This window comes from Acomys russatus, chromosome 19, assembly GCF_903995435.1.
Source record: "Acomys russatus chromosome 19, mAcoRus1.1, whole genome shotgun sequence".
NCBI classification, from domain to species: domain Eukaryota; kingdom Metazoa; phylum Chordata; class Mammalia; order Rodentia; family Muridae; genus Acomys; species Acomys russatus.
The window spans coordinates 18,261,561-18,318,955 of record NC_067155.1 but is presented as its reverse complement, the minus strand read 5'-3'; the positions used below and the strand labels follow the sequence as shown (position 1 = coordinate 18,318,955).

At 52.5% G+C, this 57,395-nt stretch overlaps 3 protein-coding genes across 5 annotated transcripts; all 3 read right to left on the bottom strand.

Moving 5' to 3' along the window:
- Positions 1-14,049: 14,049 nt before the first annotated feature.
- Lgals4 (galectin 4) lies at positions 14,050-22,166 on the bottom strand. Its single transcript, XM_051162049.1, is given in 10 exon segments — positions 14,050-14,283; positions 14,368-14,530; positions 15,138-15,226; positions 15,511-15,540; positions 15,695-15,733; positions 15,869-15,913; positions 17,963-18,103; positions 20,638-20,842; positions 21,826-21,914; positions 22,122-22,166. Coding segments are annotated over 10 exon segments (993 nt in total). The 3' UTR covers positions 14,050-14,136.
- Positions 22,167-24,906: 2,740 nt separating this feature from the next.
- Ech1 (enoyl-CoA hydratase 1) lies at positions 24,907-32,824 on the bottom strand. The gene is given in 12 exon segments (XM_051162811.1): positions 24,907-25,109; positions 25,235-25,336; positions 25,338-25,367; positions 25,369-25,387; positions 25,626-25,697; positions 25,894-25,964; positions 27,216-27,280; positions 27,439-27,487; positions 27,572-27,696; positions 31,439-31,527; positions 31,636-31,840; positions 32,744-32,824. Coding segments are annotated over 12 exon segments (975 nt in total). The 5' UTR covers positions 32,796-32,824; the 3' UTR covers positions 24,907-25,013.
- Positions 32,825-36,599: 3,775 nt separating this feature from the next.
- Hnrnpl (heterogeneous nuclear ribonucleoprotein L) lies at positions 36,600-49,651 on the bottom strand. Of its 3 annotated transcripts, XM_051162698.1 has the most exons (13): positions 47,489-47,764; positions 45,495-45,613; positions 44,884-45,121; positions 44,691-44,776; positions 43,412-43,508; positions 43,259-43,331; positions 40,168-40,239; positions 39,776-40,056; positions 38,493-38,614; positions 38,039-38,240; positions 37,522-37,579; positions 37,311-37,406; positions 36,600-36,963 (listed from the first exon to the last, which is right to left on the bottom strand). In XM_051162698.1, the coding sequence occupies exons 1-13, from the start codon at positions 47,747-47,749 to the stop codon at positions 36,905-36,907; spliced, it is 1,764 nt and encodes a 587-aa protein (XP_051018655.1). In that variant the 5' UTR covers positions 47,750-47,764; the 3' UTR covers positions 36,600-36,904. The 3 variants fall into 3 exon arrangements, with proteins under 3 accessions (XP_051018655.1, XP_051018656.1, XP_051018654.1); XM_051162699.1 differs by lacking the exon at positions 47,489-47,764 and adding an exon at positions 49,593-49,651 and having other exon boundaries at positions 39,776-40,239; XM_051162697.1 differs by having other exon boundaries at positions 39,776-40,239; positions 47,489-48,179.
- Between the last annotated feature and the right edge of the window lie 7,744 nt (positions 49,652-57,395).

Sequence of the window (57,395 nt, the reverse complement as noted above, 5' to 3'; positions counted from 1 at the left end):
AATTAATAAAATATATTAAAAAAATAAAAAAATACGAACAGGAAACCTTGGGTTAGAGAGGAAATTCTTACAGCGCCTTCTGAAGGCTTTGACTTGGGTTTCCACAGGACAAGGGCACATCAGAGGGCTGGACCAGGGGACACCAAGTTTCATGTTACGCCACGGTCCATTTGTCACGGTTAGGCCGGTAATTGCGGCTTCCATTATTGCAGCTTCACGCTCTGTATAAATCACCGTCTGACACTTGTCTGCACCTCTCTCTCTGTCTCTTGTCGCTGCTGGTTCCCACGGCCTGGCTTCTCGTTTCTTCATCAGAGCTGGATGTAAGGTCACATAGAGCTCTCTGCAGGTCTGCACTTGCCTTTGGTGATTGGTGAAACGCTTGCATTTATAATCCTTTATCGGTTCTTACAATCTCCCCTCTCTGAGAACTGAGACGTGCCGTGGTTTTGATTGATTCTTCTTTAACTGAGAATAACATTTCCTTGAACATGTTTTTTTTTTTCTTTTAATTTTTTTTTTAATTTATTTTTATTTTATTTATTTATTTATTTATTTTTGGTTTTTTTGAGATAGGGTCTCTCTGTGTAGCCTTGGCCGTCCTGGACTCATGTTGTAGACCAGGCTGGCCTCGAACTCACAGCGATCCACCTGCCTCTGCCTCCCGAGTGCTGGGATTAAAGGCGTGCGCCACCACCGCCCGGCTCTAATTTTTTAATTCATTAGTGAATGTATCTTTTTTCCCAGGACTCATTGTTATGGAAAGATACTATGGATTAATAAAAAACGTTTAGCCTGGTGGTGGTGGCACACGCCTTGAATCCCGTTACTTGGGAGGCAGAGGCAGGTGAATCTCTGTGTTTGAGGCCAGCCTGGTCCACAGAGCAAGTTCCAAGACAGCCAAGGCTATGCAGAGAAACCTTGTCTTGAAACACCCACCCTCCCAGGCTAGCCTTGAACTTCCTAAGGTTTCTCTCTGTAGTCTTGGCCGTCCTGGACTCACTCTGTAGACCAGGCTAGCCTTGAACTCACATCCATCCACCTGCCTCTGCCTCAACTTTTAATTCTTTTTTTTCCCCCAAGACAGGGTCTCTCTGTTTAGCCTTGGCTGTCCTGGACTTGCTTTGTAGACCAGGCTGGCCTCGAACTCACAGAGATCTGCCTGCCTCTGCCTCCCGAGTGCTGGGATTAAAGGCGTGCGCCACCACCGCCCGGCTCAACTTTGAGTTCTTGATACTATTTTCCCCAGCAGTAGGCATGTGCCACCCCAGTTGGCTAAGCTGAACCCAGAACTAGATCCGCAACAGAGGAGCACCCTGCCATCTGTGCCACATCCGCAGCTCAGCTGTGGGACTTAACACCCAAGCGAGGCTCTGCTCATCAATGCCTGTCTGTTAGGCTTCTTAGCAATTTTTGTACATAGTGGAAACGGTGACGCCGGCCTTTAAGTCCAGCACTCAAGAGGCAGAAGCAAGAAGCTTTTTAGACCAACCTGGTTTCCATAGTGAGTTCCAGGACCCTCAGCGGGAAACGGAGAAGTGCTGTCTCAGCAATTAAGAGCCCTGACTGATCTAAAAAAAAAAAGAGCCCTGACTGCTCTTCCGGAGGACCCAGGTTCGAATACCAGAACCCACATGGCAGCTCGCAAGTGTCTGAAACTCCAAGGTTGGATGGTTTCATGTGGGCGTACATGCAGGCGACTCACCAATGCACATAAAATAAAGAGTGCAGTGATAATAACATTGATGATTTGATTAAAAAAATCTAAACTTCAGAGATTTTGATTTAGGTGTGTGTCTGTGGGGGGGGGGGTATGTGCGTGTGAGTGTAGTGCCTGGGGAGACCAAAAGAGGGCACCAGAGTCCCCAGAGCTTGGGAGGCCTCTGCCATGGATTTTGCTTGTTTTTATTTTATGTGCGTGGGTGTACCATGTGAGTGCAATACTCCGGGGAGGTCAGAAGAGGGTAGCAGAGCTTCTGGAACTGGAGTTATATAGACAGTTTGTGGGTCCTGAGAACAGAACCCGAGTTCTCTGGAGAAGCAACCAGCGCTCTTAACCACCTCCAACCTCCTCTTTATTTCTTTTTACGTGAGGTCTCCCTACACAGCCCAGGCTAGCCAGAAGCCATCAATCATTGTTTCTCCACCAGGTACAGTAGAGCCACGGTACCTGGGTGAAAACTAAGGATTCTAATGATGGCTATAGTAGGTTGAACACTCCAGACTCTGCTGAGGGCAGGCCTTTTCTTGTCCATTTTATGAACATATTTAATTAAAATCTCTTAATTATTTTAAGCAGACAGTATGGTTTTTACAAGGCATTCATTTTTCTGTGTTTTAATTGTGCAGTCAGCATGACTGTGTCATAAAGTCGGTCTTGTAAATTTCTTTTTTTTTTTTTTTAAGATTTATTTATTTAATATGTATAGGGTGCACATTAGATCACATTATAGATGGTTGTGAGCCACCCTGTGGTTGCTGGGAATTGAACTCATGACCTCTGGAAGAGCAGACAGTGCTCTTAACCTCTGAGCCATCTCTCCAGCCCCCATTTTTCAGTGCTTTAATTGTGCAGTAAGAATGACTATGTCGGTCTTGTAAATTTCAAGGCCTGATAATAAAACGCTCTGCACAGCTCTCTTCTCCGACGTCCTGTCTCTCCGCCTCTCCCTCCCCCCTTACCAAGTCTCACTGTGTAGACTAGGCTAGCCTGGAACCCACAGATATCTGCCTGCCTGTGCCTACATAGCAAAGACAGGTTTCACCGCAGGCGGCAAGCCATCCAGTCTTTGGAGACAGCGTCTCTCATCAGCCTAGAGTCTGAGGTGTTGGCTGGGTCACCATCGGTCTCTCCAGTGTGGGATGACAGGCGTGTTCCACCATGCCTGGCGTTCTGTGTGGCTGCCGAGGATCAGGCTCTCACAGGCATATTAGCAAGTGAGTAATATTTTTTAATATAATATCTTCTGTCTATATAATGTTACTTATGTGTATATTTTCAGGGCTGACCATTTGGCACTGGAAAAACCAATCCAGGAACTCTTCCCGGAGGAAGACCTCCTCTCCCGGCCTTGTCCTCGGTTGCCTGCAGTTCTTTGTGTGGGGTTGAGACTTTGTGGGTCTTTGTCCATCTACTTTGGCATGTCTGTTGATGCAGTCCTTGTTCATCTCATGTGCAGAGTGTCATGCGGGCGTCCCTTCTGATGTCACTAGGAGACACAATCTCACAGCAAACGTCTCAATCCTCTGGCTCTTAACATCTTTCCATCCGTCTTCTGCAATATGTCCTGAGCTTGGGTGTTTTATAGACATGTCGATTAGGACTGGGCCCCACAAGCAGGCATTTTGGCTAAGTTGTGTGTTGGGGGAAGGGAGTTATTTTGTTTGTTTGTTTTTTTGTATTTGGTTTTGGGGGGAGGATTTTTTTTGTTTCGTTTTGTTTTGTTTTTTGACTGAACATGAGTCTTTATTGGCCGCGGCTATTTGAGGGGGGTGACCCCGATACCAGGCCGGCCGTGTTTCACGGGCTTGTAGGTGATGGAGAAGTCGCTCAGGTAGTGACGGGTCATCTCTGGTTTGATTTGCACCTGGTTGAAGGTCCCTGAGGTGGCTCTTCAGCACTTCCGGCTTCTCTGTGGGTGGAGCCTCCTGCTTGGCTTTCCACTTCCCAAGTGCTACACTGTCTCAGTAAGGCCAAGGCTGAACGCTGAGCCAAGCAAAGTTACTTTGTGTATGTATTAGCCACAGGGTGATGGCCCATGAGAGACCGACTGGCTGTTTGGTCACCTAGCAGCAAACCAGGAAGAAAGTGAGGGGCTAGAGAGATGGCTCAGTGCGGGCGTGGTGGCGCACGCCTTTAATCCCAGCACTCGGGAGGCAGAGGCAGGCGGATCGCTGTGAGTTCGAGGCCAGCCCTGGTCTACAAAGTGAGTCCAGGATGGCCAAGGCTACACAGAGAGACCCTGTCTCGAGAAAAAAAAAAAAAAAAAAAAAAGAAAAAAAAGAGAGATGGCTCAGTGGTTAAGAGGGCTAACTGCTCTTGCATAGGGAACATATCAAAAGGCTCATAACTTCTCCCAACCCCAGTTCCAGGGGATTCCATGGCCTCTTCTAGTGCCCTCAGGGAGGGAGGAAGAGAGAGAGACAGAGACAGAGAGACAGAGAGAGATCATTGAAGGCTGGAGAGAGAACACATCGGCTACGAGTGCATTTCACTACTGCAGAAGTCCCTGCACCTTTGTCAGGTGGACCCTGTACAGACCCACACACAGAGACACACGGAAACACATAGTTAAACGTAAGTACATCCTTAATGAATGCAACTCCAAGTCCTTACATAAACAGAGTGATCAGGCTCTCCTGTTGTGGACCCGGTGCTGCCTGGGACATGGAGCAGTGAAAGAGAAAGCTGTATCTTCTTCCTCCACAGCGGCACCTGAACAGGCAAAACCCAGAAGGAACAGTCAGTGTGCTGTTGCTGTAATTTATCACATCACTACCTCTGGACTTAAAAAGATCCAACTAAAGCCGGGCGTGGTGGCGCACGCCTTTAATCCCAGCACTCAGGAGGCAGAGGCAGGCGGATCGCTGTGAGTTCGAGGCCAGCCTGGTCTACGGAGTGAGTCCAGGACAGCCAAGGCTACACAGAGAAACCCTGTCTCGAAACAAACAAAATCAAAACAAACAAACAAATAAATAAATAATCCAGAGTGATATGACAGAGTGGCATTGAGGTAGGTTGGGGGGGTGGCAGGAAGTGACACACAGCCTCTCCAAGAAGATGACTTTTGACCTTTGGGTCTTGTCCAGCTGGAAAGAAGCAGGACTGGTCATCTGTAGGGAAGAATGTTCCAGAGGGGCAGCCCATGCAAAGGCCTGTGGCCAGTGAGTAGCACCTGAAATGGAGTGGTGCAAGCAGCTAGAATAAAAAATGATATCAGGTCAGAGAGGCACCTATGAGCTCCTTTGGATCCTTATTGGATTTATTTTTTTTCTCCTCTCCACATCTCTGGATAAAGAAACTGAGCTCAGAGCTCAGAGAGAGAGAGAGAGAGAGAGAGAGAGAGAGAGAAAAGAAAAAAGAAAATGAAAATTGCTTTCCCCAACAGAGAAAGCAAGGGAAAGGCAACACCAGGGTGTAACTCAGAACCGGAAGTCTACACGGTAGAGCAATCCCAGTCACACCAACACACCGACAGCCCTGGCTCCCACTCTCTCTAGTGTGAGAAAGCAGGGAGGAGGAGCCCTGGCTCAAACCCGCTGAGGTGCTGTCTACTCCAGAAGCTGAGACAGAAGGATCACTTGAGTCCAAGAGTTCAAGACCAGCTGGACAATATAGCCAGACTCTATCTTGATTGACAGATAAATGATAGGTAGGTAGGTGGATAGACAGACAGACAGACAGACAGACAGATGACTAAATGAATATATGATGGACAAAGAAGAGCAGAATACAATAAAATAGTGCAATTTTCAAAGCCAGGCATATCCAGGCAACGGTGATGCAGCCTGTAATCCCAGCGCTCGGGAGGCAGAGGCAGGAGGATTGCTGTGAGTTCGAGGCCAGCCTGGTCTACACAGCGGGTCCAGGACAGACAAGGCTACACAGAGAAACCCTCTCTCAAAAAACTAACTAAAAAAAAAAAAAAACTAAATAAATAAAAAAATAAAAGATTCAACTAAAAGTGTTTGTCCTCTGCAGAACAAATACCTTTTTTTTGTATGTGGACAGTGTTTGGACAGAGGGGAGATGGAAAGGGAAAAAATATTCTGATTTCCACCACTAGTTTTATAAAACTGAGGTGGGCCAAGTGGTGGTGGCGCACGCCTTTAATCCCAGCACTCAGGAGGCAGAGGCAGAAGGATCGCTGTGAGTTCGAGGACAGCCTGGTCTACAGAGTGAGTCTAGGACAGCCAAGGCTACACAGAGAGACCCTGTCTCAAAAAACAAAAAAAGTATACACACACACACACACACACACACACACACACTGAGGTAAAACTGGAACTTGCTACATAGCTGAGGCTGGTCTTGAACTCCTTACACTCCTACCTCTACCTCTCGAGTGCTGAGACTACAGGCATGCACTGCTGCATCTACTTGATTCCATGCTGGGCATCGAACTCAGGGCTCCCTGCATGCTGGGAGGGCACTCTGTCATCTGAATTACAGCCCCCAGTCTCATCTATTCAGATCGTACATGTGTGCGTCTCTGACTCTGAGAAAGGAAGCTCGGTGCGGCGGCACACTTCTGTAACCCCAACACTTGGGAGGCTGAGGCCAGGGAATGGTGACTTCCAGGCTGGGCTGAGCTTCCCAGCAAGACCCTGTCTCAAAGGCAAAAGTAAAGAATGAAGGAGGCAGCAGAGCTCAGCGCAGCCCCTGCTCAGATAGAAAACAAAAATTACCCCAAACATGGCCACCAGATGGCTTAGTGGCCCTGACACACAAGCTTGGTAACCTGAGTTCAATCTTGCACCCAGACAGAGCCACAAGGAAAGTTGTCCTCTGACCTCCAGATGTGTCATAGTGTCACACACACACACACACACACACACACACACACACACTTTCCCCCGAGACAGGGTTTCTCTGTGCAGCGCCACCATGCCAGGCTCACACTTTTTTTTTCTTTTTTCTTTTTTGGTTTTTCAAGACAGGGTTTCTCTGTGTTATCTTGGCTGTCCTAAACTCACTTTGTAGACCAGGCTGGCCTCAAACTCACAGCAATCCACCTGCTTTGGTTTGGTTTGTTTTTTTTTGAGACAGAGTCTCTCTGTGTAGCCCTGGCTGTCCTGGACTCTCTTTGTAGACCAGGCTGGCCTCGAACTCACAGAGATCCGCCTGCCTCTGCCTCCCGAGTGCTGGGATTAAAGGTGTGCGCCACCGTGCCTGGCTCTTTCTTTAATTTTTAAAATGTATTTCTTTATTTATTCACTTTACATCCAGATCATAGCCCCCTCCCTCCAGTGCCTCTGCCTCCTGAGTGCTGGGATTAAAGGCGTGCGCCTCCACCGGCCAGCCCCACCCTCCCTTTAAATATGCTTGTTTTGTTTTCAAGACAGGGTCTCTCTGTGTAGCCTTGGCTGTCCTGGCCTCATTTTGTAGACCAGGCTGGCCTCGAACTCACAGCAATCCACCTGCCTCTGCCTCCCCGAGTGCTGGGATTAAAGGCGTGCGCCACCACCTGCCCAGCTGTAAATATGTTTTTAATTCAAGTGAAATTACAAAGCTCTCCTCCTTCCCTTTCTTCTGTCCAGTCCACCCCCCCAGGTACCCTCCCTCCAACTGCCCCATGACCCTCTACAACTCCCCCCATGTCTTCCCACTCTCAAACTGACAGCTTTTTCCTTTGATTATTATTTTCACCTTTATATACCTTTATATACATATACACATTTACCAGTAAAACTCGCTGAGTCCATTCTTTTGTTGCTGGGTGTGTACGGTTTCAGGACTGGCCACTCTGCATTGGACAGTCACTGCTCAGAGAGGCTTAACTTCCCTTCTCCCAGCTGTCACTAGTTGCCTGTAGTTCTTTGTCTAGAGGTGGGACCCCATTCAATTTCCCCCTCTACATTAGCATAAATATTATTACCATCGTTCCAGCCTCGTTTACGCAGCCACTTTTAAAAGAGAGTGCTGCCGGGCGGTGGCGGCGCACGCCTTTAATCCCAGCAAGCACTCGGGAGGCAGAGGCAGGAGGGTCTCTGTAAGTTCGAGGCCAGCCTGGTCTACAAAGAGAGTCCAGGACAGCCAAGGCTACACAGAGAAACCCTGTCTCAAATCACCCAAAAAAAAAAAAATGTCTGGCTGCTGCCCGCGATAGCCTAGAACACTGATCCTCTCTTTCAGGCTTTAGGCGTCACTGCTCAAATCTGCAGAGGCACCATTGAAATCCTGAGTGACGTGCAGCTGATAAGAACTAGAGATAAAGCAGGAGCCAGTAAAGGCAGACAGCATCATTGACATGCCGGGAAGTGCTTGACATCACCCAGCGGACTCTGAAGCCTTGCTTCCCACAGGGGGCCCCAAATGTTGCCTGTGTCTGTCTGACCATTGGCTACCGGACTTGCCTCAGGGCCACATTCTATCATCAGAGGATGCGAGCAAGCCCTGGCTTTGTCTGTGGAGACTGAGTACACCTTCCCACTTACCGAAAAGGTCAAGTGCTGGGATTGAGGACGTGTGTGTCACCACACCCAGATGCTGGGGTGTTGAACTCTGGTCCTATCCTCTCCTCAGCAATCACTCTACCTGAGACATTTTACGCCATTTTTTCTTTTTTTCTTTTCTTTCTTTCTTTCTTTTTTTTTTTTTTGGTTTTTCAAGACAGGGTTTCTCTGTGTAGCCTTGGCCGTCCTGGACTCACTTTGTAGACCAGGCTGGCCTCGAACTCACAGCGATCCGCCTGCCTCTGCCTCCCGAGCGCTGGCATTAAAGGCGCGCGCCAAGGCCCTGCAACGTCTTTTACCACAGTACCTGACTCTCCTAGTTCAAGATTCCCCTCCAAGAGGATTGGGCCCAGAGATGCATGGGCAGTGTTCCGATTTCCTCCCATCGTTGGTCCGGGTGGTGATTGGGGCCTGGAACACTCATATCCCATCTCTCCCCATCTGCAAAGTGGGGGACTTACGGGATCGAAGCAGGACACATGTGCCAGGACTCTGAGCTGGGGATGGAGACAGTCAGGGTAGAGCCCTCAGGAGAGAGGTACATAGAGACCCTGGCCCAGTGGTCTCGTGCAGCGTAATCTTCGGGAAAATTGCTCCCACCGGCTCGGTCCCCTGTATGTTAGCGCTTCGTGGAGGTTGCTCTCTGTGCATCCTGGTGGCTTCGTTGATTCTGACGCATCTGCACATCCAGAGGCCTCAGCGGGGCCATTGTTAAGTGTCCCTTCTAGGGCCAGAGAGATGGCTCAGAGGTTAAAGAGAGCTGACTGCTCTTCCAGAGGTTCTGAGTTCAACTCCCAGCAACCACAGGGTGGCTCACAACCATGTATAGTGAGATCTGGCGCCCTCTTCTGGCCCGCAGGTGTATGTGCAGGTAGAGCACCGTGTTTATAATAAATAAATCTTTTTTTTTCTTTTTCTTTTTTTTCTTTTTTTTTTTTTTTTGTAATTTTTTTTTAAGCGTGCCTTCTTCATTTCATCCTCCATCGCTGGACCCTTCTCAGATGCCAGACCCCAGGACCCAGCACTGGACAAGCAGACATAACAGCCCCTGAGATCCCCGGTTCTAGCATTATAGCTCTTATGGCTGGGACCGATGGCAGAGGTTGGTCTTGGCTCTGAATAAAGCAGCCTGGGCTCCTGGGCTAAAAGCCCTCTGGGGAGAGGAGGTGGAGGCTGCGGCTTGCTGAGCCTGTCTGGACCCAGCTAGTCAGTCTCCGGGAAACCCAACCGAGAGTCCCGTGCTAAGGCAGGAGGCAGGGGCAGCCACGCCCCAGAGCGTGGGGGAGCGGCAGGAGGGAGACTCGCCCAGTCTTGACAGCAGCTGTGCCTCAGGGCCGGGGCCTGTGCCACGCAGGTGTGGGTGGTGGCTGGAAAGTGTGGGCTGAGTCATCAAACTTGGCCCCACCTGCCTTTACTTAAGGTCCCTCCCCCCCCCCCCCCAGCAGCTCCCAGCCACACTGTCACTGCCCACCTCTGCTCTGGGGTTGGCATGGGTGGTCTATATCAGGTTAGGACCAGATAAAGAGGCTGGGCTTGGGTGAGGCCTCCCAATCAAAATAAAAGTGCACGCGCCGGAAGAGCTGTGGTTTCACGAGCTGGTCCCCAAGGCCATCGTCTTGCTGACTTCCCTGTCTTGTAGCCTTTTGTCTTCCATCCCACGTGTCTCTCTGAGTCTTTCCTCTCCTCTCTGTGCTGTCCTGTCATGGGCGGGCGCCCCTAGCTGGGGCTGATCCCCGTGTGTCTCTGTCTCCGGTTTCTCGTGCCCCGCCTCACCCAAGTCTTGCACACCATGCATCCCTATGAGGGATGGAGTGAGAATTAAGGTGCTATTCCCTGACGAGCCTGGCAGGTGTCTTGGGGATCATTAAAGCCCCATTTTGGTATCCAGACACGGGGTCCCTGGGATCTGATCATTGCAATCTTGCGTTCTCTGATTCTAACTGAATTAAAAAAAAAAAAAAAAAAAAAGATTTATTTATTATGAATACAGTGTTCTGCCTGCATGTACACCTAAGGCCAGAAGAGGGCGCCAGATCTCACTATAGATGGTTGGGATCCACCATGTGGTTGCTGGGAATTGAACTCAGGACCTCTCTGGAGAAGCAGTCTGTGCCCTCAACCTCTGAGCCGTCTCTCCAGCCCTCTATCTGAATTTTGATGTACGCGCTGTTGTTCCCTCTGACTCCATGGTAGGCCCTCAAGTCTCTCTGGGAATGTGAATGGTGGTTGTTGTTGGTTTTTTGTTTTTGTTTCTTGATGCAGGATTTCTCGGCATAGTCCTAGCTGTCCTGGAGCTCTCTTTGTAGACCAAGCTGGCTTTGAACTCAGAGATCTGCCTGCCTCTGCCTCCCAAGTGCTGGGATTAAAGGTGTGTGTCACCACAGCCGGTGTGAGAATAAAAAAAAAATTTTTTTTAATTTAATTTTATTTTCGGGGCTGGAGAGATGGCTCAGAGGTTAAGAGCACTGACTGTTCTTCCAGAGGACCTGAGTTCAATTCCCAGCAACCACATGGTGGCTCACAGCCATCTATAGTGAGATCTGGCGCCCTCTTCTGGCTTGTATATGTAATAAATAAATAAATAAATAAATAAATAAATAAATAAATAAATAAAATATATTAAAAATTTTTTTATTTTATTTTATGTTCATTAGTGTGAAGGTGTCAGGTCTCTTGGAACTGAAGTTACAAACCTTTGTGAGATGCCGTGTGGGTGCCGGGTCCTTTGGAAGAGCAGACAGTGCTCTTAACCACTGACCCACCCACCTCTCCAGCCCTGGGGATGTGAGGTTTTAAGGCTACTCCAGGGTCTCTGGTTAGTCCTCAGAGCTCCATGTCCAGGCCTCCAGGAATCTGCTGGAGCTCTTGAGTCACCCTTGACACCTACAGTTTCCTGACACTGGAACCTCAAGCCGTGTAGGAGTGTAGGTACCCTGGAAATAGTGAGTTTCCTGGTGATGTCCCAGGGCATCTTGAAACTGGAGCCCGCCGGAACGCCATGGTCATCATCTGAGGACTGCAGGGTCACACCAGACTCTGGAAATGAAAGGGCCTTTTCTTTCTTTCTTTTTCTTTTTCTTTCTTTTTATTTATTTTTTGTTTGTTTGTCTTTGTTTTTGTTTTTGAGACAGGGTTTCTCTGTGTAATCTTGACTGTCCTAGACTCGCTTTATAGACCAAGCTGGCCTTGAACTCATAGCGATCCCCCTGCCTCTGTGCCCCCTTCCTCCCACCCCCCCCGACCCACCCCCACCCCCTTGGGAGGATTAAAGGCGTGTGGCACCACCGCCTGGCCTGAAGGGCCCTTTCTGTTATGTAGCATTTCCTGGGAAATAGTGAGCAAATTTCTATTCATTCCAGAATGCACACTAACAACAGACCAACAAAACAGGTCCACAAAAGCCCAGCTTAGTAAATGGATGAGTTCATTGGGGTGACTTACAGAAGGAATAAAGGGAATCCCACCAAAAAAAAAAAAAAAAGCACACGCCATCATGGATGAAGGACTCAGAGAGACTCCTCTTCCTCTCCCCAGTAACTGCTGCCACTTATAACCTTTGGGAGAGGCCTGTGAATCCTGTAAGTTTGAGAAACTCCCTGAGACTTAGAAGTTGTTAATCCCTGAATTTTATCAGCTTTGTACCTCGTAAATCTTACGGAGCCCTCCCTCCAGAACGGAATGTTTCTACTCCACCCTTTCCTCTGGCTCTCACATTTTATTTTCTGCCAGCTCTCCCACAGTGCTCCCTGAGCCGTGGAGGAAGTCATGTGGTTGGCTATTTTCCTTCAGCAGTGGCTAAGTCCCTGGGCTATTGTGTGCCACAGCAACTGTCGGCCCCAGGATATCAAACAGTTACTGATCTCTGATGAATCCATGAGGAATCCAGGCTGAATAACCCAAATCCATAGGGGATAACGGTCTGAACAGTGAGGTGTCAATCAGTGAGACCAGGGGTGAGAAATCAGGAAAATAAGAAACGGGACAAAAGCTGTGTCTGGGACCAGGAGGGCTTGCATGAGCTGATGACTTCTTATGCCAAGCAAGTTTATTAGGAAGTCCCGCAAAGGGCTGGAGAGATGGCTCAGAGGTTAAGAGCACTGGCTGTTCTTCCAGAGGTCCTGAGTTCAATTCCCAGCAACCTCATGGTGGCTCACAGCCATCTATGATATATGGTGCCCTCTTCTGGTGTGCAGGCAGAATACTGTATACATAATAAATAAATACATCTTTAAAAAAATAAAACAAAACAAAACCAAAAAAATTCCTAAACACTACAGATGAGTAAATGGGTAGGTGGATGGGACACTGGGCCACATTTCTAAGGTTTATAGGCTCTGTAACCTTGGCCAGTTTCTTTCTCTCTTCCTCCCTCTCTTCCTCCCTCCCTCCTCTTTTCCTTTCTCTAAGAGTAAGTAGGGTCTTACTGTTAGCCCAGCCTAGCCTCAATATGATTGCAAACCTACGGCCTTAGCCTCCTAAGTACTGGGATTGTAGGGCACTCTGCACAGTCTTTTTTTTTTTTTTTTTTTTTTTTTTTTTTTTGAGATAGGGTCCCATTATATAGTTCTACACTGTGTAGCACAGGCTAGCCTTGAAAACCCACTCCTGCCGGGCGTGGTGGCATACACGCCCTTAATCCCAGCACTCGGGAGGCAGAGACAGGTGGATAGCTGTAAGTTCAAGGCCAACCTGGTCTACAAAGCGGGTCCAGGCCAGCCAAGGCTACACAGAGAGACCCTGTCTCGAAAAAACCAAAAAATAAAAAAAAGAAAAGAAAAGAAAGAAAGAAAAAAAGAAAGAAAACCCACTCCTTCTGCCACTCCAATCTTCCAAGTACTGGATCTACAGGCATGTTTTAGTATACCTGGCTTGGCAATTTGCCTATTTTTCTTCCATCCCTCCTTCCCTCCGTCCTGTCTTTTTTCTTCTCCTTCCCTCCCTTCATTGGCTTTCATGTAGCACAGGCTAGCCCCTAACAGACTGTGTAACTAAGGATGACCATGGACTTCTGAACTTCCTGTCTTCACTTCCCCAGTGGGGATTAGCAGCGTGTTCAGCCACGCTGAGCTTTCTGTCTATTCCCTACAGCGAGCACACACCGCCTGCTACGGATAAAACACAGCAGCCATTTGTAAGCCTAGTGTGAGGAGTGAATGGGTTGATTCACACAGAGCCGGGGCTTGTAGCACACCTCAGTTTATTGTAATAGGAGGGAAGACAGTGCAGGATGGAAGCCAAGGGCACAGGAGCTATGGGGGAGGTGACTAAGTCACACACACACACACACACACACGCACGCACACACACACACACTCACACATACATACCTTTTTTTTTCAAGACAGGGTGTCTCTGTGTAGCCCTGGCTGTCCTGGACTCACCTTGTAGACCAGGCTGGCCTCGAACTCACAGCGACCCGCCTGCCTCTGCCTCCCGAGTGCTGGGATTAAAGGCGTGCGTCACCACCGCGTGGCTTCACACACACACACACACACACACACACACACACACACTCACACACACACACACTCATTCACACACATTTACTCACACGTGTGCACACAGTCATTCACACACATGTGCACACACTCTCACTCACACACTCACACATGTACACACACTCACACACATGTGCACACACACTAACACACACTCACTCACACATATGTGCACACACTCTCACTCACACACTCACACACATACACACACACTAACACACACACACACTCACACATGTGCACATACACTCTCACTCACACACACTCACACACACATGTACACACACTCACACACACACACTCACACATATGTGCACACACACTCTCACTCACACACTCACTCACATACACTCACTCTCACTCACACACATGCACACACACTCACTCACACCTGAGGCCCCTTAGACATTTTATTAGAGACTTAGATGGAACCGGAGAGTCTTCCTGCCTCCCCAGCAAGGGCTCAGAGCTGGACGTAGGACAAGGTGACGTCACCACTGATCTCCAGCCTGTCCACCCGCTGGAACGCTTGGAAGCGATGCGAGAAGTCAAAGAGGTGCTGGCCGTTGGCAAAGACCTTGAACCGATCTGTGCCGCAGCGGATGGACAGCTGTGGGCAAGGGGAGAGGTGAGGGTCAGCAAGACTCGAGGTGGGGGCGTCTGTGGGAGGCAGGAAGGGGATCCCCAGACTCACATCAAAGAACTGCCCAGGGCCGAATGGGTTGTGGGCGATCTTCCTCTCCTCAGAGCCCCAAGAGCCACTCATAAAGCTGTTGCGGACCACACCCTCGCCTATGCGGGGGTTTATGTGAAGAGCTATGTCCCCAGAAGACCCCACCTTGAAGTTGATGACAATGCTGAGGACAAATAAGGTGTCAAATGGGGTCCAATATCTGAGACTCCAAGGGAGGAGGCTGGGCCTGGACCCCTAGGTCTGAGGGAGGAGAGTGGGCCTGGACCCCTGGGTCTGAGGGAGGAGGCTGGGCCTGGACCCCTGGGTCTGAGGGAGGAGGCTGGGCCTGGACCGCTAGGTCTGAGGGAGGAGGCTGAGCCTGGACCCCTAGGTCTGAGGGAGGAGGCTTGGCCTGGACCCCTAGGTCTGAGGGAGGAGGCTGGGCCTGGACCCCTGGGTCTGAGGGAGGAGGCTGGGCCTGGACCCCTGGGTCTGAGGGAGGAGGCTGGACCTGGACCCCTGGGTCTGAGGGAAGAGGCTGAGCCTGGACCCCTAGGTCTGAGGGAGGAGGCTGAGCCTGGACCCCTGGGTCTGAGGGAGGAGGCTGGGCCTGGACCCCTAGGTCTGAGGGAGGAGGCTGGGCCTGGACCCCTGGGTCTGAGGGAGGAGGCTGGGCCTGGACCCCTAGGTCTGAGGGAGGAGGCTGGGCCTGGATCCCTGGGTGTGAGGTAGGAGGCTGGGCTTGGACCTCTGGGTGTGAGGGAGGTCCCCACTTCAGCCTAGGTGCTTACTTCTTAGCTGTAGGAAGTACATAGCCCTTGATTATGATGGTTCTTCGGGCTGTAAGCCCCCCCTGAAGCATCCCCACATACGGCATGGGCTGTAGAAAAAGAACATGGGGTCTCATCCAGTCTCTGATTAGAGGAGCCAGATACATACAAGGCCACATTTTCACAGAAAGGCAGTAATGTTTTTGCCTCCAAATTGTCCCCAACCCCATCTTCTCCCCAACCCCATCTTCTCCCCAACCCCGACCACCAGCTGAGTCCTCCCACCCCAAAATCCCTCAGCCCACATGCAGTCTACTCTTCCTAGGCTCTCCACATTCCCTGTTTCCCTTCCACTTGCTCCCCAGAGTCATATGCCACCCTGGGACTACCATACCGGATTGAAGACTGGGGGTCCCGCCATGACCTACAGAGGAAGAAAGGGCAGCTGCTGAACAATATTTGAAAAATGCCATATCCAACGTGTCCCTCCCTCCCTCTCCCCACCCCATCCCAAATTATCCCCACCCCCAAATCACCCCCATCCCTCCACACGCCCACCACGCCCCTCTCCCACTTACAGGCAGGCTGTTCATCTGCGGAGGGTTGTACCCGGGTCCCTATGGGTGGGCAGACAGAAGGCAAGAATGAGGGGACACAGGTCTTTAGACTGGCCCCCCAAACCTCCTCTGCCATTTGTGCTTCACCTCAGCAGGGGCCGGGAGCGGGGGTGGGGTGGGGGGAGGACTGTCCACCCCTCAGCAGGTACTTACGGGGTAAGCCGGAATAGTCATGGGTCCCTATGGATACAGAGGGGGAGAAGGAGGTCACGGTTGGGACCGTGATTCTAGGCTGGGGAGAGCTGAGGAGAAAGCCTGGTGCAGCCCTTTGGGTACATGGTGTCCAGCCCCTGGTGGACTTAGGGACCGCCAGAGCTTCTGTGGCTTCAGGACAATGACTGGTAAATTCTATTCTTTGTCCCCCACCCCACCCCCATTCCCCTGCCCTCACCCCCATCCCCCCACCCCAACCCCTCAACCTTGTGTTGGTCCCTTCTGTCCCAGGCTCCTCCTCATTCACCCCTTGTCTCACCCTAGCCTAGGCTCAGTCTAGAGAGTAGAATTTGGCTGGCAGGGGGGTGGGGGGTGGAGTGGGGTGGGGAGGGGACAAGTGGGGGATTTAGTAGTTCTTTGCAGGCCAAGGTCTTGGTGCTCTCATCTCCTGTTTCCCATATCTGGCCCTAGAGTGAGGTCCTGGGAGTCAGCCCCGGGTTCCTGTCGCCCAGGCTCTCGCTGCTGTCTGTGCTCCCCCAGCAGCCGCAGAGTGTCTCTCTCAGAGCCACAGCTCCGTACAGGTAATTCCTTCATCTAGAACCTGGTCTGTCCCTCAGCACACCCTCTTTTTTGTTGTTGGATTGGTTGGTTGGTTTTGTTTTTTCTAAACTTGGTTTCTCTGTGTAGCCCTGGCTGTCCTGGAACTCACTCTATAGACCAGGCTGGCCTCGAACTCACAGAGACCCACCTGCCTCTGCCTCCTGAGTGCTGGGATTAAAGGCGTGCGCCACCACCGCCCAGCTATCTTTATTTCTTTTCTTTTTCTTTTTTCTTTTTTGGTTTTTCGAGACAAGGTTTCTCTGTGTAACAACCCTGGCTGTCCTGGGCTCACTTTTGTAGACCAGGCTGGCCTCGAACTCACAGCGATCTGCCTGCCTCTGCCTCCCGAGTGCTGGGATTAAAGGCGTGCACCACCATGCCAGGCCAGTTTGGTTGATTTTGAATAAGGAACTAGGGATTTCATCCCTCACCCTTAAATTACCTCACTAACCTGAACCAGGCCCCTAGCTTCTCACTGGGGGACTCTAGGCAGGCGCCCTACCATCAAGCAAGCTTCAGAGACTTTTGGAAGTGGGCGTGTGTTGGAAGCTCTTTGCAGACTGTGTACTTGGGTGTGGAGCTTCTCGGATACAGAGACCTAGGTTTTCTTGACATTTGGGTCTATCTTTGCTGGCCAACTTCCAAGGTGAGTGCATCAAATTACACTCTAGGCAGCCATATGGTAGCTGTGCCGTGTGCCTGCAGACAAGGTCACGTGGCATTGTAGTGGGGCTTTGTTCCACTCCAGCCGTGATGGCTGAGCCGTGTGCCTGCAGACAAGGTCACGTGGCATTGTAGTGGGGCTTTGTTCCACTCCAGCCGTGATGGCTGTGCAGTGGCTCTGTGTTTCCCGGGTAACTGATGTGTGAAGCAACTTGTCCTGAATTTTTTTTTTGCTAGCCCTAAACATTTTACTCTTTATCTTCTGCTAGCCTTTTCCTTGCTTCCTTCCTTTCTTTCCTTCTTTTTTTCTTTTGGTTTTTTTGAGACAGGGTCTCTCTGTGTAGTCTTGGCTGTCCTGGACTCACTTTGTCGACCAGGCTGGCCTCAAACTCACAGAGATCCACCTGCCTCCCAGAGTGCTAGGATTAAAGGAGTGTCACACACACACACACACACACACACACACACACCAGCTTGCCAGTCTTTTCTTTCTTTCTTTTTTTTTTTTTTTTTTGCCAGTCTTTTCTTATCTCACTTTCTGACTCAGCTTACACACCTCCTCTTCCTCTGAACCCTCTGCCCCGCCTCCTTCTCTGGATCCGGGTCCTCCCTCTACCTGCACCCCTCTAGTGGTCTCGACCGCGGGAGCCATGCCTGTCTGGTGATGTGTCTGTCTATCTTCTTGGTGAACCGTCTTGAGCCCCACCGGGTCCGGGTCCCTGCACCCGCTCTTCAACGGAGCTTGGAGTGGGAGCATAGACAGTGAGGCATGCGAGAATGGGCTCAGGAGGCAAACGAAGAGATATTCCATACCGGATATGGGGCTGGGGCAGGTTGGCCTCCAAGGAAGTTGATCGACTGAAGTTCTAGGTCTCCATCTACTTGCAGATGCGTGACCATCTGTAGGGGCAGCCGGTGCTCATATTCATAGAAGGGATTTCCATTTACTATGACCTGTGGGGCAAAGAGAAGGTAGGAGACACCCTCAGCTGGCCTTGAACTCACAGAGATCCGCATGCCTGCCTCTGCCTCTCCCTCTCGGAGTGCTGGCATTACAGGTATACGCCCCCTGCCTCCAGCATAGCTTGTTTTTTGAAAAAGGGTCTCACCGGGGCAGTGGTGGCGCATACCTTTAATCCCAGCACACGAGAGGCAGAGGAGGCAGGCAGATAGCTGTGAGTTCGAGGCCAGCCTGGTCTACAAAATGAGTCCAGGACAGCCAGGGCTACACAGAGAAACCCTGTCTCAAACCCCGCCCCCCCACCCCAAAAAAGGAACAGGGTCTCCTACCAAGCCTGACAGTTGTCAAGTAGGTTAGGCTAGCTGGCTGCAAGCCCCAAGCACCTTCCTGTTCCTGCTTCCCTGGAGCCCCCCAGGCATGGCGGACCACTCCCAGTCCACTATGTGGTAGGGTGGTAGGGCTAGACCTCAGGCCCTCAAACTTGTACTTTACTGACTGAGCCATTTCCTGCAGCCCCAAAGGATCCTCGCCCCACCCCACCCCCCGCTTCCCTGAGACAGGGTTTCTCTGTGTAGCCCTGGCTATCCTAAACTCGCTTTGTAGACCAGGCTGGCCTTGAACTCACAGAGATCTGCCTGCCTCTGCCTCCCCAGTGCTGGGATTAAAGGTGTGCACTGCCACCGCCCGGCTCCAAAGGATCATCTTGATTTGAAGTTCAAAGTATTTGGTGGGTGCTAGGAGAGCCTCACAGTGAGGAACTTGGGGACTCAGGGACCAGAGGTCAAACTGAAGTGCAAAGTCCACTCCCAGGGAGCAAGAACGGAGCATTTCATAGGAAGGAGTGGAAGCAAGCCTGAGGGCTGGTAACCAGCACAAAATAACGTGTGTAAGGTCTGGCTGTGGCACTGTGCCAGCTGTGTAGCCTCAGGTAAACCATCTTACCCCTCTGAGCTTTTCTTTCAAACCATTCTGAAATGGGGCCTCCTCATCTCTGAGTTTGTCAGGAGGATGGCAACCTGGCCAGGTGTACCAGAGGCTTATGGGAGGATCCTGGATCCATCCTCCACCTGTAGCCTGGTGTACTTTATGTCACCAGGCGTCTGATTGATTGTTCCTGTGTGACAGACATGGGCCAGGAGCCGCTCCTGTGGGCCTGAGGACTTCTTGCACGCTAAGCGCTGGGTCTGCTGACGTTATCCTCAAGCCGGATGTCCTGTGCTCAGCTGTAATTTCAGTGCTCAGAAGGCTGAGGCAGGAGACTGTCAAGCTTCAGGACAGTTTGCACAAACATGTGAAATCTTAAATTAGCCTTAAAAAATAACTGGAGGGCTGGGTGCAGTGGTACAGGCCTGTAACCCCTGCATTCCGGGTCGCAGAGGCAGGTGGATCTCTGTGAGTTCGAGGCCAGTCTGGTCTACAAAGTGAGTCTAGGACAGCCAGGGCTACACAGAGAGACCCTGTCTCGAAAAACCTTTTAAGCCGGGCGTGGTAGTGCACGCCTTTAATCCCAGCACTCGGGAGGCAGAGGCAGGCGGATCGCTGTGAGTTTGAGGCCAGCCTGGTCTACAAAGTGAGTCCAGGATGGCCAAGGCTACACAGAGAAACTCTGTCTCGAAAAACCAAAAAAAAAAAAGAAAAAAGAAAAACCTTTTAAAAAAAAGATTGGAAGGTGAACAGCTACAAGCTCTTGGCACTGAGTCTGATCCTAGAACCCCATATAGAAAGTCAGGAGAGCCAGGCATGGTGAAGTATCTATCCCTTTAATGCCAGCACCCGTGAGGCAGAGGCTGGTAGAGCTCTGTGAGTTCAAGGCCAGCCTGGTCTATATAATGAGTTCCAGGATAGCCAGGCCCATAGAGAGAGACCCTGTCTCAAAAACTAAACAAATAAAACCCAAACCAGAAAAACGCTAAAAAATAAAAAGCGGACTGGGGCGTGGCCTGATTATAGGTGCACTCTCTGCATTTGCAAGTATGCCCGAGGCTCTAGATTCCATCACCAGGGTAGATGGGAGGCAGGGGGGCTGCAGGGAGGGAGGGGTGCAGGGAGAGGGGCTGTATGGAGGGGGCTGCAGAGTGGGGGACTGCAGGGAGAGAAGAGCTGAGGATCAGAGATCAGTGGGGACTGCAGGGTGGGAGCTGCAGGGTGGAGAGCTGCAGGTGGGGGCTACAGGGAGGGTAGGCTGCAGGATGGGGGCTGCAGAGTAGGGGACTGCAGGGAGAGAGGGCTGCAGGGAGGGAGGGTGCAGGGAGGGAGGGCTGCAGGGAGGGAAGGTGCAGGGAGGGGCTTCAGGGGGTAGGGTGCAGGGAGAGGGGCTCTATGGAGGGGCTGCAGAGTGGGGGACTGCAGGGAGGGCGGAGTGCAAAGAGGGAGGCTGCAGGGAGGGAGGGCTACGGGTCGGTGGGGGCTGCAGGGTGGGGGCTGCTTGGAGGAGATGCTGCCTAGAGGAAGGGCTGGAAGGAGGGAGGGAGGGAGGGAAGGCTGCGGGAACAACAGGGTGGTTGCACGGAGCGGAGGGGGCTCGGACCTTGTAGTGCTCAGCTAGGACCATGAACACCAGCTCGAAGTGGCTGCCCCTGTGGAAAGGCATGCTCAGCTTCTTCTCCTCGCTGCCCCACTGGCCGCCTTGCTTTGTGTTGAACACAACTTTGTCCCAGCCGTCAAAGCGGGGGTTGAAGTGGAAAGCGATGTCAGCCCCCTCATCCTGCCCCACCTTGAAGTTCACAGAAAACCTGGTGGGACAATATGGAGCTGTGTCAAAGCGCTGCCTGCCGGCGTGTGGGGCCTCCAGCAGGGAACCCAGGCTCTGTGCTGTCTCAGGGCCACCCTGACTGGACATCCCTGACCCGGCTCAGGGGGAGGTAGGGACCCCCGCATTCCTCATGATAGAGTCTGGTGCCCACCCCTGCTCTGGATTTCTCTTCCTCATCTCCTCAGAATCTCTTCAGTGATCAGGACAAATCGGACTCTTGTCTTTCTTTTATCTTTTTCCCCCCACTTTTGGGGAAACAATGTAGCTCAGGTTGTCCTCTCACTTGGGACCTTCCTGCCTTAGCCTCCAGAGTGCTGGGATTGCAGGCATGTATCCCCTGACGGCAAGGGTCTTCATCCCTGCCCACTCTGCTCCCAGTATCCCATATGCTATGCTATTTAATAAGGGTAGGGGTGGGGTGGGGGAGGGGAGGGGAGAGGTGGGGGAGGGGTGGGATGGGGGAGGGAATGGGGGTAGGAGAGGGTAGGGGTAGGGTAGGGGTGGGGTGGGGGAGGGGATGGGGTAGGGGAGGGAGGGGTGGGGTGGGGGAGGGGATGGGGGTAGGGGAGGAGTAGGGTAGGGGGGTGACCTCAGCGCAAGGCTCTGAGCTTGCTCTCAAATCTGTCACTTCAGGGTATTAGTCCAGCCGAGGGACCCCCTCTCTCAGTGACCCCTTCCTGACCTTTCTTGATCTTACCCTGACTAAGTAAGGGGCCCACTCAGCCCCTTGACTGCACCAGCCCTCCCTTGCTTCCCTCCTCCCTCCGGGGGTCTCCCTGTTCATTTCTGTTCCTGTGGGCCATTTGGACCCCCGCAAGCAGCCAGAGGGACCCTGTGGAATCATAACATGCTCAAACTGTGCCTGGAACCAGAGTCAGGGAAGGGAAGAGGCCCCCTCCCAGGGGTGCGGGAGTGCAAGGGAGGGCACCCACACACACACACACCCCTGCCCCCTGGTCTCACCGTTTCATGTTGTCTCTTGCTACTCCTTGGATGTAGACAGACATTCCGACACAGAGGCCACCTGGGATGGGCCTATTGTATGGTAGGGTCTGTAGAATGGACCAGTTGAGGAGCGTCAGAGGCCGCCTGCCCGGCACAGCCCTTCCCTCTCACCCTAAAAGACCCTCAGTCCCTTAAGTGGGGGAGATGAAACTCAGGGTGAGGGGCTAGGGATACATATGGTTTAGTAGAATAGCAAAGCAAAGGGAGAAAATGGGGCTCAGAAGAGGAGGTGTGGGCTCAGGTGGGTATCTCACCGGGTTGTAACTGGGCTGGTAGCCCGGTGCCGGGACGTAGGCCATCGTGAGTGAGAGTCTGGGCTGGTAGCTTGTCTTGAGAGAGAAGCAAGGCAATGGGAAATAGTGACAGGTCGCAGGTGGCACTTATACCAGAGGGAGTGGCTAACAGGGGAAAAAGTTCGTGAGGGCTCTCCTGTAGGGATCTCCAGGCCGCATCCTAGCCTGCCAGGGATGCTGGCCTTCCCAGGTCCCCCAACAGGAGGAGGAAGTGTTCCTGGACTTCGTTCTTATGGGGCTTTATCAGAGCCATAAAACCCTGCCCTGAGGACTGTTGGCAAAGGGAGGGTGCGATCAGGTGGGCAAGGCAGGGAGGGGCTGGGCCACAGGAATGTCTGGACAGGTGGGCAGTAGAAGCAGGCCAGGATGAAAGGAAAAAGTGCCATGCGCCCAGCTCCTGACTCCACACACTAAACCGCAGCGGCTTAGAGCACACACAGCTGGGGCCACAGGTTCTGGGTTTTCAGTAACGCCCTTGCCACTTCCTGGCTCTCCAGAGCCATCACTTCCTCTTAGCTTGGCCATCTGTAACACAGGCAAATGGATATTACCCACAACGTGAGCCCTTGAAATGGATGCACACAGCTGAGGTTAGCTTAGTGGATGGAATGCTTGCCTGGCTTTCATACCCAGCACTACATGAATAGAGTGTGCTGATGCAGGGCTCCATGCAAGCACCTCTGACCAGGGTGTGCCCCAGGGTGTGCCCCAAGGGTCAAGGCCATCTTCCACTATACAGTGAGCTTCAAGACCAGGCTGGGCTGTGTGAGACCTTGTCCCAAAACAAGCCAATGAAACCCAACAACAAAACCAACTATATGTCTGTAATCCTAGAACTCAGGAGGCAGAGGCAAAGTCACATGCAAGCCTGGCCTGCAAAGACCATGCCTTTAAAAAAAAAAAAAAAAAAGAAAAAGCTGGAGCTGGGCACAATGGTGCACGCCAATAACCCCAGCACTCTGAAAGCAGAAGCAGGCAGATCTCTGTGAGTTCGAGGTCAGCCTGGTCTGGCCTATAAAGCGAGTCCAGGACAGCCAAGGCTACACAGAGAAACCCTGTCTCCAAAACAAAAATAAATAAATAAATAAATAAGAACAAACAAACAAAAGAAACAAACAAAGCTGGGCACGGTGGTAATGACTTTAATCGCAGCATTTAGGAGGCAGAGGAAGGCAGCTCTCTGTGAGTTCAAGATCAGCCTGGCCTGCATAGTCTGAGTTAGCCAAGGCTGTATATAGACTCTGTCCAGAAGAAGAAGAAGAAGAAGAAGAAGAAGAAGAAGAAGAAGAAGAAGAAGAAAGAAGAAGAAGAAGAAGAAGAAGAAGAAGGCGGCAAAGTGAGGAGGAGGAGGAAGAGAGAAAGAAAAAGAAAATAGAAGAGCCAGACATGGTGGCCCACACCTTTAATCCCAGCACTCAGGAGGCAGAGGCAGGCGGATCGCTGTGAGTTCGAGGCCAGCCTGGTCTACAAAGTGAGTCCAGGACAGCCAGGGCTACACAGAGAGACCCTGTCTCAAAACAAAAAAACAAAAAAACCTAAACTAAACAGGAACAAGGCTAAGGGGCCCTAGGAATGCCACCAAAGGTTGAGGCACACACACGCAGGCATTCAGACCAAACCCAAAGTAAAACTAAAATAGGAAGAAAGGGAGGGCTCGGCTAGAGCTCAGAGGTGGAGCACTTGCCTGGCATGTGTGGGTCCAGCCTCGAGATGCCACAAGGAAGGAATGAGCAAAGCGCCACCAAGTTAATGAGTTCCTGTCACAGGACACACAGAAGACAGTGAGTAAATGTTTGGCTTACCCTCATTCCAAACAGAAATCTACAAGGCTGAGACTATCCGAGGATAAGAAAACCCACAGTTAAAAAAAAAAAAAAGTAGCCGTGCATGGTGACCAGTTAAAAAAAAAAAAAAGTAGCCGTGCATGGTGACGCACACCTTTAATCCCAGCACTCGGGAGGCAGAGGCAGGAGGATCGCTGTGAGTTCCAGGCCAGCCTGGTCTACAGAGTGAGTCCAGGACAGCCAGGGCTACACAGAGAAACCCTGTCTCCAAAACTAAAAATAAAAAATAAAATAAAATAAAAATAAAGTTTTAAAAGGGGTGGAGGGCAGCTGGGTGGCTCAGCAGGTAAAGGCACCAAGTTCAGCCCATGGACCTATGTGGCGGAGAGAACCAACTTACACACACACACACACACACACACTAATAAATAACAAAATCAACATAGGGTTATTTTTTGGCTTTTTTTGTGTGTGTGTTTTGAGACAGTGTTTCTCTGTTTTAACCCTAGCTGAAACTCATTCTGTAGACCAGGCTGACCTCGAACTCACAGAGATCCCCTTGCCTCTGCCTCCCAAGGTGCTGGGATTGCTTGTGGCTCTTACAAGGAAAGAAAAAGAAAGGAGGGAATTGGCTCAGGACTGGGAGCAATGAACTCACCCCACCCCCGCCTCCCCCACCCCCGCCTCCCCCGACCCCACCTCCCCCCACCCAAGCCCTACTGTTCTGTGCCACATCCCACTGGCAGGGAAGGCACAAGCACAGGGACCGGGTGTGGCCTTTCAGCCCTCTGCAGCTTGTTTCTTCTGTGCCTTGCACACTTCCTCTTGGCCCAGTCAGAGGCGCCTCCCAGCTTTCCCCGCTGCCCTCCTTGGAGCCAGGTGTCTGAGTCCCCACCCAGTAAAGACAGTAAAGACTCCCAGCTGTGTTCAAACTTTATTGCTCACAGTGAAGATAGCCCCCCCCAGCCCCAGGTCTGATGGACAAAGAGACCAGGTGGGAGAGAAGACACTGAGGGGACGGACCATCCCGACTCCGGGGAGCCTTCCTCCCACAGGGTCAGGAAGGCGCTCAGAGCTTGGAGAAAGTGGCGTCTTTCTTCTCCATGGTTGCCTGGACCGCCTTGACGATGTCCTGCGTCTGCAGCATGCTCATGTTCCAGGTGGCCTGGGTCAAAGGTGTGGGAGGGACCGGGCAGGGCGGCCAACCAATCAGAGGAGGCGTGCGCACGCGCAGAGGCCCCTGTGCCCCGACCACGGAGGGCCAGAATTGGCCATAGGCGGGGGCCTTACCATGTAGTCAAGGCTCTCGTCCACAGAATGGTTTCGGGAGTAGATCAGGTTGACCTTTGACACCTGCACAGCCACAGGGCTCTTGCTGGAAATATCAGCCGCCCAGAGCGAAGGCTGCATTCAGCATGGCGTCCCTTATCTGGGAACACTCGGCTGCCAGGGGAAGGAAGGCGTGGGTGAGGGGACCACCCTCCCACTCCTCTCTGGATGGCCAGGTGGCCTCGCAGAGAAAACAGGACACCCCAACCAAAGGGCTCAACCACACTGCGGTACTCAGAGGAAACAGCCGCTCGCTCTGAGAAAGACCGTTTGGTCTCTGGAGGGAGAATACAGGGGGGCCACAGAGCCCCAACGGTGCACCTCCCTGCCATCAGCCAGCCAGGGGTCCTACCTGACCAGCCCGCTGTCCAGGGCCTCATCAGCCATCAGCTTGCGAGCAGTGAAGACCAGCTCATTGACCAGGCTACAGATGGGGGAGGGCAGGTCAGAAGACCCTGTCATCCCCGGTCTTGGAGAGGCTGGGCTGAACACTCCTCTCCAGGTCAGCCTACCCCCGTGCCCCCAACCCCCCCCACCCCCTCACCCCCACTCTCCCTACCCCATCCCCTCATCCCCCCACTCCCCCCCCACTCCTGCCACCCCCACCCCAACCCCATCACCTCTGGTTCCCCATGATCTTGGGCAGTCTCTGCAGAGTTCCTACATCAGCAGCCAGGCCCACATCCACCTCCTGCAGGGGAAACACTTAGCCAGAGTTTGCTTTGCAGCTGTTGCTGTTTGCCCCTGCAAGCTCGGGGCATCTCCCGACAGCCTCAAGATGCGGTTGCTATCCGGTCCTCCAGCTTACTCCATTCTACCCGCTACCACGTCCTGCACAGCTGGCCGCAGTCCCCAAACTATCCCTGTGTATGTGCCACTAACTGGCTTATGGGACATATCGTCCATGCTGGCATGAGCCTACTTCCCCTTTGAGGGCGGGGCGGGGCCAACTCTACCACCTCGGGCTGCATAGACGCACACACCTGCAGTACCCGCGACGTTTCTGACAGGGTCCATCCACTGTGTGGCTCAGGATGGTCTGTGTGACGGCTAGCATTGACAGAGTCTAGAGACTGGCCTCTGAGCATGCCTGGGAGGTACGATCTTGGCTGCATTAACTGACGCAGTTAATTAACTGTGGGTGGGGTGAACACCCCTGCTTTAAGCTTCTTCTGCCTTGACTTTCCTGCCACAATGGATAGACCGTACGTACTTTGACCCTTGGGCTAAAATAAGGCCTTCCTCAGTTAAGTTGCTTTTCTAAGTGTTTTTATCACAGTAACAGAAAAAGAAACCATGACACCTTCACCACCCACGCCCTAGCCCAGGCTGCCTCAGGCGCCCTCCACTCGCGCCCTAGCTCAGGCTGCCTCAGGCGCCCGCCGCCAACGCCCTAGCCCAGGCTGCCTCAGGCACCCTCCACTCACGCCCTAGCCCAGGCTGCCTCAGGCGCCTGCTGCCCACGCCCTAGCCCAGGCTGCCTCAGGCGCCCTCCACTCGAGCCCTAGCCCAGGCTGCCTTAGGCGCCTGCCACTCACGCCCTAGCCCAGGCTGCCTCAGGCGCCCTCCACTCACGCCCTAGCCCAGGCTGCCTCAGGCGCCCTCCACTCACGCCCTAGCCCAGGCTGCCTCAGGCGCCCGCCGCCAACGCCCTAGCCCAGGCTGCCTCAGGCGCCCTCCACTCACGCCCTAGCCCAGGCTGCCTCAGGCGCACGCCACTCATGCCCTAACCCCAGCTGCCATAACCTTTTGGGTACTAAGACTATAGCTATTCCTCTCCTCACACCACCTTTGCCCGAGTTTACTTCCTAAGGTTTTATCCTGGGAAGCCCTCAACCTCAGGGCCTGCACGCACGGTCCCTGCCCTACCCGAGTCTGCCTCTGTCTTAGCACTCCAGGGATTCTAGGAGGCAAGAGTGCGCTGGGGAAGTTGTTATCTCACCTTGACCTGGAAGAAAGCATCCTGGGCACAGTAGCGGATGTCACAGGCAGAGATAAGATCCACACCTGGGAGGGGAAGAGGCCAGGGACAATGAAGAACGACAGGAAGCAATCCGTCCTCCCAAAACATGGGGGACCAAGTCTAATTAGCAACAGCCGAGCTGAGGACACCGGCAGGAGTGGGGGTTTAGCGCCCAAGTAATGGCCAGTGCCTGTAGACTCACCTGCGCCTATGCAGCCACCGTGGACAGCCGCGATCACTGGCTTGGGGCACTAGAATGGAAAAGAATTGGGGTCAAGGCAGGAAGAGGAGGGGTAGGCAGAGGGGATGACACCCAGCTCTAAGAGTCACCCCACCTTCTCAATGACGGTGAAGGTTTTCTGGTACTGGCAGATGAGGTTGCGTAGGTACCAGGCAATGCGGGCCCCGTCGTCTCCCTTAGGCTGCATGATGTCGGGAGCCGCGTCCATGAGGTCAATCCCTGAGAAGACGGGGGGGGGGGGGGGGGGGCACAGGGGGCTGTTACTTAACTTTCATGGCTCCACTCACTACCCCAGACAGGGCTCGGGACCCAAACAAAACATCACCATAGCTGGGAACAAAATTCAGGAAGGTCTAGGGGGGTAGGGATCGGAGATGTCCAGTGGGGCACCAAATATATGTGTGTGTTGTTTTGTTTTGCTTAAGACGAGGTTTCTCAGCCGGGCGGTGGTGGTGCACGCCTTTAATCCCAGCACCGTGAGGCAGAGGCAGGTGGATCGCTGTGAGTTCGAGGCCAGCCTGGTCTACAAAGTGAGTCCAGGAGAGTCAAGGCTACATAGAGAGACCTTTTCTGGAAAAAAAAAGGGGGGGGAGCAAAGCGTGGGTATAGGGGTTTGAGTCCCAAGAACCTATAGTGGGAAATTGAGTAGAGTCATTGAACCTAGGGTAAACAGAGTGAAGTAGTCCTTTTCTGGGAGTTCTTGGACCCTGAAGAAATCATTGTAGAATGCGGTGATGTTTGCTGTGGTTTATAGAGTCGCTTTTCTGAGGGAGCTCTGCAGCCTTCGCATGACGTTAGTCACAAGACGGTCCTGCCAAACCTGGAACGTCGCGCATCACGGAGGGCTGCAGCCAGTGCACAGTCAGGACTGGGAGTGCAATGGGATCAAGTCTGGGTCTCGGTATGAGGAACTTGTGTCACTCTAAAAATAAGTTTTGTGTGACTGCCAGTAAAATACGCTTCTGTGTGGTGGCACACAGCTTCAATCCCAGCATTCAGGGAGGTAGAGGCAGGCAGATCTCCATGAGTTTGAGGCCAGACTAAGTTTGCAAATGAAGTCTAGGACAGCGAGGGTTCTGTTATGTAGAGAAACCCTGTCTTGAAAAACCAAAACATAGAAATACCTTCTGCACGGTCAGCCCCTCAGAGGCTGGACCTCCCTGCTGCCTGCAAGGCCTTCCTTCATCCTAGAGTGTCCCTCATTCTTTTTTTTTTTTTTTTCTGGTTTTTTGAGACAGGGTTTCTCTATGTAGCCATGGCTGTCCTGGACTCACTTTGTAGACCAGGCTGGCCTCGAACTCACAGTGATCCACCTGCCTCTGCCTCCCGAGTGCTGGGATTAAAGGCGTGCGCCACCACGCCCGGCTGTGTCCCTCATTCTTGGATCATCTTGTAGAACTTGATTACCAACACGAACCCAAGTGAAAACTGGGTGGGCACAGCAGCCACGTGTAAACCGGATGGGCTGCCAGGCTTGGTGGCGCACGCCTTTAATCCCAGCACTCGGGAGGCAGAGGCAGGTGGATCTCTGTGAGTTCGAGGCCAGCCTGGTCTACAAAGCGAGTCCAGGACAGCCAGGGTTGTTACATAGAGAAACCCTGTCTCAAAAAAACAAAAACAACAACAACAAAAGACACTGGACATCATCTTGGGCTGATGCCTTCGCACATGTGCACACACATGCCAATGTATTCACACATGCAAAAATATAAAGAAGACAAAACAAAACAACAACAAAAGAATACTTAAGATGTGGGCAAGATGATCAGAAAGTCAAGGCTAGCTTGCGTCATCTAGTGAAGACTTACCACAAAGAACCAACTAGAAATCTGAAGACTGAAAACAAAGCCCCAGAAGTTAAACGTCACTGGGAGGGTTTTACAGCGGAACACTGAAGCAGGTAACTACCAACCATGACCTTAAATGGAGAGCGATTCAAAGCGGAGAAAGGGCAGTGGAGCAACATCCACGAGAAGGCAGCACCGTGTGCTGCTACCTGCATGAAAACCTGCTATTGTGTAACACGCTCGGCTGACACCGCGGAGAGGTGTCCAGAGCCTTGTTCAGGGCCACAGATGCACTGTGGTAATCCAACTTCAGGATCCGGTCATGTTCAGTTAAGCTAATTTCTCCATCTGGGTTTCTGAGGAGGGCATGCTGGGCTTTGTGTCAGCCCCTGATGACAGCCGCAAGTGAATGTTTTAAATTAGACTTTAAAAAAAGAAAAAAAAATGGTGGCACGCACTTTTAATGCCGGTATTCTGGGAGGCAGAGGCAGTCAGCTCTCTGTAAGTTTGAGGCCAGCCTGGTTTACAGATGGAACTCCAGGACAGCCAGAGCTATACAGAGAAACCCTGTCTCAAAAATAAAAAACAGAGCCGGGCGTGGTGGCGCACGCCTTTAATCCCAGCACTCGGGAGGCAGAGGCAGGCGGATCGCTGTGAGTTCGAAGCCAGCCTGGTCTACAAAGTGAGTCCAGGACAACCAAGGGTACACAGAGAAACCCTGTCTCGAAAAACCAAAAAAAATAAAAATAAAAATAAAAAATAAAAAACAAAATATACGAACAAAAAAGCCTCTAAAGGCTGAAGAGACGGCTCAGCTGTTAAGAGCCCGTATACTGTTGAGACAGACAGGGTTTTATTTATTTATTTTTTTTGGTTTTTTGAGACAGGGTTTCTCTGTGTAGCCTTGGCTGTCCTGGACTCACTTTGTAGACCAGGCTGGCCTCGAACTCACAGCGATCCTCCTGCCTCTGCCTCCCGAGTGCTGGGATTAAAGGTGTGCGCCACTACACCTGGCTTTTCAGACAGGGTTTTATTCCCAGCAACCATGCCAAAGTGATGGCAACCACCTGTAGTTCCAGCCCTAGGGGATCTGCCATCTCTGGCTTCTGTGGGCACCTGCACTCACATACATAGGGAAGGTCACATAGACACACACACACACATATACGTAAGAAAAAATAATAAATCTTAAAAAAAAAAAAAAAAAAAAAAAAAAAAAGGTCAAAACCCTAATTGAGGGCTGAAGAGATGGCTTGGAAGTTAAGGGCACTGCCTGCTCTTCCAAAGGTCCTGAGTTCAATTCCCAGCAAACATGGTGGCTCACAGCCATCTACAGTGAGATCTGGTGCCCTCTTCTGGCCTGCAGGTGTACATGCAGGCAGAGCACTGTATACATAATAAATAAATACATAAATAAATAAATAAATCTTAAACTCACACACACACAAAAGTAATTTTTTTTCTTTTAGGTTTTTTTGAGCCAGGCTTTCTCTGTGTAGCCTTGGCTGTCCTGGACTCGCTCTGTAGACCAGGCTGGCCTCGAACTCACAGCGATCCCCCTGCCTCTGCCTCCTGTACACTGGGATGAAAAGAATGCACTACTAGCCCAACTATATATATATATATATATATTTTTTTTCCTTCTTCTTTCAAAGCAAGCACTGTAGAAGAACTGCTAAGGCATGGTGTCACACGTGTTTATAAAATCCGAGCATTCAACCTTTAGGAAGCTGAGGCAGGAGGGTTATTTCAAGTTCTAGACTAGCCTAGTCTAAGCAGAGTTCTAGGCCAGCCAGAGCTACTTAGGGGAGGGGGGAAAAAAAAAGCAAAGAGCAAGGGTAAGCAAACAAAATCAGCAAAGAAAGCAAAGATCACAGGAAGGCTGTACCGTCAGGAGGAGGAAGAAGAGGAGGAAGAGGAGGAGGAGGAAGAGGAAGAGGAGAAGGAAGAGGAAGAGGAGGACGAAGAGGAAGAGGAGGAACAGGAGGAGGAAGAGGAGGAGGAAGAGGAGGAGGAGGAAGAGGAGGAGGAGGAACAGGAGGAGGAGGAAGAGGAGGACAAAGAGGAGGAGGAGGAGGAGGACGAAGAGGAGGAGGAACAGGAGGAGGAGGAAGAGGAGGAGAGGAAGAGGAGGAGGAGGAAGAGGAGGAGGAGGCAGCGGTGGTGGTTAGTACCTGACGTGAACATTTTTCCTGCACCGGAAATTACCACAGCCCGGCAGTCGGAGTCCTTCGATATCTTCTGGAAGCATTCCACCAGTTCCCTGCAGAGGAGCAAGAGGAGGTCAGTGCGGAGTGCGGAGTGCGGAGCCTCTCTCCCTGCGCGCGCCCCTGCCTCCTGCAGCAGAGGCCTCTGGGTCTGCGGGCCGGACCTCCAGAAGGCTTTGTTCAGGGCGTTCCTCTTCTCCGGCCGGCTTAGCTCCACGTGGAGAACATGCTTGTGGGCGGATGTCACTTGAATAGTCTCGTAGTTGTGGTCCGAGAATTCCTCCTCCGGGGCTCTCTTGGTGGCCTCGCGCGCGGAGGCGCTCAGAGACCGAAGGCTGACGTGGTACAGCTGGCTGGTGCCTCTCAGCTCTGGGGAGAGAAAAGGGGGAGCCTTGGAGAGGCCCCAGAATGGGGAGACTTTGACAGCACACACTCCTAGTGACCTTAGAGACCCTGACCTGGGATAGGGGGTGCAGCCGTGGTGGCACACGCCTTTAACAGGTGGGTCACTGTGAGTTCGAGGCCAGCCTGGTCTACAAAGTGAGTCCAGGACAGCCAAGGCTACACAGAGAGACCCTGTCTCGAAACAAAACAAAACAAAACGAGCAAGCAAAAAGAATAGGGGGTGCAAGCCAGGAGGTGGTGCACCCCTTTAATCCCAGCACTTGGGAGGCAGAGGTAAGTGGATCTCTGTGAGTTCGAGGCCAGCCTGGTCTATAGAGTGAGTCCAGGACAGCCAGGGCTACACAGAGAAACCCTGACTGGATTTAAAAGAAGAAGAAGAAGAGGAGGAGGAGGAGGAGGGGAGAGGGGGGAGGGGAGGGGGAGAAGGAGGGGGAGGGGAGGGGGAGAGGAAGGAGGGGGGAGGGGAGAAGGAGGGGAGGGGGAGGGGGAGGAAGAAGACGACGAAAAGAAGGAAGAATAGGGTGTGAAGCCAGGCTGGTGGCGCAGGCCTTTAATGCCAGCACTCAGAGGCAGTCCAAACTCAAGAGTTCCAGGGCAGCCAGAGCTACACAGAGAAGTCCTGCCCCGAGAAACAAAAACAGAAAAGAGCAACAAAAAACAAAAAAAACGATCAGCGTGTTGCTCTGAGACTACTTTAGACCCTTGTTTGTGGAAGCGACCCAAGCTTAGCGACAGAGACTTCGACTTGGAAGCCAGACCTAAACAAATGATAATTATTACACTACGCAGGGACTTCCGTCTTGTCCGCCGCTATAACTTTACAGGACAACACAGCACCGACCCCCAACAGACTAAGGGGTAACTCACGCTGCATCAGCAGGCCGCGGAGTTTGCTGGAAACTGTCATCGCGCTAGCCATTTCGTCTGCTGCTCTGGAGTTGTGCGACCTGCTGCGGGAGAAAATACAAGCGGGAGCGGGGGTGGGCGGGCACAAACGTCCGCCATGTTGGTCAAGGGCATCGAAGCCATTGCGGCCGCCGCCTTTTAGAAGCGAGGCGCCTACCTAGGTTGCCATCTTTACTAAGGGCAAAAGCAACTAGCACTCCCTCAGGTCTCACGTGCTTAGGACGCCGCTCCAAAGTAAGACCTTTAGCCTAATGGGAAGCTGGCCCCGAGAAAACATTTCACGTTGCTGCTGGAAAATTCTGTATAAAGTTCATCACAGCGCCGCGTTGTAACAGGAAAGCTGCAGACAACTGAAATAGCCCAAGGCGTAATGGCCGCAGCTTAGCAAACTATACAGCCCTTGGCAGGATATGGTGACAAAAAAAAGTTGCTTGGATAACAGACAGGCCAGAATTAAGCCGTTTTTTACTACCTTACCGCCTGAAGAGGTACAACTTCCCGCGGCACTTGCGCAGCTGGTTCCTGCACCCGGGGAAGTAATTGGTTCAAGGTTACTGGAAATTTGCAAGTGCTGAGGCCCGAGTAAAAGGCTCTAATGCTCACCTTCTTTTGTCTTGCGTGCTGCAGCGGCAAACGCAAGGAACTCTAACAAGGAACACATCCCTAGCCCCTTCTCCTTAGATAACGCCAGGCTGGCCTGGGACTAGAAAGGATCCTCTGCCTCCTGAGAAGAGGTGATGTGCACCGATGTGCCGTGCAACATAGACTTTAAAAAGAGCCAAAAGAAATTCAGTGTGGTGGTTCACGCCTTTAAGGCCAGCACTCAAGAGACAGGCAGGTGACAAATCATCTCTGTGAGTTCAAGACAAGCCTCATCTACATAGCAAGTTCCAGGACAGCCAGGACTCTGTAGAGACCCTGTCTCAAAAAAACAAAAACAAAAAACAACAATAAAAAAAGGGCTATGTTCTTTTTATATCGTTTTCTGGACAAGGTACCTCTGTGTAGCCATGGCTGTCCTAGAACTAGCTCTGGAACTCATAGAGATCTGTCTGCCTTGATCTCCCTCCCCTGTGTTGGGATTAGGGACATGTGCCAACAACACCTGGCAAAAGGCTATGTTCTTTTTCTTTTTTCGTTTTGTTTGTTTTTTTCAAAACAGGGTTCCTCAGTGTAGCCTTGGCTGTCCTGGACTCTCTTTGTAGACCAGGCTGGCCTTAAACTCAGAGAGATCTGCCTATCTCTGCCTCCCCAAGTGCTGGGATTACAGTTGTGGGCTGAAAGGCTATATATTTTTGTTGGTTTTTGTTTTTGGAGACAGGGTCTCTCTGTGTAGCCTTGACTGTCCTGGACTCACTTTGTAGACCAGGCTGGCCTGGAACTCACAATGATCCGCCTGCCTCTGCCTCCGGAGTGCTGGGATTAAAGGAGTGCGCCACCACTGCCTTGCTGAAAGGCTATATTCTTTTTTCTTTTGGGTTTTTTTTTTTTTTTTTGGTTTTTCGAGACAGGGTTTCTCCGTGTAGCCTTGGCCATCCTGGACTCACTTTGTAGACCAGGCTGGCTTCGACAGGCTGGCTTCGAACTCACAGCAATCCGCCTGCCTCTGCCTCCCGAGTGCTGGGATTAAAGGCATGCGCCACCACGCCCGGCTTCTTTTGGGTTTTTTGTTTGTTTGTTTGTTTTGAGACAGGGTTTCTCTGTGTAGCCCTGGCTGTCCTGGACTCACTTTGTAGACCAGGCTGGCCTCCAACTCACAGCGATCCACTTGCCTCTGCCTCCCGAGTGCTGGGATTAAAGGCGTGCGCCATCGCACCTGGCCTAAAAGGCTATATTCTTAAAACACACGCAAACCAAAAAACAAAAAACAAAAAAAAACCTGAGACAATATTTATTGCCCAAGAGCATAAAACACAGTGTAAATGCACTCCTCAGGGAGATGTTTGCAAGAGGATGAGCAGATGTCTCTGGGCCAGTGGGACAGTAGGTATGCCTCCATCTTTATGAATATGTCTGCTACCCAGACTTAGAGCTGAGACAGGCATCTGGTTTTTGATTTTCCACAAGAGACAGATGCAATAACAGGAGTAATGTTTTATTCTCTACTCACTGGAAAGCTGTAAATCCTATGCAGATGCCAGAATGTGAGTGAAAAGGGCACCCTGATTTCAGCCAAGGACCCCGTAAGGAGATTGTTGGCCCTTATCAACAAAGAGGCTGGAACTTGGGGTCCAAAAGAAAGCCTGGAACATGCAGCTTGCCGTGCAGCAGCTATTGGTACAGTCAGTACCTGCGGCTCTTCAGCTCTTAACTACCAGACCTTAAACTCCAGCTCCTGGGCGCCCTTCTTCCAGCTTCGGACTCCTATGTGACCCTGCCATTTTGGTCATGTGCCCTTTGTCCTCTCTCCTTTTGGTCCACCCCACCCCACCCTCCTACTGATCATGTCCAGTCTCGACTCTCTCCTCCTGCTCTGGCCTCCTGCAGCTGCCTCTGGCTGGACTCCCCCTCCTCTCTCCACATAAACTCCTCAACCACACCTTGTGGCAGTCATGTTCTCATTTCACTAGATGTGCATAACAATGTAGCTGGCGTGAAAAGAAACTGTGGCTGATACACAGGGGGTGTGTGCCTGTGTGTCAAATTGCCAACACATAATAGATGGTAGAACTCACTTTGAATCACCTAGATTGTCCTACCCGTGACTGACATGCTCAGCTGCAATGGCCAAGTCAGGCGGCTCTCGGGGACATTATCACCTCTTGTCACTAGTGGGGCTTGCTCCTCGGCAGATCGCCCCCTCCCTTCCAGGAGGTCAGTCTGTAAGCCATGCTGCTCCTAGCCTTGCCTCTACTGAAGCCATCTTTCGAGGGTTAGGGTTAGGGTTAGCTAACCCCACATCTACCACACATGCCCAGCAGCTTGCAAACTTTGCCTCAGGATGGACATCAGGTGAGTTAGCCAGACCAGGAAATGACTTTCAGGACTAGGTTAAGTAAGCCACGGCACACCTCAACAGTGATACCCTGAAGGGCCAAGGCTCTTGTCACCCGTCATACAGGAAGTCAGCCACTACCCACCGAAGGTGGCTCCAGCAAGGTAAGGCACTTCCGCCAAACCCAACAACCTTAATTTGCCCTCATTTGGTGGATGGCCGAGTATACATACACAAAAATGTAAAATACTTCCCCACAGCGGGAAAAAGAACCCAGAAGTTAATTTTTGCTTATTGTTTTTTCTACTCACAAAAGCACAAGTGTTTCTGTGGATGAAGCCTTTTTAAGTCTTCTCATGGCTTTGCAACCATTTTCTCATGTTGTAGGACCATACTGTCCAGACTAGCCTCAACCAGCAGTCCTGGGCAGCTGGGCCTCAGGTCAGCACCACAGCGCTCCAATGTGTGTTCTAAGACAGGGTTTCTCTGCAACCCTGACATGCTGGACCTTCTTCTGTGGACCAGGCTGTCCTGGAACTCATCTGCTTCTGCCTCCTAAGTGAGATTAAAGGTGTCATCACCACTGTAGGCTGCACTTAGTTTACCTATGTATATGCGTGTGCAGACACTATAATGCACACAGGGTCAGGGACGTCAGACTGGCCAGCAAGCACCTTTACCCTCTGAGCTGTATCTCCACCAGCCTTTTTCAATGACACCCAAAACAAACACGAAGCTGGCCTGGGCAGTGTGCCCTTCAGACCACAGGACTGACTCCTGGTTACTGCCCACCTTGTCCCTGTCAAGGCCGGGCCCACCACTCTTCAGATGCTGAGTGGAGAGAGGAAAGCAGACACACCAGTCCTGGAACCCCAGCAAATAAGTTTTATTTTCCAAACCATTTTATTGAAATGTGCTAAGATACATGGGCAGCACAAATGTATGAACAGGAGAAAAAAAAAAAAATCACACATACAGTTATCTTAAAAAGTGAAGGTTAGTCTTGGGAGACACCAGTTCCCCTCCCCCTCCAGAGCATGTCCGCTGTGGTTAAGCCTCTACTGACCTAGCATTTAAAAGGAAACAAGAACTGCAAAAGATAAATCGAAACAAAACCAAAGAAACCAACAGCATAAAGGAAAGAAACGTTTTCCGGCTGGGATGGACTCTCCCTTCCCAGCATCTAGTTAGGAGGCGTGCTGTGCAGTGGAGAAACACAGCTTCAGAGTGTACGGGTACGGGCCATCTGCAAACAAGAGACAGGTGTCACATGGGACCCTCTGGCGCTCCTAACCAGTCCTCCCAGTCTACACCCCCTCCCTCAGATCAATTACAAGTTCTAACTGTGTAATCAGCACCCAGGGTTGAGCTGAGCAACTCCCAAGCTGCCAGGTGGGTGGGACCAGGCAGCCTGGCTGGCCTCCCAGGAGGATGTCATGAGACTGCTCTCCTGGTGACCAAGTCCCATTTGCCTGTGTCTGCGACACTGGCAGCCTCTAGGGCCCTATCCTGAGGGCAGAAGGCTGGCTCTGGCATGCAGCCAGACAACCATCAGGCCACCAGGGGGTTTCCGCAGGACACACAGACACTCACTTGGGTTTTTCATCTGGTAATGGTTCAGGAAGCCCAAGGTCTCCAGGGCGTCGCTCTTGGAGTCCCACTCCAGCAGCCCGGAGGAGCTGCGCTCACCTGAATGAAATAAGAGGCAGGGCTTAGTTAGGCCAAGGCAGAAGAGAAGGCTCCTCCTCCGTGCAACCACCCACAGTGGCAGCGGGCTCGGGGAACAAAGTGGTGCCAAACTCACTTTTGCCTGAAAATACTTTCACAGAAGTTGGCCGCTTCACTCCCAGCTCATCACAGATCTAGTGCAGAAACACAGTGACAGAATTCAGAATCCAAGGGCGCATGTGGAAGACTCGAGCAGACCAGTGCCTCCCCTCAACAGAGCAGCATGAGCAGGGGGCTGCTTCTCAAACTCCGACGGGGAAGGCGGGGTGTGTGTGTGGGTACAACCGACACTGGCCCGACTGCTAGGCTAAGCCCTTTGCTTAGGCTCCAAAGCTTCACCCTCTTTTGTGGGTACCATCCCAGCACCCCTAGGCTTGCTGGCCTGTGTTCTGACCCCACTTACACTAGGTTCAGGGCAAATTGGCACTCGGTCAGTACTGCTTGGCGAAATGCCAAAGAGCAGAGCTCTGCACCACTGTGCCTCAGCTCTCACCTACCCCAGCTGAGCAGGGGAGCCTCCCCACGCCCAGGACTGGTGCTCTCAGGGTCCAGATTCCTTTAGACCTATCAACAGACAGCTCCACAGCACCCACCTCAAAAAAGTTCTCCTCGGTCACCTCCAGAGGAGCGTTGAAGAAGTGCAGGACGTTGCTGGGGTGCTGGATGCGGTTCTTAGCCGCCTGCTCTGGGGTGGAAAACCGATTGTTCCTGGACTCGCTGAAGTCTTTGTAACTGCAGGACCCATCTTCTAGCCCGTATGACTGGCCAGGCATGATGGCTGGTTGTTTGGAGACACTGAGGGAAGACAGGAAGTCTTTGTGCCAACCCTGGCCACATGCCTGTCTGACCTGCTGTTGTGTGAGCACACACCGCTACACAGCTGAGCCCTTCCTTCCTTCCTTCCTTCCTTGCAGGGCTTCATGAGGAAGCAGAGAGCACGGTGCCCACGCCCGCCTGTGCAAGCACCTCCACCTCAGTCAGCACTAGCACCCCCGCCTGCCTAGGTCTTCCCTCCAGCCTTCCCCTGCCCGGGAGGATAGCGCTTACCAGACATTCATCTTCTGCCCAAACATGAAGTTGTTGTTGAGGTGAGTGATGGCTCGGTCCACAGCATAGCCATCAGCCATCTCCACCATGGCGGCCCCCGGCTTGCTTTTCATAAATTTCACCTTAGGGGGAAAAGGTGTAATTCAGCACCATGGTCCGTCCTCTCACCCACAAGTCACAAGCTGCCCCTACTCTGGCTCTAGGCATCCGTTTCCTCGTGGACGAACAGGGATCAGAGCCAGCTCCCCCTGGCCCATGCATGAGCTCAACCCAGGGTGGGCAGTGGAGCCCAGGCAGTGCTGCCCTCCTCACAGGAGACGCGTATGGAGCAAACTATGCAGAACCAGACAGTAAGCTGTTGGCATGCTGCAGTCACAATGTGGAGAACAGTGCTAGCACTGAACCATCCGTAGGCTGACTGCTGCAGTGCACACTAGCAGAGGCTCTGAAGTCATCTAGCCACGTTCTGCTCCCACGCACAGCACTTAACCTGTCCTTCCACTACACCTTAACCAGTACAATGGGTGGGGGGGACGGGACGGGTCAGGTCCAGTTTCTCAATTTTAGCCAGGCGGTGGTGGCGCACGCCTTCAATCCCAGCACTCGGGAGGCAGAGGCAGGTGGATCGCTGTGAGTTCGAGGCCAGCCTGGTCTACAAAGTGAGTCCAGGATGGCCAAGGCTACACAGAGAAACCCTGTCCTGCGGGGTGGGGGATTGAGGAGAAATACAGTGGGAAAAAACCACACGACCTGCTGCTGCACAAGGAGCCTGTCTCAGTGGGTGGCCTGGACTTGAGTTCTAAGGCCCAGGTGAGCATCATCACGTGAGGCGGTCAAAGCCTGGCCCATATGCACTTGGCCACCAGTTAGGCAGAGTCAACTTCCCAGCAGAGTACACAAAGGCCCTGAGCTGCCAGACTACCTGGAGCTGTCCTGTCCAGGCCATTTTTACCTATCTTCACTCCCTGCACTCTTCCTCTTCTTTAGATTATGTATACAGTGCTCTGCCTGTGTGTACACCTGCAGCCAGAAGAGGGCTTGTAGATGGCTGGGAGCCACCATGTGGTTGCTGGGAACTAAACTCCGTGCTCTCATCCTCCAAGCCATCTCTCCAGCCCACTCCCTGCATTCTTAGGGCTGACTCAACACTGTGTGGTAAGGCCCTTGGCTAATGCGGGAAGAAACGGGCTGTCTGTACGACAGGAGCCACCGCTGCACGGCCGCCCCCCTCCCCAGCTGGGGCTGAGGCTGCGTCAGCTCGTGGAGGGAAGCCAGCAACTCACCTTCTCCACATTGCCATACAAGCAGAAGACATTGAAGACGCGGTCACAGTTCATCTTAGACTGGTCCAGGCCATAGACCATGAGCACAGGGCTGTCAGCGTGGGGGCCATAGTCGGGTGGTGGGGGAGGGGGTGGGGGATGACCATACTGGGGGCCATAGCGACTTGGGCCCCGGCGGTGACCCCCCACAGGTGGGCCCATCCTTCTCCCTTCGTAGTGAGGTGGGGGGGGCCCGTAGCCCTCATCATGGTAATGGCTGTGGTACCCACCATGGGGCCCTCCTGGGGGGTGGGAAGGAAAGAGAGGGAGGACGGGTGAGAATTTTCGCGGCGGACGACGGGCAGGGGCACATGAGCCACGGGAGTCCACGGAGGGGAACCCCCTGCCCTCACCATATTCTGCGGGATGATCTCCCAGGAGAGGGGGCTGCCGCTGGCGTTTGTTGGGATTACTGCCAGGGTCACCTGTGGATCAAAGACAGAGTTAGGAAGAGAGCACAAGAAGGAACCCCACTGCTGACTAGAGGCCAATCCTAGGGCACTGAGCTGAGCATGGCCATGAAGCTGCTTGGGCCTCTTTCCTATGATGGGGCGGGGACGGGCCACTGAAGCCCAGGTCTAAGGCTGGTCTCTGAGATCCACTCGCCCTCCACTGCACACACAAGTCAGCTGCTTTCCTTTCAGGGGACAAAGCCAGCTCCTGGGATTACTTGCTCTCCCCGTCCTGGCTTATAGTAGGAAACAGGCAGGGAGCCCAGCTCCTGCCATCTAGGGAAATACAGTGTGGGCGTATTATGTGTGGACAGGGAGCACACTTTTATAAAGTAATTCCCAACACAGGGAGAAAGGTTAAGGGCAAAAGACAAATTAAGTGAACCCACACTGGACAGAAATGAGGTGACCGGCCCACAGAGCCTCTATGTTTGGGAACTCAGGCCCCTTTGTCAACCCTAGGCTGGACACCCCCCACATCCCATCCAGCCCGAGGGGCTGCTGGGGCCGACAGCAGGGCATGTGCACAGTCCGTTTCAAAGAGCAATTAAGTATGTACAAGGCATCCACAATCCCAGCCCCAGTGATGGCGCAGAGCCCCTCCCAGCCCCAGTTCCCAACCGTTAGTTCAGCGCTCAAGTGGCAGACAGTGATAAGCACTTTACAGACAACACGGCGTCTGAGTTCCTCACAACAACCCTATGAGGTAGGTACTCAAGTCTCGGCCCCAGCTCACAGATGGGGAATTGAGCAGTTACTCTTTCACTGAACAGTTAGACACTTGCCAAGCAGTGGCCGAGCCACAACCTCAGCCCAGGGCCGGTGGCACCAGGACCCAGAGCTTGAACCCACTGCCCGTTCTTGCCACCCTGCCTGGGTTTATTTTCCAACAGTTACAAAGATGGAAAAGGGCTACTTACAGCAGAAGTACAGAGTACAATGTCCATTTGTCACAAAAAAACAAATCTGTTTTTTTCTCTTACCATTGGACGCTTCAACAGTGAGTTAGCACAGTTCTGAAAGATGGCGTCCCATCAAACATACACTGCGACCCTGCATCACATGGTTTTACAGTCATAAATACAAGTCACCGCATACATCCGCTACATTTTTCTTTAAAAGTCAATGTTCTGATTAAATCAAAATTGGCTCAGATGTTCTCTCCTCAGAAGATACCAGAAAAGTGGAAATAAAGGTGTATGAAGTGGGTAGTGTCCCTCCATGTTGTCACCTCCTCATATTGTGTGCTGCAGTGCGGTGCTTCTGGCTGTGTAGCGCTCCATGTGCGTGTCTCCTGGTATGAAGTGTGCCAGTGGCCCCACTATGCCCGCGCCTTGGCCTTGGGAGCACGCCCGGTTACCCAACAGCAGGTAACTGTGTGCCTCTGAGCTGTTTTGGTTTTAGGTCTGTTTTGGTTTTCTGATTTTTTTGTTGTTGTGCTTTAAATTTTTTTTTTTAATTTCTGATCTCCAGTTGGTGCAGACTGTGTTGGCAGCTGATGACTGCAGGAAAAAAATCAAAACACAAAAGAAAAGAGAAGGCCCTCCCCAAACCAAAGGACCTAAAGAACAAAACCCACATGCCGAGGAGTGGAGAGGATCCTACTGTCTTGGAGGCCCATGGGATCTACTGCAGTCTATGGATCGAACCGTCCTCCGAAAAGGGCGCCGCTGGCTGGCTGGCTGGGCGAGCTCTGGTCTGTGTTTCCTACTTCTGTGTACATTCTTGGGTTCGGGTTTGCTTGGACTTTGCCTTTTTTAATGTTTAATAAAAAAGCAGTGTCTGCTGCCATGTTGCGTCTCTTTCTTTGTCTCTGTCTGCCTCTGTCTCTGTGCTTGTAGCTGTTCCTTGGAGCGCGGTGTGGTGTCCTTGATGTAGTGAGCTCAGTCTGCGGCTGTCTCTGGGGACGTGGTGAAGGCTGCATGTTCTCTCCAGGAAGAGCTAGTGCTTTGTGCCCTGTGTGTTGGTGCGCAATGTGCAGAGGCAGAGCCGCTGACGTGTGGATCCCGAGGGGGTGGCCAAGCACCGCCCTGACTCCAGGTCACCTCATCAGCCAAGCTGAGAGGCATCAAAACCAATGCACAGTCCCTGCTACTAGCCCCTGCCGGTCTGCACATCTTCTATTTGTGGCCCTTGGAGAAGAAATGGTTGGTTGCCATGTTTCTGTCAGCAGTCATGTAGTGTCACTGCCCGCTCTGGGACATTCACTTGGTCATAATTTGCCTCTGACCTTTGGAGGGAGCAGCCAGGCCCAGAGGGCCAATTCTGAGGGTCCTTGGGAGAGTCTAGCCCACCCAACCCACTGGTTCTCAGCTGCAAGGCAAGTGAGACAGGCCCACCTACAGTGTAGGCCGGGCCTGGCCTCCCAGAGCCCCTCTACAGTGTCAGCCTCCAGCCTCCTCCCACAGCCCAAGGCCTAGTCCGCCGTATCAGACCCAGAGTGGTCCATCTTGCCGATTTTCAGAGGGAGTGACGCTGTGTTTCAAAGAGAGTTCTTCACCTCTCCCGCTTACCAAAGGCAAACGGCTTGTGACAGCACTAGAAAGGGGTTGTACATGTGGGCCCTGAACAGACGCGGCGTTCCCTCTCCAAAGGAGACCGGGAGTGTCTGCCCTGACCTCACCCCAAGTGTTTGACCCCTACAAGGTCTACTTGCTTGGAGGCTCTGCTTCAAAACCCTCCGCCACTGAGACCCTCTCTCACAGCAGAGAGTGAAAGGGGCCCTTTCTCCCCTCCAGGAATGGAGCCCAGCAACCCTAGGAAGGCTTCTAGGATGAAGGCAGCGACCCCACCTGGAGCGGCCCCCACTGCCTGCCCCTTGCCATTCCGCCTCTTCAGCGCTGCCCCGCTTCCACCCAGCCCAAGACTCAGCCTCAGCTCTGCCCCACGGCCCTCCCTTGTCTGTCCACAGGGAGCCCTGGGCTGTCAAGCGCACTAGTCAAGTGAAGAGGCAAGGCGGGTGTATTTACAACAAAGCAGCCGTCAGGATTACCTTGTCCACTGAGGTTGGGGTTTGTGTAGTCCCAAGTATCTTGATCATTCTTGAATACATTTAAACGCGTAGGCTGCAAGGAAGGCAAAGTTTAAGATGGGCCATGCATCCTTTCGCCAGGTAGCCAACGCGGGCAGTCACTCCCCGGCCTACCTTTGCGTATTCAATCTTCAGAGTGCAACAGCCGGAGTAGATGTCAGCCCCATTAAGGGAGGCCTTGGCCCGCTGCGCACTTTGCACAGAATCAAATGTGAGAGGACTTAAGGAAGGCACCACTGTGGAGCTTGGAAAGGCATTATCCCACACTGCCAATAAGACAAGGACCAGAGAGCACCCAAAGGCTGTGAGCACCAACTACAACTTCAGGCAAAAGGCAAGAGCTTAAAAAAAAAAAAAAAAAAAAAAAAAAAAAAAAAGGCAAGAGCTTTGGAGACACAGCAGGGCCTGGCCTCAGGAAGCAGTCACTGGCCAGGGTTCTCTGTGATCTGTACCTTTTTAAAAATAGATTATTACGTGTACAGTGCTCTGGCTGCATGTACACCTGCAGGCCAGAAGAGCGCATCAGATTGGATTGTAGACGACTGTAAACCACCATGTGGCCCCTGGGAACTCAGGACCTCTGGAGAAGCAGCCAGTGCCCCCAGCCTGAGCCATCTCTGCAGCCTGTGATCTGCACTCTTATCCCAGCCACCCACAGCTAATCTCAAGCTGCTTCATCTCTGAAATCTGTGTGCCCTGCCTGCCTTTAAAGGTGTTCAAGACAGGGTCTCTTGGGTAGCCGTGGCTGTCCTGGACCCTGTAGACTAGGCTGGCCTCAAACTCAGAGAACCGCCTGCCTCTGCCTTCCTAGTACTGCCATCTTTTATCAAAACCTTCTCCACACTGTAAATCACCCTGCAGTTCTCGAGTCCGATTTCTCCTCATCTAAACTCCGTTCACAGAACGAAGCCGACCACCTGAAGACTGTGGATACACACTATAGCACGCAGGAAGCCCTGGGCTCAGTTACCATCAAAGGGATACAAACACCACGCAAACAAGGCAGCACCTCCTCAGGACTGACCTATCAGGACCACTTGTTACATGAGCCTCACCGCCTGATCTGTTAAGATTTGCAGTGTAGCCGGGTGTGGTGGCGCATGCCTTTAATCCCAGCACTCGGGAGGCAGAGGCAGGCGGATCGCTGTGAGTTCGAAGCCAGCCTGGTCTACAAAGTGAGTCCAGGATGGCCAAGGCTACACGGAGAAACCCTGTCTCGAAAAACCAAAAAAAAAAAAAAAAAAAAAAAAAAAAAAAAAAAAAAAAGAAGATTTGCAGTGTATGGCCCCCAGTTCAGACTTCCACAAAACGGTCTCTGGAAAGGTGGCACAAACTCTGCCAAGACCTGAGCGACCCCCAGACCAAACACCATCAGTTCCTCAGAAAAGGATATTCCACCATAGCCTGCACTCCATTCTTCCGAAAAATGACAATTCTCTGGACAGGGCCACAAGGGTTACAGATAGTGTACAGAACATCCTAGAAAAGAAACAACAGGCAGGGTAAGCGCCCGGCATGCCCCGCTGGCTTGGGGGCGGCACTAGGACAGCAAGGGAAGGGAGCCCAGAGCAGCCTGCAGGACACACCGTGGTTATGGAGTAGATGGGGTTGAGGATGGTAAACAGAAGCACGCTGTTGACGCTCCGCGAGTCGTCAGAGTCCCCAGGGCGAGAGATCTTCTGGCTGGTGGAGTAGTTGACAAAGGCAGGGTGACCAGCGATATAGATTTGGTTGTCCGCTGCGTAGTTGACTGCATTACAAGCCCCCAGCACATCCTCAAACTCCACCAGTGCCTGTCTCTTCTTCGGCATCACCACCACATAGCTGCAGGGAGGGGGGTCGGGAACGAGACACGCCTGTGAGCTGACTCCTGCTCTTCTGACCTCTGGCCCGTCCTGCTTCAGAAGATCCGGTCAGGCTGAGCACATCACAACCCTGCCTAGCCACTGCCTGGGGAACTCTGCAGGAGAAGGAATCTAGGGCAAAGGTATCCACACTTGCTCACAACACCTGGCCTGAAAATACTAGAATAAAAGAGCTCTGACTAGAACCACAGGTCTGTGGTAGAAACGGGGGAAGGAGGAGAAATAAGGAACTAAAACTCGAAACATGCAAGAGTGAGCTCTGAGGAGGAGTCACAGGAGACCCCAGGGACACACGGGTGCTAAGAAGATCCAAGCCCTGGCTCCCCAAGTACCTAATAGGCCCAAATTCTTGCAGGGCTTCCACAAGGTCAGCCTCCACCACACCATCAATCAGGCCCCTGATGTGGACAACCGGGGAGGCAGGGGTTTTGTGGGGATCATCGTAGTTCTCCTGAAAGAGGAAGGTGACAGTGAGACTCCAACCTAAAGCCATCTGATGGCCAAAAGCCTCAAGTGAGCGGCCATCTGCCCACTGGCCTGTGGTAGCCCAGCTTCTAAGGCAGGCTGAGTGTGAGGAGAACTGGAGTCTCACACCAACAGTCTCTCTAGAATCCTCCCTCCCCTCAATCAAAGTTCAACAGGAAGAGCGGTGTGGAACGGGGTCACACCCACAGGGAGCGCTCCAGCAGCCGGCTGGGCCCCAGAGCCTGTGTTGTCCCTGGCTCCGCAAGCTGTGGCGCTTTGAAGAGTGACTGACACACGTCACCTTCAGGTCCAGTCAGGGCAAACCACCAACTGTTCAAGACACATGGCTACCAGGACAATCTGCCCGTCCTGTCTTACTCAGTCTGTCTAGGCCACGCTCTTCCGCCCCGAGCTGCTATCCCACCCTGTAATGGCTGCCTCCTCCTCCTCTCAGGAGATGTTATCTTTCCACACACAGAGAAGATTCTGAGGCAGAAACTTTCTCCTCTCTCTCTCTCCTGGGTTCTCGCTCACTGGGCAGAAGCCATGAAGCACAGAAGGCACACCCTTCCTGGCCGTTTCCAGCTGAGGTCTGTCTTCCACAGCCCTCAGTTCTAATCCGAGCCCTGCTCCTCACTCACGACTCAACGCCATTTTCCCAGTGTCTTTACTGCTCTGTAATGGAGTTCAAAAAAACCCCTACCCACCTCAGAGGAACATCACATGCGAGATCTTCCGTTTTTAAATATCTGAGGATGGGGGTAAGGCACAGCAGACCTCCCAGGACACGCTCAGAGGACAACCTTTTCGAGTCTGTTCTCTCCTTCCCTTCACGGGCTCCCGGGGTCTGACTTGGCAGTTAACCCTCCAGACCCAATTAAATCGTCTTCTCAGGATGCGGAAATCTAGCATCCTTATAGGGCCAAGTGCATGAAAAAGCAGCCGAGAAAGAGGCCACTGACTTGTTGGGGTGTTTTTGTTTGGTTGATGAGCCCCACTATTATAGCCTGAAAGCCACTATGCAGAAGGGATTAGCCTGCTTCTGCCTCCACGCCCGACGGGACTTTGATAAAACTTTTTAAGTCAGTGCAGACCGCATCCCAGCCCGGAAATCACAGCTGTGATCTTTTTAAGTGTTCCGTTGGGCAAACCAACCCTAAGCAAACTAGGCGATGATGGCCTTCAAGCTTGGCTCCATTCCCACAACAGTTAAAACCCGCCCTTCACAAACCCCCGCCTTCCATTTTTATAACGCACACAGCAACAACAGAGGTTAGGTATTTGGATCTGGGTGTTACAACCCAGTCAACTTATATACGGAGGCGGCCGTGATGAAGACCGCGATGGGGCAGAACTGCCCACGGGGGTCAGGCCGCCGCCCACCCAGTTCCCGCTCAACACGACCTGGTTGCAGAAGCGCGCCTGCGCACGGGAACACACAGCGGGGGGGGGGGGGGGGGGGGGGGGGAGGAAGCAGAAAAACCGATAAAGGGAATAAAAAAAAAAAACGGCCAGGCCGCGTGCCGAGGGGGGCTCCCCCCGCCCCCCCCCCGCCACATGCCAGCCCGCGGCGCCTGCGCAGTGCGCCGCCCGCTTCCTCCGCCCCCTCAAGCCCCGCTACGGGAGCGCGCGCACGCGCAGGCGCGCCTTGTCCTCGCGCAAACCCCGCCGTTTGCCCAACGCCCGCCCCCCCCCCCCCCCCGCGGAAAGCGCGAGGGCCGCGGCGCGTGCGCAGAGGGTCTCCTTCGCCTCCCCCCCCCCCCCAGCCGCCACCACCAACCCCCGCAATAAATAAAATAGCTTTTAAAAGTACGAAATCTCCCTTCCTTCCAGGAGTCTAACAGCCCTAGCCTCGCCTCACCCCGCCGCCGCCGCCCGCCGCCCCGGATCCTCCGCCGCCGCCGCCGCCTCCGTGCTGGTCGCCGGCGTTTTCCGTCTTCAGCCGTTTAGGGGCTCGGCCTCCCTCGTTGCCGCCGCCGTAGTAGCGACCGCCGCCGCCTCCGCCGCCCGCCGCCGCCATCTTCACCATCGCTCCCGCCCGCCTCAGCTGCTCGTCCGGCTGCTGCCTCTGCTCGAGCCTCCGACGCCGCTTCTCCGCCCGGGGCAGCAGCCTCCGCGACATGGCGGCGCAGAACCCGCCTCCCCCCGCCTCTCATTGGGGGAGGGACACGCCCGTCACTCGCCGCCCCCACCCGATAGGGGGAGCCACTGGCCCTGCCGTGGGGGGAGGGGAAGGCCCCGCACGGTTGGCGCCTATTGGCTGGAGCCCGTGCCGCTCTACCGCAAGGGCCGCCCCCTCGGCTCTACCGCACTCCTTATAGGTGAGCGCCCCCTGCCAGTCACTCCGTCAAGCTCCGCCCCCTTAAGATGAACTCCGATCTAATAGGCCGGATCTTTGGGGATCGCTCCGCCTTCCCGCGGACAGCGAATGGAAGCGGGCCTCCGAAGCTCCGCCTCCTTCCCGCTCTCATTGGCTGCCTAGCTAATCCGTCACTCCGAAATCCCTGCGTCTACCAGTCACAACGGCTACCTTCCCCGCGCCACTCCACTGGGATACAAGAAAGGCTTTCACTTCTGTGTCCCGTCTCCCCCCCTCACGCTATGGTTCCCGCAGGTGCCCGTCTTGTACGTCACCACTCGATTGGTCAATGGAGGGTGGGAAAGAATGCCCTCTTTCAAGATGGTACAGGGCGGCTGGTAGCTTCTGATTGGTGAAAAGGGGGGGGAGCCCTAGGCGCTCTGTGGCGCAATCGAGGCACGGGGGCCCCAGGGAGGGACGCGTGCGCCACTGTACTTTTCGGGGCCCTCGGGAGAGGAGGTGACTCTGAGGATGCGACTTATGGACACCCCCGCGCCCCGCGATCTCCTGTGACCGTTTGCAAGACAGCAGTTTGTAAAGCGATGACCCCATTATACGCGTGCCTCTCTCTACCCTATCCAAAGCTGGAGGGTTGTTTAAAACCCCCAAATCTGAGCACTTCTCACTGCCATCTGACTTCGGGCCCTGCCAGGCCGCACCATTTCGCTATGAATTTAGCCACGGCAGTCCGTCTTTTCAGTTTAACTCGGTTCGCACGTGGTCACCGAGCACCCAGCCTCCCCGGGAGTGCTTTGTGGCCTAGACTCGCTCTGAAGGGATTGGTCTCCCTCCGAGCGTCCTGCGAGGGTTCCCCCCGATCCTGGGCACGGTCCGGGCCAGAGGCATTAGGGTCCAACAGGCTGTGGGACGTAGCTTAGACGTGCTTGCCTAGCACCGAGAAGGCGCCCCTCTTTCCCCGCCAACCCCCCTGCCCCTAACACGCACAAAGAAAGTTTTAAGGCGGTGGAAGGCTCGCAGGCCTCCCCAAATGTGCTGGGGCACCTCTCCACCAGGCCAACGGGATCCCCAGAGCGGGGATCCTCTTGGGACTAACTTCGAGACGTGAGTAAAAGGCACAGGGAGTCGGAACCCCGTTTGGAGAAAGTAAAGTTTTGAGCATGGGACGATGGTTGCAAGCCTATTCATTCCAGCGGTCTGAGAGACTCGAATCCGGAGCCACCCTGGGCTACACAAGGACTCTCCGTAGCCAAAACACTCTTAAAAGCTAGTCCTCCCAACACCGGTGCGCAAAGGCGCAGCAGGTGACGCCCGGCGGCAGCAGGAAAGGGGGGCCGGGAAGGGGGGGGAACAGGCCGCTCCCGCGGAAGGGCGGGGTCCCGCGCCGACGTCAGAGGCGGTGGGGGGGAGGGGAGCGGGAGGTTCCCCTCCCCGTCCCCGCGCCCGGCTCGGACGCCCCTCACTCGCGCCGGTGGGTGGCACCGGGCTGGACCCCGGACCCGGGGGACCGCTCCGTGGGCCACGCGCGCCCGGGCCAACGACTGGCGCCCGAGCCCGCTGCCCCCTCCACCTGCCCCCCGCCCTCCCGCCGGTCCACCCCACCCCCCACCCCCGCGTCCTTCCCCGACCCCGTGGCCCTGTCCCCTACCAGCTCGGCGGCGAGCTTGGCCGGCCGTCCGGGATCGAAAAAGAGCAGACACTGGGAAGTTTTTTTTTGGGGGGGGGGGGGGGGGGGCGGGCCTTAAAGGGACCAGGACCTCTTTTCGCTGCTGGAGGAGGGGGTCACCCGAGGAGCCACCCCACCCCACCCCGGGGCTAGGGACGCAATGGGGAGAAGGTTGAGCTGCTGGGTTCGGTCTGGCTCCGCGTTCCTGCTCACCCTCAGTCCCACTCTCCACCCTGGCCAGGAAGAGGGAAAAAAAAAAATCCCCAAGTTGCTTGTGGTTTTACGTGGCAGTTTTCCCCATTTGCAGAGTGTTTTGGAGATGAATGTAGACAGAAGTTGTACATGTGGGTCTGCAGGATCAGTAAGTGTCTGGCGTCGTCGGAGAACACTGCAGGATGGTGGCTCAGCACCGGGGCTAAGACCCCACGGCCAGGTTCAGCTACCCCAGCGAGGCAGCGAGTAGCAGACAGCTTGGCCTGTGTATCTAGTCCACACGCAGGGCATCTGACTCCCACGGCTCCTATAAACTCAACACCTACCCAAGTCTGTGGATTCTCTGCCCCTGCCGAGGTCAGGATTATCGATCGAATCGCCCAGGGACTGGCAAGAGTTACCATGGGTTGCAAACTGATGTGTGGGTGCTTGGAATCGAACCCGGGGACTCCGCAAGAGCAACAGGGGCTCCTAATGGCTGAGCCAACTCTCAGGTCCTCTTCTAAGTCTTTGCTCCATGGCCCCTCTTAGCCATTTCAGTCTAAGTCTCCACCCCAGTTTCTTTTTTTTTCTTTTTCTTTTTTCTTTATTTATTATTATTTTTTAATTTATTGTTTTTTTGAGACAGGGTCTCTCTGTGTAGCCTTGGCTGTCCTGGACTCGCTTTGTAGACCACGCTGGCCTCGAACTCACAGCGACCCGCCTACCTCTGCCTCCTGAGTGCTGAGATTAAAGGCGTGCGCCAACATGCCCGGCTCAGTTTCTTTCTTTCTTTCTTTTTAATGTGTTTACTTTCTTTTTTGTGTATTGGTGGTTTGCCTGCATGTATATCTGGGTGAGGATATCAGATGTTGGAGTTACAGACAGTTGTGAGCTGCCACGTGGGTGCTGGGCATTAATTGGACCCAGGTCTTTCCTCTGGCTCTTAACCACTGAGCCATCCCTCCAGCCTCTCCGCCCAGTTTTAATCATGGCTCTTGTATAATCCCTGAGAGAAAGGGGGTGTGGGCTTCACAACTGACCTGACTCAGAAACTGCCTGTTTTTATTCCCAAGGTTTATTGTAGCCAAGGAGAGGACGAATGGAAGTATTGCCAGACAGGTGGTCGCCCTAAGGGCTACCGGGAGGGCTATGGATTCCCCTCACCCTGGGACCACACTGGGACAGAAAGGGTTATGAAACAGACTGATTGCTGTTGGCCTCCTGAATTGGCTAATCTTCCCTAGCAGTACTAGGACAAAGTGAACCAAGCTAATAAGGTCACTGCTTGGTGAAGTCCAACCTTTAAGCCCCGCCTCCTAGCCAGAATCTCAGCTCTTGGCAAACTGAGTACAAGGTCATCCGTCCTCCACTCCTATTGAATCAGGGACCAGCCTGAGCTAAAAACAAATAATTTAGCCGGGCGTGGTGGCGCACCCCTTTAATCCCAGCACTCGGGAGGCAGAGGTAGGCGGGTCGCTGTGAGTTCGAGGCCAGCCTGGTATACAAAGCAAGTGCAGGACAGCCAAGGCTACATAGAGAAACCCTGTCTCGGAAAAAAAAAACCAAAAAAAAAACATAATTTAAATAAAAATAAAAATAACACAGCCAGCAAGACTGGCCAGATGGACAAGTAAAGCTGCTTGGTACAGGAGCCTGGTGACCTGAATGCAGTCCCCAGAACCCAGTAAAAGTGGAAGGAACAAACTGATGCCACAAAGCTGTCCGTTGACTACAAAACGTGTACCATGGCCCTCAACCACCCACCCACACATACAAAGAAACTCAATAATACATAAAATAGGGGTTGGAGAGACCGCTCAGCGGTTTAGAGCACTGGCTGCACTTCCAGAGGTCCTGAGTTCAATTCCCAGCTACCACATGGTGGCTCACGACCATCTATAATGGGGTTTGGTGCCCTCTTCTGTCATACATGCAAATAGAACACTCATATAAATAAATATTTAAAAAATATAATACATAAAATAACACACACACACCCTTCCTGGGCCAGGGCTATAGCTCAGACAGCTTGCCAGAATCCTCCAGTGAGAGGCTGGCAGAGCTCTTACATACATAAACAGCAACACAGCTAACAAATCAGTATATATTTACAGGACTGGAGCAAGATGGCTTAGCAGTTCAGATCGCTCACTGGCTGCGTTTCCAGAGGACCCAGGTTCAATCCCCAACACTGGCATGGTGACTCACAATCATCCTTCAACTCCAGAGAATTCCTTTTTTTTTTTTTTTTTTTTTTTTTTTTTCTTGAAACAAGGTTTCTCTGTGTAGCCTTGGCTGTCCTGGACTCACTTTGTAGACCAGGCTGGCCTCGAACTCACAGAGATCTGCCTGCCTCTGCCTCCCGAGTGCTGGGATTAAAGGCATGTGCTACCACCACCCGGCAATTCCAGGGGATTCTATGCACTCTCCTGGCTTCCCCGGGCATCAGGCACACGTGTCAATGCACAGACATTCATATGAATAAAACACCCATTACATAGGAAATAAAATTGTAAAATATATTTAGATATTAAAAATTCTATATATATAATTCTCCTTGACATAATGGGGCAGAACAGCCCCAAAGAGATTTCGCCTTGCTCTCAAGTTTGTCTTCCCAGATATTTTCTGTTTTGTTTATGTAAGACAGGGTCTCGGGGAAAAAAACAAAAAACTAAATAAAAAGGCAGGGTCTCATCATATGGCCAGGCCTGACAGAATTCTATGTGAACAGACTGGCCTTGAATTCACACTATTTCCCTGCCTCTGCCTCCTGAATGCAGGATTAAAGGCCTGTGGCACCTTGCTCAGCTTCCCTGTTGATTTTTTTTTTTTTTAATCGTATGGGTGCTTTCCCTGCAAGTCTGTGCAGCACATGGGTATGTGGTGCCCACAGAGGCCAAAAGAGGGCATTGGACAGATCTCCTGGAATGAAGTTCCAGCCAGGAGGGAGCTGTCATGGTGAGAGCCAGATACCAAGCCTGTGTCCTCCAGGAGAGCGGCCAGTGTTCTTTTTTTCTCTTTTGTCTTGAGGCAGGGTCTCACTATGTAGCTCTGGCTGTCCTGGAACTCGCTATGTAGACCAAGCTGGCCTCAAGCTCAGATCTGCCTGCCTCTGCCTCCCTAGTGCTAGTTAGTGCTCTTAAAGCTGCCAGGCTTCTTATTATCATCATCATCATCATTATTATTAGAGTGCTTTGTCTGCCAAAGAGGGCACCAGATCACATTACAGATGGTTGTGAGCCACAATGTGGTTGCTGGGAATTGAACTCGAGACCTCTGGAAGAGCAGGTGTTGCTCTCAACCGCTGAGCCGTCTCTCCAGCCCACAGCTAGTGCTCTTAACTTCAAAGTCATCTCTCCAGCTACCTCTCTTTTTGAGACAGGGTCTCATTTTAGTTCTGGCCAGCCTGTAATTGGCTGAGGGAGGTCTTGGTTCAGAAATCTACTTGCCTCTGGCCTTCCACATAGATTAAAGCCATGAGCCACCATGCCCAGCTTGCCTGCTAATTTTGATAAATCTTATTTCCACAATGCCTTTGGGCAAAACACCCAATTAGTCTGTGAGTGCTTCTTGTAAGAGGAAAGAGAGGGGGGGAGAGAGAGAGAGAGAGAGAAAGAGAGAGAGAGGGAGAGAGAGAAAGAAAGAGAGAGAGAGAGAGAGAGAGAGAGAGAAAGAGAGAGAGAGAAAGAGAGAGAGAAGAGAGAGAGAGAGAGAGAAAGAGAGAGAGAGAGAGAGTCTCAGAAAGAAAAAAAAAACTGTAGTCACTGCAACTTTCTCCACACCCCACATTCAGTTATACAACCCCAATATGGGATTGGAACCCAGTTAAAGCAGTTTTGCTCTACACAGCCACAACCCTCATTGTAGTGCCAATTTTGGAATTCTGATTCCTTTAAAAACACAGAAGTAGGGCTGGAGAGATGGCTCAGCAGTTAAGAGCACTGGCTACTCTTCGAAAGATTCCCAGCCACCACACGGTGGCTCACAACCATCTATAATGTGATCTGGCGCCCTCCTCTGGCCAGCAGGTGCACATGCAGGCGGGACACTGAATACATAGAAATAAATAAATAAATCTTTTTTAAAAACAGAAACATTGTAAGAATATATTATCATTTCAGTCCCAGGTGTGGGATATAGGACTGCTTCCAAGCAGCCGACTAGTGGAAAGACATGGTCTTGCCAGCTGCAGACAAGTTTCTGTGATTGTGTGACTTTGGAATTCTGGGGACTTTTCAGAGGGTATGTAAAAGCTAGGGCCCAGAGAGGCAGAAGGTTGGGTTGTTGGCTAGTTGTTGTTGGTCTCAGTTTGTTAAGTAGTCCCACACAGAGAATAAACAACAGAGCGGCGCGTGGAGGCACACGCCTTTAATCCCAGCGCTCGGGAGTCAGAGGCAGGCAGATCTCTGTGAGTTCGAGGCCAGCCTGGTCTACAAAGCAAGTCCAGCATAGCCAAGGCTACACAGAGAGACCCTGTCTTAAAAAAGAAAGAAAGAAGCCGGGCGGTGGTGGCGCACGCCTTTAATCCCAACACTCGGGAGGCAGAGGCAGGAGGATCGCTGTGAGTTCGAGGCCAGCCTGGTCTACAAAGTGAGTCCAGGACAGCCAGGGCTACCACAGAGAAACCCTGTCTCAAAAAACAAACAAAAAAAAGAAAGAAAGAAAGAAAAATAAATTAGGAATCCTGATGCCGAAGATCAAACTTACCCCGAGGAGCTCAGCACCTGAGTATGCAGAAAGTCACCTAATGATAACAGCACCCCCTTCCCAAACCCTGACTTTATTCAGGGCTCTCCTTCCGTTCCTCTTCATCCCTTTTCTCTCATATCTAGTGTTAGAGGGTTGAAAGGTTGGAAGAAGAGCCCACAAAGAGGCAAATGCACAGCTAGCTGAAGGGGGGTAGGGCTCCCCACTCCCCTCCTGTGATTGGATCTAGATTCTTCCAGGAAACACACTTCTGGCTTGCCTTTTTAAATAAATATTTATTTATTATGTATACCATGTTCTGCCAGAAGAAGCAATCAGATCACATTATAGATGGTTGTGAGCCACCATGTGGTTGCTGGGAATTGAACTCAGGACCTTTGGAGGAGCAGTCAGTGCCTTTAACCTCTGAGCCATCTCTCCAGCCCTCTGGCTTGTCTTGAGAGATCAAATTAATCCCAAAGATGGGAGGAGGAACACCACCTCTGACCCAAATCATCACCACCAAATTACCAGGATTTCTTTTTTTTTTTTTTTTTTGTTCCAGACAGGGTTTCTCTGTGTAGCCTTGGCCGTCCTGGACTCACTTTGTAGACCAGGCTGGCCTCAAACTCACAGAGATCCTCCTGCCTCTGCCTCCCGAGTGCTGGGATTAAAGGCGTGCGCCACCACACCCAGCATCACTGCCAAATTAATTAAAGCAAGCTTTCTCATTCCTATGCACGGCCTGCCCCCCCCCCCCCCACGTCGGGCTTTGAGAGGTCAGCGTTGGGTATGAGGAAGACCAGGGGTAAGAGGTTTCCAGATGCATTTGCCCAGGCAAAATAGGTGGGGTTTTGGGAGCTGAACATCACTAACAAGTTAGGGCCTCCTGAAACATAGACATGGTCGCAAGGTGAGCATAACAACAGGTGGTCATGACAACAGGTGGTCATGACAAGGTAGTCGCAGGTGGTCACATGGCCTTTTGAAACAAAGCTACGGTTGCAAGACGCTTACAAACAACCTTCTGAAACAAAGACATGATTGCCAGTCCTGGAAGAGACAGTACAGAGCCAGCGCTGGGGTCACAGGCGCGCCACTAACACTGACGGGCTCCTGAGCTACGTCCTGAGCATCGTTACTCTGTTGGCCACAGAGGCTGCATATGCGCGCGCACGCACACACACACACACACACACACACACACACACACACACACACACACACACACCATTCCTCCCACCATAGAACAAGTAATTCTGTCTCAGATTCCAGCTAGCTTTCTCTAACTGGATTCAGATCTGTAATCCCAGCACCTGGGAGGCAGAGGCAGGCGGACTGTTGGGAGTCCGAGGCCAGCCTGGTCTAGAGAGCGAGTCCAGGACAGCCAAGGCTACACAGAGAGACCCTGTCTCAAAAAACAAAAACAAAAAACAAACAAACAAACAAACAAAAAACCACCACCAACAACAACAACAAGAAACCAACCCCCCCCAACCCCCCCCCAAAACCAAGAATACAGTGTAGAAATCAGGCGTCTGATCTGTTCTCTCTTCTTCTCTGCGATAAAATGCTCCAATAAAGCTACTGGGGCGTGGGTGGTGGCTCACTTCCCTCACAGGTGCACACTCTATCATGAGGGAAGGCAGGCCGGAGCTCACACAGCAACAGTGGAAGAGTACTGCTGGCTGGCTGGCACCCTGCTAGCTTCCCTGTAGAGCTCTGGACCACTTTGCCTAGGTGCCCTATTGCCAATTAAGCTAACCCCCCCCACACACCCACCCGGCTCCAGGCATACACACAGGCCAACCCGATCTGGGCAATTTCTCAGGCGATTTTGGGCTGTGCCAAATTGACAAAAGCCATGGAGTACAGCACGCACGGCCACCACCTTCCAGGATTGTTAAATTAGCTAAGCAACAGATGGGACTCAGTCAGGACAAGCCTTGGGGACAGAATCCTGCAGCCTCCGCACTCCCTCCCTCCATGGTATATTTGGCTCCGTGTGTGTGTGTGTGTGTGTGTGTGTGTGTGTGTGTGTGTGTGTGTGTGTTACTCTAGGAGTGGAACCAAGCACAAGGTACCTGCTAGGCAAGTGGACTACTGCTGTGTCACGCCCCCCTAACCTCCCCCCACCCCGAAGTTCGTCTGTTTGGAAGCTCTCCCAGACCACAAAACCTTCTGAGGTTTTGTGAGGATTGCACAAACAGGATTGCTCACCCACCGAGTGGGAAAACCCAGAAAAGCCTGTTAGTGTGCATTCCTCTGGCCTCCAGGGCAAGAAATAGGATCTGTGTGGAGAGACTGGATAAAGATTTTTTTTTCCTTTAATAGTTCAAACCAACCACAAGCATTTTTTTTTTTTTTTTTTTTTGTTACGGATTAAATAGGATTAGCCTTTGCCAGTTCACATATGCTTGTCAACTGCATATCTCCTGAAGGTCCCAGTCCCAAGGTTACACTGAGCAGTGAAAACAGAGATAAGAGACTGCAAAGGTGGCCCTTTTGGACAATTGGGAGATTTACACAGCAAAGTTATTGTCACGGTTACTTTCTCACGGGTGTTTTTCCCTTCGAGTTGTGGGAGTAGGTGTTATCGAGGGGCAACCCTGCCTCCCTGGGAGAACTACCTCTTGCTGCCAAGAGGATCAGAAAGCAGTGGCACACTAGAAGGCAGTGGTGGCTGCTGGCCAAGGCCATGCCCTTTGAACTGCCAGGCAGAGGCATTTTTAAAAATTATTTATTTTTATTTTATGTGCATTGTATGTCTAAGGGTGTCAGAACAGTCAGTATTCCCAACCGCTGAGCCATCTCTCCAGCCCTTTTTTTTTTTTAAAGATGGGAATGGAGCCTAATTGGTGGCAATCTTAGTGAACAAATCTTAACAGAACTATATTCTCA

What these genes read in the sequence shown, in the direction of transcription:
- Hnrnpl (XM_051162697.1), bottom strand. Translation starts at nt 47,749, where the DNA reads ATGTCGCGGAGGCTGCTGCCCCGGGCGGAGAAGCGGCGTCGGAGGCTC. An exon ending in CCCCAACCTCAGTGGACAAG is followed by an intron (nt 40,240 to 43,258) that starts GTAATCCTGACG and finishes TTTGATCCACAG; the next exon opens with GTGACCCTGGCAGTAATCCC. An exon ending in CCGAGGAGAACTTTTTTGAG is followed by an intron (nt 37,580 to 38,038) that starts GTGGGTGCTGTG and finishes TTTCTGCACTAG; the next exon opens with ATCTGTGATGAGCTGGGAGT.